The sequence below is a fragment of the Macaca mulatta genome, chromosome 1 (assembly GCF_049350105.2).
Source record: "Macaca mulatta isolate MMU2019108-1 chromosome 1, T2T-MMU8v2.0, whole genome shotgun sequence".
Classification (NCBI taxonomy): domain Eukaryota; kingdom Metazoa; phylum Chordata; class Mammalia; order Primates; family Cercopithecidae; genus Macaca; species Macaca mulatta.
Genome location: NC_133406.1, coordinates 140,568,904 through 140,640,992, shown reverse-complemented (window position 1 = coordinate 140,640,992; position 72,089 = coordinate 140,568,904). Strand labels below are relative to the sequence as shown.

The following is a 72,089-nucleotide window of genomic DNA, read 5'->3' as shown; positions in this document are numbered from 1 at the left end:
ACTAGAACATTTTCTGAACTTGTAGACCTCATGTACTAGCAGGCAGACAGATATCCAGATACATTTGAAACCTCAATTTATTAAGGGATATCATAAAAGTAGATACAATGTGCTATGGAGACACACACGAGAGAATGATTTGTTCTACGAGTAAAGGGAGGCTTCGGACAGGAGATGTCCTCTCATCAGGCCTTGGAAGAATGAAAAGACGTTCTAAAGCTAGGGAGAAAAAGAGAACCTGAGTAGGGTCACAGATGTATTTCATATCAGGGAGTGGTTAGTAAACTGGGGAGAGTACGGAGGGTAGCTAGATGAGCACAGGCTACAAAAGACTTTGACTGCCAGGCCAAAAGTTTGAGACCAGCTTGGCCCATCTCTATTAAAAATACAAAAAGAAAAAAAAAAATTTAGCCGGGCATAGTGGCGGGTGCCTATAATCCCAACTACTAGGGGAGCTAAGGCAGGAGAATTGCTTGAACCCATGAGGCAGAGGTTGCAGTGAGCCAAGATCATGCCATTGCACTCCAGCCTGGGCGACAGAACGAGACTCTTGTCTCAGAAAAAAAGGTTTGCACTTCATTTTGTAATTAAAGGGAAAAGCCAACAATCTTGTGACAAAGACTGCTGGTACTTCCCCCCAGTATCATTTTGCTGAGCACATGACCAGGGAGAATGAAGACTCTATTCCAGTCTCCCTTGGACAAATGAAAAGTTGACAGCAGAGGCAGTACAGACCCCTGGGGGAGGATGATATTCCATATGCCAGAACGCATGGTTATCTATCTCCCTTCTAGCAAAGGCCAATCTCTACACCTTCTCTGGGAGATGCACTCCTCTCATCTTCTTAGCTATCCCTTATTTCTCTTACAAAATGAACTGTTTGCCTTTCATGGGATCATTACTACATATTTACAAGTCTCTTCCAATATCTGCACTCATTGAAAACAAGAACATTACATACCCACTTCTAGCACTGCCCCAATCCCTGCTCCCATAAAGAGCCAGATTTCTTGAGTTTTAAATACATGTTTACCCCACTATCTCATTTTCCATTCTCCCTTTAGCCTATTACTATCTTCCGAACTCAATATGTCACTAAAACTAAAGAAAGAAAGAAATCACCGGAGACTTTCATGTTGCCAATACGCTTCTCTACGTTTCTGCTCTCTTCTCATTGGACACGGTTGTCTCATTTGATCCCTGCTGTCACACCTTCTCATTTTGCACACGTTTCTGGCTCTCCTCCTACCTTTCTAGCTGCTCCTACTGTCTCCTTCTCCTTTGCCTGACCTGTTAGTGTTAGAGTTCCTCAGAGCTGAGTCCTGGACACTTTCGTCTTTCTCTACATAGTTTCCCCAAAAATGATCATAACTACTTCCTTGGCTTTAAATACCTTCCATAAATGATGACAACTCCAAGACTGATATCTCCAGCCCAACTCCTTTCTCTGAGTTTCTCTCCAGTGTATCCACCTCCATGTGAATGTCTCAGGTACTTCAAACTTATCGTGTCCAAAACTACAACTTCAATTTATAAGCAAAACAAAACCAAACAATGCCTGTCCTTCAATCTATGATTCTCCTTCACTGAAGATAAAATTCTAGATGTTAAGCCTCCCTTCAAGAAAACCTGCTTTGAAGGTATGATTGACTGACAGCCTCCAGGAACCCACCTTCAGATCCATCCAGGTGTTCACTCATGAGACTAGGGGAGGCAATGCTTCCTCTGGCTACTCCCGGAATGACTAAATGCAGTAGGAGAACTAGAGCCAAGTGGTTCCATCATGGGACTTCTCTAATGGGCAACCTTGGTTCGGGAACTCCCCATAAGCCTATCCAAAACTTTCTCAAAACTGCAGAGGTCTGAAACTCTTCCTACACAATCCTTCCTTTCTCCCGCTTCTCTTTTCACAGGTAGCAGACCTGCATCACAGTCTAACATCTCCCCACCTATCCATGCTATGTCTCCATAAATACTGGTGAATAAATGAATCCAAAATGAACAAAAGCACCTAATTCAAACACTCCTCTAAATCAGCATCACTTTTAAAAGGGCCTTTACAATTTTTCTGTTGTGGAGCTGTATTTTCTATTTAATTCTGAGGGGAGGAGAAGGACCGGGTGGCCTCCAGGGCAAACCCCCAATGGATATCTCCTAAAGCATCGCAGGAGGGGGCAAGAGGACAGCAACTGACTACTATCTCAACATCTAGTGGAAATGGATTGGATTCAAGGGTACAAATAATTATCACTCTTGCAAGGTTCACTCCAGAATCTAACTACACATGGAAATGGTTAAAATGAATAAAGAAGGAATGTCCAGCAAATTGATTTGATGGTGAAGACATGGGGTAGGATATATTTTCTGAGGAGGCTGATGGCTCTTCCATAGGTGGGAATTACCTAAGTTAATTCTCTTTTCTCATAGCTAACCTCTACAAAGGGCTGAGATGACTTCTTTGGTGGGAAGCCATCAACAAGACATAAGTACGTATGGAATTACTGAAAGCAAAGCAGCTTTTCATTAGGAAGAAAATTCGATTATCTCTGAAATAGCTATGTACACAACTAAAGCCTGCCTATTAAAGTCATGAGTCTCGTTTTTGTAAAGTACCACCAATTACCTGGAGGCAATTTCCCCTAGTTGTGAGATATTTACTGTGATTCTTAAAAGGAAAGAAACTCTTCCCTACGCCCAATTTGCAAGCTTATTAAATGTTTACATGGCAAGGGAAAAAAAAGGTTTGCCTAATTTAGAAGGAGCAAATAATAACCAAATAAGTATTATATTTAGCTGAACCTCATAGGCCTATAACTAAGAAAAGGGGAATCTAATTCAGAAGGAACCCTGAGTTTTTAGCTTGAGACAATTCAAATGTTATCTCCTCAAAGGCCTTCCTTGACTTCTCAGTCTAAATTAACTGCATATCTCACTACCACCACCACCCCTAACCAGTAACTCTATTAACAAAGTCCCGCTTTGTTTTCTTCATAGCACTTACCATGATCTAAGACTCTGTTTGCTTCTCTCGCCTCTTCCATCACTGAAGGCTAAAACCCAAGAGGGCAGAGAGAGCTTCCATGTTGCTCAATTCCATCACCATCTCCTTGTACAGTACCTGGTTCATGGAAAATGCAAAATAAATATTTGTTGAATGAATGAAATCAACCATGCCACAACAATCATGACTTCAAGGTGTGCATCACTGAAAACTTTCACATTGCCAACAGAGTTTCAGATCTCAAGAGACTTCCAATTATCATTTGATTCCCAGAAACATGTTTGAACCCAAAATTACATTTGTCACTCCAAGCGACTCATCCTTTCCAACCAACCACATAGGCACCAACGCATGACCAGTGGACACACGTGTGGTATGTAGAAGGTAATTCCCACAGTAGGCCTACTTATTTCAAGCTAGTTCCTTAAGGAAAGGATCACTGCTTTTCTTTTTTTTTTTTTTTTTTTAAGTGAAAGCAAGTTTATTAGAGAAGCAAAGAAACAAAAGAAAGACTACTCCATAGGCAAAAGCAGCAGTGTGGGCTACTCAACTAATTGTACTTGTAGTTATTTCTTGAATATATGCTAAACAAGAAGTGGATTATTCACGTGTTTTCTGGGAAAGGGGTGGACGATTCCCATAACTGAGGGTTCCTCCCTCTTTTAGACCATATAGTGTAACTTCCTGACATTGCCATGATTTGTAAACTGTCATGGCGCTGGTGAGAGTGTCTTTTAGCATTCTAATGTATTGTAATTAGCATAGGATGAGCAGTGAAGACAAGCAGAGGTCACTTTCACCGCCATCTTGGTTTTGGTGAGTTTTGGCCTGCAACTTTACTGCAACTTGTTTTACCAGCAAGATCTTTGCTACTTGTATCTTGTGCTGACTTCCTATCTCATCCTGTGACTAAGAATGCCTAACCTACTGGGATCACTTCTTTTCATATATGAGTTGACCACTCAGTAAAGCATGAATGCATAAGCTCACATTCCATTTAGACTATGGAAAGTGTTTTTTCCACTAAATGTACTATACTATTCCGTTTGACCTAGGCACTTTGAGAGGTGGTAGATTAATAAATAGACTCAGTTAGTTGTGTTTTCCCTTAGAATGACAATTCTGTGGTTAAAGGGAGGGAAGGAATATAAGAAGGGGCAAGATGGGCTTCATTCAAGTAGTGAGGATACAGGATATAACCAAGACCTCTGTGTACTTTTGGATGAAAGGGAAGAAATTAAACTGGCCATGATATGGAACTAATTATGCAAGCCACTTGAGTCAAAATGTTAGCTACAAGTTCTAAATGTGTTAGAACTCCTTGATTTGGTGGAAAGAACTAAAAGCTATTGTTAGAAACGGGAATGAAGGCTGCAGCAATATTGCTGTTTGAAGCAAGGACTCTCAACTGTTATTCTAATACTTTAATAATGTGACTTTAGAAAAAATCTAGCTTGTCTTCAAATTGTAATTTTTTTCTGTAGAGTGTTTAATTTACACCTTGGTAGTAGAATGGACATTGTGCACTGAAAGATCTTCCCTAGGTCACAGCAGTCCTAGAGAGCCAGGGAGACCACAAAAGACATAGTAACAGTTGCAATTATCTTTGACTCTTGAGCTCCTAGCCTGTGAGTGCATGCTACTCCTAAAAGTCCAAGTCCTTTTCATTCATCCCAGGGGGTTCCCATGCTCTCCTAGTTCTTTGTTGGAGTTTTCTGCTCCATCCTCTGGTAAGCTGTACTCTAGCAACTGCTACTTCAATCATGTTGGTTCTCTCTTTCTGGACTTCTCTTTTCCCTCCACTTACTCATGCTCAGAGCTCACCAATTTGGAGCTAGGTCCTCTCCACCCTAATCTTTAAGGTTAATCTTATTAAGTCCCAGATGGCATAATTCTCCATTAGTTTTTACACCCTTTCCTACTGAGAGGACCTGAAGTCAGCTTCCTTCAGGTTGAAATCAGAGACACTTCGGTCATACACACAAAAGTATCCCTCCCCCAAAAATAATCAGCATCCTAAACTGAAGTACATGTCTTTTCAATAGTCTCCTATATCAAGGTGAGTATTCTTACTACTTGGGGTGCTTCTAGAAGTTCCTGGAGCCCCAGAATCAAAGGATCAGTTCTACAGTTGTCTCCCCATTTCTCCTAAAGACCCGCATGCAAATACCCCGATTTGACAGCATTCCCAAAGGGTGTGAAGATGAGTGTGAAGATTAGGCTTCCTCCTACCCTACACCCTTTTCTTGTTAAGGTGAAACCATCCTTTTCTTGTTAAGGTGAAACTCTAAGGTAGCCTGAACTTGGTGCCTTTGAAGCAAATGGAGGTGAAAAATTATAAAGCTCAGATTAGCAGCCCAAAGCTCCTTGTTTATTGCAGAATCTGACATGAAGTAGAGAAGCATCCTACTGGTGAAAAATAATAATAAACTAAAGTCAGTGGTTTGGTCTTCAGTAAATACAAAAGAAAAAAAAAACTGACCGTGAATCAGCTAACATTTAGGACTTCTCTGTAGGAGTTGAATATTTCTCCCAAATAGAGAGGTCAGTAGGCTGCCATGTAACATCTATTCTATCAGCTGGAACATTTTGCTCTTTAGTAGAATAAAGCTTGTAAATAAAGCTAAGCTCTGAGTTGTTTCCTCAGAGGAATATCACGCAGCCTGCTTTGGTGGAATGTCAAGACGTAAGGGGAAAAAAGAGATCATCAATAAACAAATGCACAGAACTGAATTGTTACATTCTTTTTTGTGGACAAACCCGTCTTTATTTTGAGCCGTATGTTAGGGAGTCACTGCTTCTCCTTTTTATAATTAACTTGGCACTTGGAGGCTACCATTTGTAATAGCAAGTAAGAACCTTTCGGTACATTTCCCCTGCTGTGCACCCATGGGGTACAATTTGTTTACATTCCATTTGTCACATGTACATTTGTGCTTAGTAGATCGTGGGATGAGGGAGAAGACGCAGCAGTCATACAAAGCTCAACACAAAACTGAGGGTGTTTACCTTGCTCACTTAGAAGTGAGCTTACTGCCTTCAATAGCTCTGGGAAACACAATAATGTACTTATACCATTAGGCCCCAAAAATACATTTCCTTGCTTCCTCACACAAACAGATTTGGTAAATTCAAAGAAAGGAAAATGGATCTGCCCTACACCCTAAAAGGTTGTGATTTTTATTTCATTCATATTCATTTCCAAAAGAGATATATAAATAAAGAATGGGGATAAGAATATAGCTTGATAAAAATCAAATGTCAAATGGGCAAACCATAGTATGTTAATAAAGCCTTGGACAAAATTAACACGAGATATTCATCTGGTTTGACCTTTGTTTCTTCCGAATTACTGCTATTATTCTGTTCAGGGACTCCCTTTAGAAGGCTGCTTACTATTGCAGTACCAAAATAGCTTAGGATTTCATATTTAATAATTCCAAGGCCTGGCCGGGCATGGTGGCTCACGCCTGTAATCCCAACACTTTGGGAGGCTGAGGCGGGTGGATCACGAGGTCAGGAGATCGAGACCATCCTGGCTAACATGGTGAAACCCTGTCTCTATTGAAAATACAAAAAATTAGCTGGGCGTGGTAGCGGGCGCCTGCAGTTCCAGCTGCTCGGGAGGCTGAGGCGGGAGAATGGCGTGAACGCGGGAGGCAGAGCTTGCAGTGAGCCGAGATGGCGTCACTGCACTCCAGCCTGGGCGACAGAGCGAAACTCCGTCTCAAAAATAAAATAAAATAAAACAAAACAAAATAAAATAAAATAATAATAATTTCAAGGCCTATAAGGAAGAGTAGACTGCTCTTTGGAATTTTACTTAGAAAGAAATTTACACTTAAATTGCTTTTAAATGTTTTCTCTGAAGTATTTTTTATGTTATGAGGTTGAAATTAAATACATACAAAGGAATATTTTGCTGCTGAGTTTTTTGTTTTTTTGTTTTTTGTGTGTGTGTGTGGCTGATGGCCAACTAATGTGGGTACAAAGTGGCAGCTCCCTATGTCACTATTTGGGCTATGCTCTAGGCCTTCAAATTTCACAGGAAGTAAGGACTCTAATTAACCTCCAGCTCTAAAGGAGTTCCTATAGACCTGTTTCTGGCAACTATATTTCTTGGAACTTAATGTTCTTTTAAATCTCACCCCACCCACACCACTGCTTCACTGCATAATGTAATTCTTTCAGTCTTTACCCTGGGCACCTATTAAGCAATCTAACTCCTACAGTTAGAATTGCACCAAAAGGAAGAGGAGAAGAGAGAGAAAAGAGGAGAGGGGAGGGAAGAAGAGAGGAAGGGAAGAAAGGAGAGGGGAAGAAATGAAAAGGGAGGGTAGGGGAAGGAAGGCCATAAACCCAAAAGAATTTCACTTTGCATGACAGAACTAATGATGAAATAACAAAGATATTTTATATTTTACACTATACTAGAGTAAAACTTCTAGATGGAAAATGTGCGGTCTTATTTTTTAGTTCTCTTTTTCAAGGCCTATCTAAGGCATGCAATAAACACTGGCCCTTACAAATTATCCATCTCTCCAAAGAGAGGCCATTAAATATTTTGGAAGTAAACTTTCAGTTGGCATTTTTCAAAACACTTATTTCCAAAAATCTTCAAGCTAGAATTACAATTGTCTGGAACCCAATCTGTTGGTAAATGAAACCTCAGAGCCTTCATTTTTAATAGTGAAATGGACTGAAAGGCAGACATACTGACAGCTGGCTCATTTCTTGCTTTGCCATGTAAATCCACTTTAACATAACTGGCTTGCACCCTAGCTTTCAGAGTGATGGCTCTGCCTAGAAACCAATCTAATTGGATAATCTTATAGGATATTTCCATAGTGACAAAGAATCAGACCGAGCCCTCCAAGATTTCCATAGGGAATCCAATGGAAAGACAAGGAGAGTTATTATTTAATGAATTGGCTCCTTGCCCAAATCAGTCAGTCCATCTATGCCTCAGTTTTCCCATCCTGGAAATGAAGATAGCTGATAGCTTCTTGGTTCATAGGAAAGAATGAGACTCTGGTCTTTCTCATGAACAAGTCAATTGCAGTATTAGGTTATATATGTTAAGAGAGGTATTCAGCAAATGTAAAAGCACTGAAAAAAAAAATAATATGACTGCAAGATTTAATATACCTTTCTAAGAACTGGACTTGTACAATAAGATAAATAGTAATAGTAAAGTTGCCATTTATTAAGCATCTATTGTAGCCTCTAACCATCTTTACCTAAATACTAATTTAATATTGATGAAAAAATTTTGACATATTTCTTATTCCCATCATTGTACTCCTGAAAAAATGCACTCTCTCAGATATTAAGTGATTTTCTTGAGTTCACTCATCTAGTAAATGGAAAGGTTGGAAAATAAGCCAGTATCTCTGATTCCAAAACCATCTACATTCATTAACTAATGGAAGAGAAACAAGATTTTGATGTACATGAATTAGCTAAGGATCATTAATAGAGACAAACATATTTATAATATGTATGTGTATATATGTATACACATAGAGTCTTTGAATATCACATACCTTACATAATAACCTGGGGATGTATAAGCCTGTTCATGGACAATTTGGTAAGAATGTCATTCCATTATCTACTTAAAAATCTGCACCTAGGGAAATTATTCAGTTTATCTATAATGATCTAGACATTCAGGGGCTGTGACTGTGCCATGTCCCCCTTACTTCCCTACACCTCCTATCCTGGAATCATTCTCTTGGTTAATTAACTCTTATTTGTCCAAATCTGAAAGACTCAAGCACTCAGCTCAACTGCTATCTCTGCTAGGATGACTTCGCTGAACTCTGGCCTTCCTTGTCCTGATTGTGACTGGTGACATTTTCACTTTTCATGCAGTATTAACTTGTCTTCTGTGTACCTCTTACCTTCTCCACTAAAAAGTTCATTGTCTTATTTATCTTTATCTCTGCACATAGCATGATGTCGTTACATAGTCAATAGATGTTTAACCACAATGTGATGTATGGATAGATGAATGACTATGTAATCAGAACTCAAAGTACTGGGCTTCCACTTAGCAGTGACATCTTTTTTAAATTCCATATTCAGTTCCCAAATTGTATTCCTATGATGGCCAAATTGTTCTTCAAGACTTTATGGGGGAATACAAGTATTTGAGATACAAATATGAGGTCCAGCAGTCCCGATGTCTACATTTGGGAGTCTAGTAGAGCTACAGACTCTATAACTTCTTTATAGGCAAGGCAGCTTCTCAATGATCAGCTTTAATTTCTCTATTTGCATTTATGAGATCAATACAAATTTGAGGGTATTTATTTTGCTTTACCAACAAAAATTGAGATTCAAACTTAAGGAGAAAAAGGGAATGTAACAAGTTCAGTTGATAGAAGAAACCCCACTTAGTATTTCTTTGTGTAAATCTAGGGCAAAAACTACCCAGATGCTAAAACTTTGAATCAGTTACTCTTTAAACTAAAATCACAAACTTTGAGAGAAAAAGGAGAAATAACCCTCAAAACAACAATCAAAAACAGCCCCACATTTTTTAAGCTCATAAAACAGCTGAGCACACACAGAAGCAATCTGGATAATTTAAACATCCAGTTTAGTATGCACTATCACATATTTGAATGTACTCAAAATGCTTTTGATTTCAGGAACATTTTTTGGTCCAAATATTTTAAACATTATGTTGAATCAACTGGCTAAAAACGAAAGTGTCAAGTAAAGGTATCACAGTGGAACAGCATTTTTAAATACACCCAAATCCGAAAACAATGCTGAGGGAAGGGCGGCTTCCTTACACTACTAACAAAGGAAGGAAAGTGAATAAGGCAAATGGTCCACACCGAATGCTCTTACTCATAACAAATACATCTAAAGTTCAATCTAGATGGTGTTTTTCATCCTCCTCTATGATACACACTGTACAAGGGTATAAAAGCACCAGAAGGTGTGGACGTGTAAGTGGGAAATTGATAGAGAAAAATGCACTGTGCTGAGGTACCCTATAGTACTTGATCTTTGTGGAATGATGATTACAGACTGTTTAGCCTCCTGCTTTTTCTCCAGTTTAAAGCTATGATAATACTTTATATGATGCTAATTATTTTCATGTCCATTTGTAAACTGAGTCAGAGGACACTAAGATATAAGATCTCAAATATGTTAAATATTGGTGTCTCATGTTACATGGACATGAGAAGGAAAATAAATTATGGAACATTTTCAATTTGTTTGATGGGTATTTGGGGAGACTTTGCTGTGTGCTTGGTTTGTTAATAGGTTATTTCTTATCTGTGGTTATTTTTGATAGGATATTAGATAACTTAGGCTGTGTTCAGAAAACAGCTGCACCTTTTATCTCTAAAAAGTCAACTGGTTTAGTTAAATATCCTTTTCCACTAAATGGAGCAGTTGTTTGACCTCTAGGAGACTTAGCTGGAAAGCACTGCATAGTTGTTTAAAGAGACAGCAGTATGCTTAACCACATACACTATTTGACTACATGTAAGTAGAATATTTTTTGTAGTGGTATATCTCTGGAATACTTTGCTTACAAAATAATTATAGTCTAATATTTAAGCAAATTTCAAAGAAAAAGTGATTGTAGACTCTGTTTGCTTACAAAATGTTACAGTATAATCTTTAAGCAAATATCAAAAAAATGGTTGTAAACTGTGTCCAGTCTTAAAAATCAATTCCACTAATCGTCAAAATGATTGAATTTGTGGGTCATGCACAATATAGTATTCTACGTCTGGTTAAAGCTTGTGCTGTGGTGTCTCATTGCAACTAAGGAAAAAATAGAGGTAGGATAGTATGATGAATAAAGAGGGAACGTTTTGTCCAGACAGTTCTAGATTTAAATCCTAGTTTTACTGCTTATTAGATATATCGCCCATTGGTAGATTAGTTAATCTTTTTGAATGTCAATTTCCCCAATCCATTAAGTAGGCCTATAAGGTATTTGACACATATTGTACAATCAAATGGATCATAATGATTACCATCCAACAATTATCTGTTGTGTCCACTATGTACCAGTGTGCTCTAAGTACTTAGACTACAGATAAAAAATAAACCTTCTCTGCATGGAGGTTGCATTCTAGTGAAAGAAGACAGGCAACAAACCCCCCCAAAAAGTGTGTCATATAGTATTACAGAACATGATAAAGGTTAAAAAAAAAAAAATAGAGCCAGATAAGGAGGATTCGTAGTTTCAGAAACAGGGATTTGTGGTTTTGCATAGTGTAGTCAAGGTGGCCTCATTGAGAAGGTAGCATCTCAGCAAAGACCCAAAAAGGTGAGGGAATGAGGCATACAGATTTCTGAGGTAAGGGAGTTCCAGCGCAGAAGAGAAGTCTAGGCTGGAGACATAAATAAATGCATGAATCTTGGCATCTGAATGACATTAAAATGAGACTAAATGAGATCTTGAGAGTGAGTAGAAAGGAATAGAAAAGAGAAGATCAACAACTGCAGCTTTAGTGCACTGCAATTTTAAGACATTGAGAAAAGGAGAAAGAACAAAGAAGGCTGAGAGGGAGAGACCAATGACATGAGAATAAAATCAAGAGAGTGAGGTGTCCTGGAAGCCAAGTGAAGAGAGAAGGAGAGATTAACTCTGCCCAGTGTCATGGAGAGCTCAAGTAAGACAAGCATCTGTACTGTAGATTGTCTTGAAGCCTATTATTTTTCCCCATTTACTCTTTAAACCATAAAGCTCAAATTACCTCACAATGAAATGGGTATGTCATAGTACCAACAAATCAAAATAATTTTTATTTGATTTATGTGGTCAAATTTTTTAATTTGATTTATGTGGTCACCCTACTTGCATACTATTTGTTACTTGCCTATGGCAATTAAATCCCTTCCAAAGGTCTACTAAAGAATAAAAGGGCGATGAAAAACTCGCCTTGTCCAGTGATGTGAGAGAATAAGGGTCAAGGATTTAAAAAAGAAAATAGAAACAGACTCATTTGCACATGGTAAATCTGAAAGTGAAGGTTTTTCTAGTAATTCCTTCAGAGATGTAGTATAAAAAATAAACACCATATTCTTAGCTTGACACTACTTCTGACCTCCAGAAGTCTGAGAATTATAAAGAGAGAAACATGGGAAGAAAAAGAGAGAGAAAGAAAGAGAGAAGAGTGAGAAGGAGAATGAGCATCCAGTTTTTTAACATGGGATCTGGTTTCAAAAAGGCTCTAGAGACATTTTTGACACATACATTCTAAAAATATTGACTTCCTGCCTTTGGCATCCTTCAATTTTCTCCTGCCACTATTTCATTAGATTTCATTTCTTTACGATTTTTGATCTGAAATTTCTAATTCAAGCTTTATTTTGTACTTAATCTGGAACCTATCAAATTCTCATCCGTCTCTCCAGTTGAACCCTCTTCTTGAAATTTCTTATAGATTTCTTCCTTATTGGTCATTCCCATTGCCATCCCCCTTGGGTTCTAACACATTTGAATTAGCACCTTAAATACTCCTCCTCTATTTACTTTGTCCTTCAGGTTCATCCAGTTTGTGGCCTCTGAGTTCAGACCTTCTGAAGGTGAGGAAGAACCCTGGGGGACCATTCCTTTTGTGGAACCTCGGTGATTTTTTAGCCTCTTTCTACAGGCTCTTTCTACGGACTCTTTCATAGTCACCCTTCCTGATGGATCTCTCTACCTGAATTTTCCCTGTTCCTGTATGTCTGAGAAGTTGGCAGTTTTATTACCTTAAAATATGAATCTGATCTTTTCTCTCCCACTTTCCCTGAACATCAAGTTCTATGTATAAATGTATATTTCTATCAATCTCTCTGTCTAATTTCTCCTTTCTGCTCCAGACAGGACAATCTCCCTTATGGACTTCTAACACATTGTTTCACCCCCTCTCATGCTTAGAAATGCCTTCTCTGCTTCTAAAGTCTACTTTCGCCCTGCAACAGCTTTCCTGCAACTCACATTAATCTCAATTTTTCAATTCATGTTGCATTCACTGCTAATCCCACACACTACTATCATTCACTATGATATACTACCCTGGGCTGAAATCATGCATTAGTTAGCACTTTGTTTCATCAGAATACAATAACGGTTGGTTTACTATTCTTTTTTCTTCTAATTGTTTTGAGCATGTGTCTTATCTCTCCAGCCAGACAGTAAATTCATTGTAAGAAGGAGCACTGTCTCATAATCTCTTATATCCCTACCTCCTGATATAATGTCAACTAATTGACTTTAACTTTTGACTCTTGCCATCCTCGTTTACACTGGTTGGAAAACAACAAAAATATTTAGTAAAAGTAGTTCAATAAGATAATTGACAGCAGATAGCACTCTATTATATATTTATTTTACAAAGGCTGAATTTGGTCATGAATATATAGTTAATATTTAATGAAAGCTAGTTCACTAACATATGCTGCTTTTTGAACTATAATTCTGGATGTTTTCTGATCCTTCCGTAGTTACAATAAATTTTATAAATCCACCTGAGACTTCTTTCCTAAACTCCAAATTCATATATCCAGTTGCCTACTCAATATCTCCATGTAGAGAACGAATTGACTTTTCCAAAATCTATCCTCTCCCTCAAAAAAAAAAAAAAAAAAAAAATCCTAGTTCATCAACTTCACTATCTCAATTAATGGCAACTTCTTTTTTTTTTTTTTTGAGACGGAGTCTTGCTCTGTCACCCAGGCTGGAGTGCAGTGGCACAATCTCAGCTCACAGCAAGCTCCGCCTCCCGGGTTCACGCCATTCGGCACCCGCCACCACGCCCGGCTAATTTTTTTTATATTTTTAGTAGATATAAAAAATATAACTTTTTATACCTTTAGTAGATATAAAAAATATAATTTTTTATATTTTTAGTAGGGTTTCACCGTGTTAGCCAGGATGGTCTCGATTTCCTGACTTCGTGATCCACCCACCTCGGCCTCCCAAAGTGCTGCAATTACAGGCGTGAGCCACTGTGCCCGGCCAATTGATGACAACTTCTATTCACTCAGGCAAAGAGTGATTATGAATCCTCTCTTTCTCTTAAACCCCCATATCCAGTCCACCAACAGAATCAAAGACATCCATGGTACAACCAATTCCACCACTCTCATTGTTACCACCTTGATACAAGCCACCATCATCTCTCATCTGGATTACTGCAATAACATCCTATCTAGTCTTCCTGTTTTCGCCCTTGCAAAACACTCCTCTGCTCAAAGCACCTCAATGTCTTCTCATCCTACACAGAGTAAAAGCTAAAGTCCTTACAATGGCCTACTAGACCCTGCATGAATTGGGACCTGTTACATTTCCAACCAAATTTCCTGTTAACTCTCTCTTAGTCCCAGCTCTCTAACCACACGAGCCTTGTTCCTAAAACATGGCAGGTATGGCCCACCACAGGACATTTGCACAGGCCCTTCCTGATATGCTCTTCCCATAAGTATCCTCATCACTAACTCCCACTTCTTCTTCAAGACCTTGCTCAAATGTTGCCTTCTCACTGAGGCTACCTTAATGACCCAATTCTAAATTGCAACATTCCCTACCTTAGCCATCTTTATTCTCCTCCCTGCTCTATTTTCTTTCCATAGATTTATCACTGTGGCTGATGAGAATGTGCCTCTCAGACACTGAACTACAGGAGCATAATTGACCCAAGAGTCCCACTTTGGGTCAATTAAAAAAAAAAAAAATCAAACCTTTACTCTGAAATGCATTCCTATGGTTGCTTCAAGGCTATGCTTCCCAGGGGCTACTCCCAGACAGTGACTGAGCACGGCAAGAATGCTAAAATTCCTGAGAGACACTGGATCACTCTGGTTGCTGACAACTGATGGGTCTCACCACGTGTTTATTCATTCGTTTAGTCGACAATACTAATAATTGTTAATTTTTTAAGCATTTGTTATTCATTCTGCATATATTTATTGAGAACCTCTGATGTGTCAGGCACTGTGTTAGGGGTTTGGGATACATGATTGAACAAACTTTCTCCTCTCCTGGAACTTACATTCTGGTAGACAATAAAAGATTAAGTAAATAAAATATAGTAGATGTGGAAGTTATGATGTTATTCTGGATCCTATGAGAAAAAAATGCCAAGATGGGTTAAATGTACAGAATTTTATGAGGAGAAATGACTGTACGAGAGAACATGGGAGGATCGGCAGAAAAGGCTGGAGCTGGACATGTCTAAGAGGCAGGTGAAAGAGAGAGGGAGGGAAAGTTGAGTGGAAACAGCCTAATCTGTAGTGCAGACCAAGGGAGATTGTCAAGGCCATCAGAGCTCTGGCTCCAGGATTCCACTCAGGTCCCCCAGATTTTCCCAGCTCCAGCCTTTTCTGCCTACCACCCACATGAAGATGCCAATCAGTTGTTGCAACTCTGCTCCCTCTTAAATTCCCTGATCCTCTTTTTTTAAATCTTGTCCTCCCCTACACTAGCAAAATCTTGGGTTTTCCTGTAGCAGAAATGAGATTTGAGAGGTAAATTGTTTTTAGGAAAAGATCCAGACTAATAATTGGATGACTGCCCATTTGTTCTGGGCACCAAATATGCAATTCTGACTGAGATATTTATCATTACTGCTTTCTTGTCTTTAATTTCAGCCAGGATCTACAAATAAACAAAATCAAAAGTTTTGAAGGTTTGATTTTTTTTTTTGTAACGCATAAATATGCATCCAACAGTAAACAAACTTGGCCTACATCCAAACAATCCTCCTATTCTCTGGTCTCCCTAAGTGTCCCTTCTGAGGATGTATGAGCAAAGACAAACTACTCTCAAGTATAATTTCAGACTCTTAAAACATGGGTTTCACCTTATAGTGACTGACTTGGGATGAGGGCTCTGTGGTTGGGGAACTCCAGCCGATAATATGGGGAAACCTCAGTAGGGCCAATAAATTTCTCCAGAGGACGTTCCCACACCATTCTGCCTTAGGCTGTTACACCCAGCTGTAGTGTTCTAGGAGCTAGATGGAGGAGGAGGCTGGGGGCCCGACCCCTTCTCATAAAGACTGACTTAACCTTCAGCCTGTGCCTCTCCTTGCCCTGTGTCCTTGGGCAGTCCTTGATGAATGCCACTTATAAAGTCAGGCAGCTGGAGTTCCAATCTTGGCTTTGCTACTTACTAGCTATATGGCAAATTACCTCTCTGAGCCTGTTCCCTCATTTTTAAAGCGGGGATTATAGCACTTATCCCTCAGCACTTTGCAAGAATGCATTTGCCTATAGAGAGAATGCAACAGATATTAGCTATTATTATTACTAATATCAAAACTACAAAGGAAATATGTTCAATGTTTGGGTTGTCCTTTTCACCTCTTCAACTGAATGTCGATATGAAAGTGCTTAATAGCATTCAAACACATAATAATAAGGTAGTTGGTAATTAGGATTTACTTCAACAAAATTTAATTAAAGAACCTGTAGGGAAAAGAAAACAGACAGAGCCAATTGTACAGCTTCCCAGCCTCTGCTTTGACCTAGGAGTCCCATTGGGCTTGCCTGCCTTTTTCTAAAGAGGGGAATATCCACACAGTCCAGGGCTCCAGGCAGTTCCAGAATGTCTCATCACATTTTCAAAGGCTCACTCCTTTCTCTTGCGTAACTGGTGAGGTCAAAATGGGCACCTTCCTGAAAGCCAAGAGTGTCATTTCTGAACAACGTCCAAGAAAGAACTGCATTCCACAGAAATCCAAGTCAAGCAATAACAAAAGGTGGCACTTGGTGTTTAAGCCACACTAAATACCCTGGTGGGCCAACTTCTCAATATAGTCACATTAACACCTTTGAGTTCTCCATGACCTAAAGATTCCAAAGTTTGCAACAAATTGCTGAGCAGGTGGGTCGGGGGTGGGGTGTAGAAGGGGGAGAACAAACCAACGTAAATTCACCGCTACATGAAGTTTAAAGTAGCTATAGATTGTTGTATTATTATCAAAGCCAATCAGTGGAAGAAAGGCAAACAAGTGACTTGGCACTTCTGCCTCAGCCAAGGTAAGGCTCTCTCTCTAGAGGTAGAGAGCAGGTAAACGAGCTTTGTACAAACACACACAGACCCACACATCCGGGGATGGCTGTGTGTTGCTAGAGCAGAGGCTGATTAAACACTCAGTGTGTTGGCTGTCTGTGCCACTCCTGGAAAATAATGAATTGGGTAAGGAACAGTTAATAAGAAAATGTGCCTTGCTAACTGTGCACATTACAACAAAGAGCTGGCAGCTCCTGAAGGAAAAGGGCTTGTGCCGCTGCCGTTCAAACTTGTCAGTCAACTCATGCCAGCAGCCTCAGCGTCTGCCTCCCCAGCACACCCTCATTACATGTGTCTGTCTGGCCTGATCTGTGCATCTGCTCGGAGACGCTCCTGACAAGTCGGGAATTTCTCCATTTCTCCACTGGTGCAAAGAGCGGATTTCTCCCTGCTTCTCTTCTGTCACCCCCGCTCCTCTCCCCCAGGAGGCTCCTTGATTTATGGTAGCTTTGGACTTGCTTCCCCGTCTGACTGTCCTTGACTTCTAGAATGGAAGAAGCTGAGCTGGTGAAGGGAAGACTCCAGGCCATCACAGTAAGTCTGCGTACAGTTATAACTCATGAAGGTGGTTGCTTAGAGGAAGGCAGACCGTGGCCGGCTGCCCCTGTCGCTGAGCCCTTGTAAGTGGAAAAACAGAACTGTCAGCCTTCATGGACGCGTCTCTGTTTCTCTCTTAACCCTTATGACCCTCTGTAACTCTGGGGCTTCAGAACCTGAGTACAGGGCAAATGTTCTTGATTTTCAAAAAGGCTGTGCCTACGTTTTAAACAACAATCAAAAGCTATTAAGGCAGTCTGATTAACTATCTTTCACACTCTGTGTACCTTAGAAATGTAGTTTTTCCTTAAACGTTCATTTGACTGGTCTTAGATCAAAACACAGATCCCCAACTTGGAAACTTTTTTAAGCTATGAATGCATCAAAAAGTTAGCATTTTTTTAAAAGAGAGAAAAAGAAATTTTAAAAATGACCTGAAACTTTGTATTTGTAGTGTGATAGCATGTTCCAGAAAACCTAAGATAATTAAAATGAATGTTAGTATACGTAATTTAAGCATTAAACAAGAGAAAAGTAGGTAAAAGCACGTATCAGATTAATTCTAAGATATCAGTTTCCAGCAGAGTCACAAACTGAATAAGATCCTGATAAAGGAATGCAGTGCATGCAGTGGATTTGGAAAATATTTTGTTAATACCGAGAAGGAAAATCGTACATTTTTTATGTTTGTTCCGGGAAAAAGTCAAAGCAAGAAATAAATTACTTTTCTTAAATGATCCAGCTTTCTTTTTAATTTTATAAAGCCCTGTGTTTGGCAGTAACTTGAAAATCTGTGTCACAATCATTTATCATTAGCTACAACTTTTGATGTAATTGTTTTAAGAAATAAAAGATCTTTATAAAGCAATATCCCAATTTCTCAGCGTTTTCTGCCACTGACATTGGGTATAGGAAAAAAATTAGTACTTTTTAAAAACTGATGCTAGATCAGGGATTTGTTGTTGTTGTTCTTAAAATTTTCATTGTATAGCTAATTACGCTAATCCTAATTTAGATTTTTTACTAAATTGATACAATGTCTCAGTTTCACCCAGAAACATTCAGTAAATTGAAATGTCTTCTTAGCCAGTAGTAAGACACCAGAAGTCTATTGATAAGGTTGCTACTTATCCTTAAAACAATGCTTTGCTAAATGTCTAGCTTCTAATTATTACATTTTCCTCTCTTCAGAAAACCTTGATCGGGATTGTTGTTTGTTTTGTTTTGTTCTTTTTTGTTGTTACACTGAGACACCATCTCAGCTGTCCTGCTTTAAGGGACAGGAACTCGGCTCTGCTCTGTTGTTTTTGGCACGGGCCTGTTACATTACAGCTGTTGTCTAAAGGTTACTTTATTAGACTGCGTGAGTTGTGTGGTCACAAGCTCCACTATTTCTAATGCTTATATCTCCTAATTAGCTAATTGAAATAGACAAGTAGACCCTTGTTCTGAATTTTCCTCTTTCAGTTGGGGCACACCCTTGCTCGAGCCCTTTTTCCCTCCAGTGCACCTTATAACTCTTACCAAAACCACACATTTCCAAAGATATGGCTGTATACAGTTATTTCTAAGGCTAGGAATCTTAGTCACTGAAGGTTCCAATTGCAAATAGAAACAGAAAATGGTCATAATGTCTTAAAAGCCATCAAGAGAGTAAGTAGGTTCCTGAATATACAGATGTATGCTTTTTTGATGATTAAAAAAATATTTGGATTATTCCATCAGCCTAAATATATCCCATTAGAAAGGATTAAACAAATCTCCAACGTAAGATCACAAAGTAATTCTAGCTTGGAAGTAATCTACTTGTATAAAGGTTGTAGGGAAAAAACTGGAAAAAGTTTATGGGAACAAATTTCTCATAAACCAGCCTACACCTCACCAGGCTAAATCCAGTCACATTTGTCACCACCTAGAGGAAAAGTGGAGCAGTGGTGTGTCCATGGAAACAGCACATCCAGTCTCCTCCCTCTTGGACGCCCTGGGACATGCCAGCTTTCCTCGCCCTCACCCTTGCCTTGCCCAGGAAGCCACCTCAGCTAGTCTCTTCCCCCCTAGGAAAACAAAATCACAGAGTATGCAGAGAGTTTGCAAGAATTATTTCATTTTTGGAAGTACTGAAGCCTCAGAATCTCCAATCTAGACTAAAACTCAGTGAGAATCTTTGCATTTTAGCTTTTTCCTCCTGTTTACCTACACTGGAAATAATTTTTTATATTCTTCAAGAATGAAATCAGAACAATGCACCCAGACATACCAACACATAGACCTCACTTTGGAAGAAAAAAAAAAAACTTTTACACTATAGGATTTATTTGATTTTTACATTAAAATTTGTTTCTCCAATGACTGGCTATAAAATAAAATAATCTTCACAGTTGTATTTATTCTATCTGGTTTCAAGTGCCTAAAAAGTCATTATGTTCACTGCAAAGAATTGAAAAAATAAATTGAAAAGAGAATTGAAAAAATAAATTGAAAAAATATACCCAGAATTTGACAGAACCAAGATCCAAGTGCCCGTCTTTTTCTTTTTCTCAAAAAAAAAAAAAAAAAAAAAATTAAACACATTAAGTAGTTGAAATGAGATACTTAGGTTCTCAAATTGAAAACTAAATAACTATCGTGAAGCCATTCATTTCTCATATCAGATCAGTAAATTGAATTTTTGATTAGTCAGACGTCTTCTCAAAGATTTAAAGAGAATAAGAGCAAAATTATGATAGTATGCAGAAACAATTGTTCAAGGGTAGGTACTTCAGTTTGGGTGTACCAAACATAGATTCTATTTTACACAATTGCTTTCATGTTCTTCCTTATTACTTTATCCATGCACCAACTCTTCCCTTACCAAATTAATGGTCAAAGTACCCCTTTGCCTAGAAGTTCAGTTTTCAACTATAATTTTAAAACAGGGCTGCTTAAAGTTAATTAAATATTATGTTGATCTTTAAAATGTCTCTTGAGGCCCTTTTCAAGTCAGTACACATTTTAAAAAATAGTTGATCTTTCTACAAAAGGAGAGTTAACTGGAACTCAATAGTATTTTGAAATAGACTAGTAATTTGAAATTCACCTTTAACAATACTGGAACTGAGGATACCAATGACTCCAGCATTCTCGAGAAGCATGAGATGAAGGACTGAATGTACCACTGACAGAGTTATCCCTGCAGAGTTCGTGTCTGAAAGTGAACGTGGGCCACACTGAAGAACAATGAAAAGGCCCAGGGAATCTCTCCTCAAAAACACAAAGATTCCCTTAGAATGAGTGACATTCCGTATACTTTTGACATCTCCTCCACAGCTAATACATTTTCTTACCCCCATGCCTACAGTGACATTGGAAAATACCATTACAAATATGAATATGCTCAAACTGGAAAACTAGATCTTAGACTGTCTTGTGATCAGAGACTCAGTTCTATTTGAAGGATGAACTCAGAGGAAGTTTAAGAACCAGAATCCACTTTCAGAGAACAGACTCCACTGAGGAAAAGAGAGTAAGAAGAAAGCTGACATTTTATTCTCATCCAGGCTTGCCTTTAATTGTAAGGAATGTGTGTTATCAACACAGTCTCTCATGCCTCTATTCAATTAATGGTTATTAGGCACCTACTATGCACCACACCTTGTGCATTTGAATGAAAAGAGGTGAAATAAGGGGAATCTGGAGTGTGAGGAGTGGGGATGGGAGTGCGTTGTAAGTTTAAATAGAGTGGTCAGGATGGGCTTCACAAAGAGGGTGACGTTTGAGCCTAGACGTGAAGGGGTGAGTTCTGTCAAAAGTTGGACAATAAAAATAATCACAAGTACAAGCACCTGCTTAGGACTGCCTCCATTTGGAAAGGAGCCATATAAAGTCCTGACACTGGAATTTAAGCAGCAGAGCCAGATTTTGCTGGCCAAAGCCGCTCATGATGGAAAAAAAAAAAAAAACTCTCACATTTCCCCAGATCCACTCCCTACTGCTTTCCACTCCCAAATACCCAAATAAGTTTTTCTTGATTTGTAAATATAGGAATTTAAGAGGCATGGAGTTCTTTACATAAAACAGAAATCTCCACAGTACAGAGACCAATATTAAAACAATAACATGAACACAGATGGGTTCTAGTTACTTCTTTAGCACATGTTCCCTGTTACAAGTGTCTCCGAGCACTCTACCTCATCTTGTTCCCTTTTTGTCAATATCTGGGATCATCTAACAGTCAATAAGACAGTGGCCCAAAGCAAGACCTGCCGTGTGATTTGTGGGGCCAAAAACACAATGGAATGTGGTGGCCCTTGTTCAAAAGGTATTCAAACTTTCAAGGCGGTGACAACAGAGCTTTGATCTAAGTGCTAGGCCCTTCTGAGCATGATGCCCTGGGTGACTTCACAGGTCACAAACCCAAGAAGTCAGCCCTGCTTCTGTATTCCAGACTGGCCATATATATTTTTCCTTATTCGCTCTATCTGAATCAGTGAGAGAGTAAAAACAAGTGTAAACTAGCCTGGGTCTTTAACAAAGGCATACCTTAACATGTGTTTGGATCATTGTATTATTTAGAGTTCTAAGGAATTCTTAAAGTACCAGTGGCCAAAGAATGTATAATGCCCCATTGTTAACCAACATATCTCATGATGAAGACATAGTTAGAGGAACAACTTCTAATTTGTCATGAGCTTCCAAAGAAATTCACATGAAGATGGTACATGAAGATGTAGCAATCTTCTAAATAAAAAAGTCCCATGCCACAATAGTCAACAATGTAACCTCAGCACAATTTTCCACAGTGCTGTACCAAGATTATATGTTTCTTCCAGAGGCGAAAGGTTTCTTCAAACAAATGTGGTATGCCACACTTCTTTGCCAAACATAATAGCCCACCCATAAAGGAGACCATGTGATGAGGTATAATAATTTTGATAGCTCATTAAGGAAACTGCTTTTTGATAACTAGGGAAGGTTTTTCCACTGTGCAACAGAATGATAATGCTACTTTGCTAAATCCTCTACTGACAAAGATCCCCATGAACTTTCTGAACATTACTGGATGGTTGAAAGGAAAAGCTGCTTCTTTAGAAAACTATGATTAAAACAAATTAGAGAATAAGCATCTAAGACTAACCAGAGTATAAACAAATGTAACATAGTTCAATGCTAAAACTGCAATAGGACTTCCACTTTTTAATCTACAGTCTCCAACTACCTACCCTCTCTTAAAATGAAATAAGAATATTTTAATTTATTTAAATGATAGTAATGTCATTTTGGGAAGAGACTCCATGAACATTTACTGCTTAAGAAGTTCCCTTACCCAGAACCCTGTGGCATGCACATTTTCCTAAAACATCATCAAAGCAGTTTGAGTGAGATCTGTAATTATAGTTTTTACATAAAATCCCAGGGACTGAGAGGATTCAGTCAAGCCACTTAAGACACACAGCTAGGTTATCCTCAGAAGTTCTGAATGGAACTTAAAACTAGATTCTTCTGTCCTAAGCATCAAGTTTTCAACCTATTAAATGTATCAGTGATTGACACAGGATGATGTAACACAGCAAAGTGGGCTACAACAGCTATTATTAATCAAATATGCTAACAACTGTGGAATAAAATGGACATCTAAGAAAAAGAATTGTGAGATTTCTAACAATAATAACAGTGCCTATTCTTACATAGCATTTAGGCTATGAAAAATAAAACTTTCACATCCATTTTATCTCATTTGTCTAATTAGTCCTATGAGTATTTTCAAAAGCATATGTTATCATTCCCGTTTTGTAGTAGAAAGCCAAGGCCAAGAAAAGCTAAGGAATTAGTCAAATGTTGGAACTTGAATCCATTCTTCTGCTTATCGGATTCTCTGACCATCATGATAAATTTTTATAAACATCAAAATCACACCCCTGACCCCTGTTCAGGACTTCCTTAGATTTCTGGCTGGGCACGGTGGCTCATGTCTATAATCCCAGCACTTTGGGAGGTTGAGGCGGACAGATCACTTAAGGCCAGGAGTATAAAACCAGCCTGGCCAACATGCTGAAACCCAGTCTCTACTAAAAATACAAAAATTAGCTGGGCATGGTGGTCCATGCCTGTAATCCCAGCTACTTGGGAGGCTGAGGCACGAGAATCACTTGAACCTGGGAGGCAGAGGTTGCGGTGAGCCATGATTGCGTCACTGCATGCCAGCCTCGGTAACAGAGTGAGACTCCATCAGGAAAGGAAAGGGAAGGGAAGGGGAAGGGGAAGGGAAGGGAAAAGACGGAAAAGAGAAAAGGAAAGGAAAGAAAAAAGAAAAGAAAAAAGGAAAAGAACTTCCTCAGATTTCTGTTGTTCACGCTTGTGAATACAGTTTGAAGTGGAGTCAAGAGAAGAAACTATGGAGGTTCTGCTTTGCTTAACCACATTTTCTAACCTGAAGCAGTTCTCCACCTCTGCAGTTTCCTCCCACTTTCCCCAGTTTGCAAGGAATAGAAGTGGGCAAGAAGAGATTGTGGTGTCATTTCAGAAGCATTTGTTATTGTTTTAAGAGGGTTGGAACAGAATCAAAGTGAGTTTTCAGAACACCTAATAGTTCAGGCCCTTTTTGCCTCTGCCTTCCTCCCCATCCCACTTCTTTACATAGCTTCTTCCCTCCAGCCAGGAATTCTCAAGACAAAGACATCCTTGCATCTTTCACAGTTCCCTCAACAAAGAGCTCAACACTAGCTGGAGCACCAAAACAAAACAAAACAAAAAAAACCGTCCTGAGTGGGTGAATGAATGAATGAACAAATACAATCAAGCTGAGAAAGGGTGAAAGCTAATGATTGTCTGGCCTACTGACAGATTTTTCTTCACTGAAGACCTGGCCAAGTTTACCATCACCCCTTGATTATTCAGGGGTTTGTTTTGTGTTTGTTGTTTATCCTGGTTTTGTTTTGTTTTGTCGCTATTTGTTAGAACAAACAAGATAGGGTAGACAAAGGAATAAATAAGTAAAACACACACTGGATTCTGTTTAGAGGTCTGTTAGAATGTGTTGTAAGGTTGGGAAAGAAGACTACAATTATTTGATAAATGGGGTTTAGAAAATGTGTGCTTTTTAATTCACCCCATAAATAGTAGTGATAACCATGCCCAATTCCCATGGCTAACTTAAGAACTAGGGTATTTCAAAGCTAGATGCAGGCATAATCATTGGAACAGAAGAAAATGTAGAAACTTCTTTATCCACGTCCTCACTCTGTTAACACCATGCTCAAGCTCACCTTGAGCTTCTCCTTGAGCACTTCAATATCAGGTGGATCAACACCCCTTAAAACACCCTTTTCCATTTGAGAATAACTCTCTGGGTTAAGAGTTCTGACATAATGTACCAGAATCTGGTTGCCTTTAACTTCCACCCAATTATCATGACTCCTGCCACTGAAGCTATACAGCTTTGTTTTCTGGATTTCAGTCATTCTTCACAGACTCATTCCAGACAGTCTCCAAATTGTCAGTGTAACTGTTAGAAGTTGGTGCTAAGAGTTGATCAGAACTCTGATGAGTATAAAGCCCCTTGCTGTTATAATGTCCCTTATTTAGGGAATTGTATTTCTATTGATATATTTGGAAAGCAATAAGGAAGAAAGCAAATAATAAAAATAAAAAGATAAAAAAGCATCACCCCTGGAATTGTAGAAAATCAGGTTTGACACAAGTTCCACCACTCGATCAATCGCATGACTTGAGAAAGTTAATGAACTCTCTAGTTTTCATCTTCAGTGTCTCTAAGGTGAAGAATAAGAATTGACTTGAAAGTTCAGTAAAGAAGCCAGATACACAATGAATATATATAAAGCAGTAGTTTTCTGAAAAACACAAATTAATCAGAAAATATAATGTGAAAATTTTCCATCCTTAATAGCTACAACATTTTACAATGTTAAAATTTAAAAATAATACTAGTAAGGAAGTATGCCAGATTTACATGAAGAAATGTTTGCATTTTTATACCTACTAAGGAAATGGGCACTATTTAACAAAACTTTACCAAGTGACATACTATATGTGACCAGAGACACATATTATTCCTGAAAGTGCAGTTTTAAAACAGAAAAGTTATCATATACTTCCAAATTTATTTTAAGTTTAATACAGTTTCAATCAACATCTCTAAGGAGGTATTCTCATCCATTGCTGGTGTGGCCAATTTATATTACTAAACATGTAAAAATAATCCCAATTTTATATGAACTGTAATAAACTATGCAGATATAAATCTTATATAACATTATCAATCTCTGATTATCTCTGGATAGTGACCATTAAGAGTAACTTTTTAAATTTCATCAAGGCGTGTAGATTTTTGCTTGTTCGGTTGGTTGGTTGGTTGGTTGGTTGGTTGGTTGGTTGATTTCTCTGATTTAGTGGGGAATGTGGATAAATAAGGAATTAGTTGGGTTTTCAATTTTGTTTCTATTGGAATTTAACAAAACGATTCCAAAGTCCAACTAGAAAAATAAACTATGGCTATTAATCAATACATTTTTGATAAGAGCAATAAAGGAAAACTTGAATATATCTAATTGGTAAATGATCTAAACTATGCGGTATTGGTACCAGAATCAATAGTTGGAAAACTATACAGATAACCTGCAACCAGACCCTAATGTACAGTTTAAAAAATTAGTAAGTAATAAAAGTTTCATCCTAAGTCAATAGGAAATAATTATTTGATAAAACTTCAGATACATAGTTAAAAATTTAGAAAACCAATTACTCAGCATCTATGATGAATCAAAATAAATTCAGCTGAATTACAGTCATTTTTTAAAAGAAAATATGGATGAATAATTATTGAGTCTTAGATGATAAATAATATTAAAAACATTAAAAAATTAATAAATGTTAGTTATCATTAAAACCAGCTTAAACCTTTGTTATCTGCAGATCTTGAAATAATTAAGCAATAAAAAATAGTGTGTTTTAAATGCTTTGTTTTTAGTTCTCAACTGCTACCACCTAGACTTATTCCTTGTCTAAATACCACATTCCTTGTCTAGATGCAGTTCACTCTACAACTTTGCTAGGGATTAATCCATAATTTCACCAGTCTTTAAATATTCATTATTCACCTCTTTGCCTCTTCAAAAAATTGGGTCATTTGCCACTTTCAGTCTTCTGGTATCTTTTCACTTCATCCAAGATTCCAAGGAGGTTACTTAACAATATTTTTCTGTCATGTCTATAAATTTTTCTACCCACTGAAATGAAACCCATCAGAGACTGAAGACTAGAGCAGCTCTGTCTTTAATGCTGTATTTCCTCTTCAGCTTTGATTTCCCTTTAGACATTTTTGTTCTACCCTTTTGAGGATCAAGATTATTCTCCTTAATCAAAAATATGAAAGTAAAGTAGAAACGGAATAGTATTTTACCTCTGTCATTTTAATATTATGCTATGTATCTCAGCAGTCATCTTGTTGCCTTTATCTTTTTGTTCTTAGCATAACACACATGCGCACACACACACGCACACACACACATGCACTTTTTGTGCCCTCGGTGTTTTCATGTTTCACATCTTCACATCACCCTGAATTTTTACCTTATTTACACTATTATAAATAAGTGTCACCGTCTTATCTTTATTCTTGGTTGTGTGAACTTATTGGGAAACTCTCAGTGATAGTAAATGATTTGGTTTTATTTTTTTAAATAGTAGCTCTCTTTTCCTCTTACCTGACATCATTTTTAATTGTGTGTCCATGTTTCCATTCGTAAATTGCCCACGCCTTATGATCTGTGTTCCCTCTTGAAATTGTTGCTCCATTTTCAATAATTTTTTTAAGAATGTTTCTCAAGAATCGTTAAAACATACTTTTACTGAAATCTGGTAAACTTCTAATTATGCCCTGGATTCTTTCCTAAGAATATTGTTAGCACATCTCTTTTTTTCCAAGTTACCATTACTTGTACACCACCAACTCTGCACTGTTGGTAGTAATTACATTCAAATAAGAGGTTTCTACTAGTGTTCTTTTTGGACCCTAGGCAATGAAAATATCAGCAAAGCTAATCATGAAGTTGTGAGATTATCAGCTTCTAGCAAAATGAACCTGAAAACATTCAACTATTTTAATTCTTCAGTCATTGCTCTAACTTGCCTCTTCCAATTGTTTCAGATGGTTTAGAAAAACTACCTATACCCTTTTTCTAGTCAAGTAGTATGATGGCTTCTATTTTTCTTTACTTTTATCCTTGCCTAAATGCCCACAACCATGCTTTTCTTTTGTAGAGATAGTGAGAAGTAAAAAGAGCCCAGGACTGAGAATTAAGATCTTCTTACAAGTCTTGGCCCTGCTACTAAATACCTTTCTAAGCAAGCCACTTAACCTCTTAAGGTTTCAAACTCTTACATGTAAAATGAAGCATTTGGACTGTAGGATTAGTAGATCTCTCACAACTTACAATATCATGACTCAGTGGTTGCCCTTTGTGCTCCCCACAATCTGTTTATTTGAAATAACATGTGTTCGTTCATTGCTCCTTTCAGTTATGCAGCCAAATTCACCAAGTCCTATTATAAATAATATCAGACTGACCCAAAATAAACTTCCACATGGGTTCCCCTTCTCCTATACCCATTAAAGGTAGGTGCTTCATGGAGGCTCTCCTTAGCCTCCTTTTCTTTTCATAAAAAATGTCTCCCATTGCTCTCATCTATCCCTTTCAAAACTCCCACATCTTTATCTCTAGCTCTGATTCTTCATCTCTCTCCATCCAACATTCCAACTGCCTAGCAGATAATTCCACCTATTTGGCCCAAGGTCACCTCAAACTTGGTGAATCCATCATCTTTTTTCCCAAAATCTTCCTTCTCCTGATACTCCTATTTCTATGTGTCATTCTGCTCTCCCATCAGTTTCCTAAGCATAAGAGCCTTACATTCCATTTGACACTTTCCTTTTCCTCAATGAGATATCATCAGTTGCCAAGTCCTGACAAATCTAACTCCTTATTAACTCTGACATCCATAACCTCTGCTCCTTCTCATTCACGCTCTCATGGCCTTATGTGAGTTGTGCAGTGGCCTAACTGATTCTCCTCTTTGTGTTCTCTCCCTTCCACAGCTACTATACAATGAGGCCATATTCAACTTCTTAAAACATGCTTTTAACTCTATGATTCTTCTTCCCCTGAAAACTTTTTATTGCTCCTTATCTCAATATGTAAATAAATTCTAAACCCTTTGTCATGCCATTCAGTATTCACTACTGAGAATCTATCCTCATCTGGTTGTCCTTAATTTCCTGCTACTCCTTATATGGTAACTTAGATTCCAGACTTGTTGTTTTAAATAATGTCCCAGTGTGCTGGTTCCAGGCCTTTGCTCACATCAAGCCATTGACTTGAATGCCCTTTCTCCCTACTCCCCAGCCCCACTGTAACCACCCAAAATATTCCACTCAGATGCTACTCTAAAGTTTCTCTTAATGACATCAGCTAGGAACAACCTCTCCCTGTCTCCCCTCAACCTGCATCCTTACTAGTGCCTTAGGGATAACATGTGTTACTACTAAAGTTATCATATGTTGGCTGGCGCAGTGGCTCGCGCCTGTAATCCCAACACTTTGGGAGGCCAAGGCAAGCGGATCACTTGAGGCCAGGATTTCAAGACCAGCCTGGCCAACGTGGCAAAACTCCATTATCTCTACTAAAAATACAAAAATGACCCGGGCGTGGTTGGGCATGCCTGTAATCTCATCTACTCGGGAGGCTCAGGCACGAGAATCACTTGAGACCAGGAGGCAGAGGTTGCAGTGAGTTAAGATTGTGCCACTACAATCTAGCACTCTAGACTAAATGATGGTGCAAGACTCTGTCTCAAAAAAAAAAAAAAGTAAAGACAGAAAGAAAAACTATTACATGTAATAACTTTATTTCTTAGACTATAGTTACTTGCACAAATTACTTTCTTTAGCCAAGGTGGGAGGATCACTTGAACTCAGGAGTTTGAAACCAACCTGGGCAACACAGAAAGACCTTGTGTCTCTTAAAAATAAAAATAAAAAATATAGCCAGGTGTGGTGATGTGCACCCATAGTCCCAGCTACTTGAGAGGCTGAGGCAGGAGGATGATTTGAGCCTGGGAAATGGAAACTTCAGTGAGCTACGATTATGCCACTGCACTCCAGCCTCTGTGACAGAGCAAGATGCTGTTTAAAAAAAAAAAAAAAAAAAAAAAAAAAAAAAGAATGTAAACTCACATCTACCAAATAATTTTTTTTTTTTTTTTTTTTTTTTTTGAGACAGAGTCTTGCTCTGTCACCCAGGCTGGAGTGCAGTGGCCGCATCTCAGCTCACTGCAAGCTCCTCCTCTCGGGTTCACGCCATTCTCCTGCCTCAGCCTCCCGAGTAGCTGGGACTACAGGCACCCACCACTTCACCTGGCTAGTTTTTTGTATTTTTTAGTAGAGACGGGGTTTCACCGTATTAGCCAGGATGGTCTCGATCTCCTGACCTCATGATCCGCCGGTCTCGGCCTCCCAAAGTGCTGGGATTACAGGCTTGAGCCACTGCGCCCGGCCTACCAAATAATTTTTAAACACTGCACAACTCCTAATGTCATCTTGAATATAGCATTTGCACATAAGTAGCTAAGTGTTGAATAAATCAATAATCAAACAAGAAGGCAATTCTGCCTTCTTGACAGGATTAGGCATATTAGAATTTAGCACATTGTTAATCAATAATATAACTAAAATACTTATACTCTTAAGCATTGTGCTTACTTTTTATCAAATATGTGATTGTGTTAATATCATTGGATCATATTAATAGATGGTCACAATAACTTTATAGTTGTACAAGGTGAACAAATTAATTTTCAAAATAATTAAGAGATAACCTTTTCCAGATTGAAATTTGTGGGCGTCAGTTGCTAAAATAGGCTGTCAGATGGCTAAAAATCTAGGTAAATGCCCATTGAACAAAAAGTCAAGGTAGTTGAACATTGAGAAATAAGCAACAATATGTTATTCATAATGGTTACGTTAATAACCAGTAACGTCTGATGTGCCAGGTTGCGACAGCTATCTATAGAAGTGCTCCAGGTGCTGGGGAAATTTGGGGAAGCAGATGGCATTTCACATTTATTTGCTCCATGAAAATTTGGGAAGAAATTAGCTGACGATGATAACTTTTGGTACACTAGCAACCGAGCTAGATAAACATCTTAAGGTTGACTTATAGTTTATTCTGCTATACTGAAACAAAGTTATTGTCATACTATTTTTCATTAATGCTAACAGAGTCCAGTGAAATTTGGCAAAGAAACAATAACTCTGTGCTGATGAATATCTTATGAGGAAAAAGTACACCTATCTTAAAATAGGATCGTGCCTATAAACATTATGAAATTTCCTTCCTACATACCTAGACTGATATAAGAGAGGCATTATATTACCTCTGAGTGACAAAACATTAGTATTCCTTAGCAACTCTTGTATAAGCCTGGTGTTGCCAAAATACTCCAGATGCCATGCCTCTACCCACAGATTCAATTACCTGATTACTAACCCCAAGATGAAACTAGCACAAATGGCAAACTAGCCCAAACTGGCAATGAGCAGGAGTGGGGAGGCATTGCTGAGTTCAGCAATCCTGTCCACGACACAAAACATGCTCTTCTCTATGGGCTTTTCATGGAGAGCTAGTTGCAGCACCAGCCTCTAGGGAGCTAAAAATGTGCTCCCTGCTAATGAGAGGTCACACTCAGTGCTTGTTGTCCCAGTGCTGCCTCCTGGCCACAGTACTTCATGAAGGAGAAGAAAAAGGCAGAATTTGTGACCAGCTTGATTAACTTTCCACTCCAGGGAATGGCACAGTGAATTGGCTAGGAGTGTGGAGGCTGACTTCAGACTGCCTGGGTTCAAATCCTGGCTCTGACAATTGTCAGATGAAACTTGGATGAGTTAATTTCCCCTAAATTTCCATTTCCTCTTTGTAAATGGAAATTATCATAGTATCTCTTTGTTATGATGAGTATGAAGTAAAATGGTGCCTGAAAAATAATTACCAAAATGTTTGGCACAATGAATTTAAAATATAATTAATATTTGCTCAATAACAACCTCTAGAGATAGTGAAGAACTGACTCACAGAGGCTTCCAGAGTTTTTGTTACTAATGGCCAGATTTCATCCAAAGAAAGAAGTGGTTCTCAAGATGCATGCCTGTTGCCTAGCTATTTTTTTTCCAAGAGAAATACTTATGAAATTTTGAAAGTAAGCTGATATAGCCCGTCACATAGTGAGACCCTGTCTCAATAAAACATCAAAAAATTAGCCAGGCATGGTAGTGCGCGCTGTAGTCCCAGCTACTCAGGAGGCTAAGACAGGAGGATTGTTTGAGCCCAGGACATCAAGGCTACAGTGAGCCATGATTATCACTGCACTCCAGCCTGGGCAACAGAATAAGACCTTATCTCGATAATAATAATAAGCTGATGAAATCATATATTCTCCTGACATGCAAAGAGAAATACAGCATACAGTTTGAGAGCAATATGTTGCTTTTCTTCAACAAATGTACCTGAAATTACACATCAAAAAAGAGTTTTTATCTTCAAAATAGTCACATCAGGGAAGCCATGCACTTATATATCAATAATGCACTTATATCAATAACACTGCCAAATATTTTTGGATCTCCTTCTTCTAAATTACCTTTATAGCTTACTTCTTTTGGATGTCTTCATTGGCAACAAAATTTCATCCTTTGGGAGTTTTTAATTTTGAAAGCAGATTTAAAACCAACACATATTAATAAGATGGAGAGAATGTCACCTCTGATCAAAAATGAGGAAATAAAGACCTTTTTGTATGACTAGTCATATGTCTCAAACAATTCCAGAGAATCTCTAAAACATTTCAAGCTAATGAAAGCACTGTCAGATTTAATGTGTTGCTTTCTGTGTGGTTAACAAGTTATATATTTATTTATTTAATGTTATTAAATACCTCTAGAGCACTGTGACGAGCACTGTTCTAGAAACTTTTACATATATCAGCTCATTTAATGCTCACATCTTATGAAGCAGGTACTCTCAGTATCCTCATTTTACAGATGAGGTCATTGAGGCACAAAGAAGCTAAGGATTTTGTCCCAAGACACAGAGATAGTAAGTGGAGGAGGCAAAAGTCAAACCCAGGCTATCTACTTAGTATATTTGCTATATTTTCTTAAAAGTACAAGCTTTTTGGCCGGGCGCGGTGGCTCAAGCCTGTAATCCCAGCACTTTGGGAGGCCGAGACGGGCGGATCACGAGGTCAGGAGATCGAGACCATCCTGGCTAACACAATGAAACCCCGTCTCTACTAAAAAATACAAAAAACTAGCCGGGCGAAGTGGCGGGCGCCTGTAGTCCCAGCTACTCGGGAGGCTGAGGCAGGAAAATGGCGTGAACCCGGGAGGCAGAGCTTGCAGTGAGCTGAGATCCGGCCACTGCACTCCAGCCTGGGCAAGAGAGCCAGACTCCGCCTCAAAAAAAAAAAAAAGTACAAGCTTTTTGTATTAGTAGTTATGCTTTCTGGGTTGTCTGAAGTAATGTAATTTAAACTTGGTGAAAGATACAATATATCTTCATGAGTTTTGTTTTACCTGAGCTAAAAAGCCTTCTTAGTGTTAAGAAGCACTATCTAAACTATTTTCCTCTATCTTCCCATAGCAGGCTATACAAGGAGGAAACAGTCCCACTTTCCAACTTCCTAGTGTTTCTAATGATCCTTAGGTTGACCAGTTTTGCCACATAAGTTCTTTCACCCAGAAGCTTCTCAAACCTTGGGCCAGGATCAGTCTCTCTTCTCACGATGTTTCCTCACATCTATTTCAAAACTGTCTCCTTACAATTCACTTTTTCGATTACATCACTCAGTAGGTCAATCTTGCTAGACTAATGGGGAAGAAAGAAAAGGGGAGTGAAGAAGGATGTTTAAGCCCTCTTTGAAAAGGTACCTTTTCATGTGCTTTCCCATCAGGAAAATGCTTCAAATGTCTCACTTTGCTCTCCTTTGCTTTGAAATAGGAGTTTCCAAAGCAGTTTCGCACCAATGCCAAAAAAAAATCACTAACGAGCCATTCAGACAGTGCCAACAACCCCAAGGAAACATAATTAAGCAAATTTTTAAAATAAAATATACTGGAACTTTTTTATTTCAGGATAAAAGAAAAATACAGGAAGAAATCTCACAGAAGCGTCTGAAAATAGAGGAAGACAAACTAAAGCACCAGCATTTGAAGGTAATTTATGGCTTTAATTTCATTTCAATGATTTTTGTATTCAAAAATTCTACTGGTACTCAAATTTCAATAGTAAAAAAGCTTCAGGAAAGAAAAAAAATTTCTAGATAGTTTGACTAACATTGTAATAACCACAGGGGAGGCCAACAAGCTAGTAATATTTGCATATGAGAGTACTACCTTCTAGCCAACATGTGTAAAGTTGAAAACATGGTTTTATTACTTTTATTCTTTATTACTGAGTTTCCCAATTTTCTTGAGCAACCTTGAGAATTCAGCCTTGAGAATTTGGCCCTGCTCACAGTCTTGCTTAACATCCCTAGGGAGTGGATCCAGCTAGGAAGTGCCTTTTGAAATCAATGAAAGGCCAGTCGTTCCCCTGGGGGTGCAGAACAGTGTCTGGCCTCGTCAAGGATGCTTGTATCTAAAAGCTCAGTGCAATGAGTCCAATGTTGCTTGAGTATGCTTCGGGTTTTTGTTTTATTTTGTTTTGGCAGACCATGAGATCATAACCAGAAATAACTCTCCATGTTTAAAATCAGATTTTACATCTTTCACTGGGTGTGGTCATTTTGTAATTAAAGCACATTGAGTTTCAACATTTTATTACTTAGCTTAGTGACAGGATGCAAGCAACTGACAAACAGCAGCTCCTTGTGAAAAGGCCCAGGCAGGAAACTACTTATCTGGCAGGGCTGCTATCAATAGATTTAATGAATCCCCTTAATGATACAAGGCTGCACACTCACGGGGTCTACAAAGTTCAGTTAAACTTGCCGAATGCAACTGACTTCATTTTTCTAATGGAACAAGTACCTGCCTCTGAAAAGAAACATAATTTAAGATTCCAATTAGCCTCATTCTCTGGATTCTGTTTGCTTCTTTGCTTCTAAACAACTTGACATTTCCGATGTTTGATGGATAATTTCAAAGCATAGCTAGTCTGCTGCCCTTCCAATATGTCACACTGAATTTACATGAGTAGTATACATTGTCAAGAAATGTAGTGTGTACTCCTAGAAAATCAATGAAATTAAAAAAAAAAAAAAGAATGTGCCACGTTGTTCCAGTGCAATTCAAATGAAATCAACAATCAAATCTAGAAAGTTTTTTAGATAGGGCATTTCTAACTCCAAAACCAGAGGTCATTTGTTCTCCTTTCCTCTCTCTGTCTCACACACACATGCACAATTTACACACAACACACACACACAATTACACACACAATACACACAATCCCGATCCCCCAATGAACTACTTCCTGCTTCTGAGTAAAATGATAGCTCTCTAGCTATCCTTGAGAATGGGCAATTGCTGTCCTTGCAGAATGGGTAACCACAAAACAGTGGAGCTCACAGTAGACGAGAAGATTTAAATATCCCCTTAGTTCATTCTAGAAAGTAAGTTTCACATGAAAAGCCTGACTCACTGAAAGGTCCATTTCTGAAGTAGCACCTCATTTCAGCATGTGCCAAAAACAGTCTGGAAAGTAGTACATGATCTTCCTTATTGGTTTGCTCTCCAGAACTCAGGGGACCTCTCCTGATCCAATCCAATCAAAACATTTATCATGTTTTGGACCACCATATACAGTTGTGCAGACTGTGTACTGCACCAAGGTACCTGAAATGATGGTGCTAAAATCCTGTCCATATTCCTTTGCCAATCATGCACTCTGGTTCAGAGATGCTTATACCTAGAGCAAAAGATTTCAATTTTCTCTGCACAAAAGTGCTATCCACTTTCCCAAGCTGTTCACTGGCCAAAACGGGTGTGTGTGGCATGGAGCAGGGCTGGGAGTTGGGGGAAATGACACATTGTCCTAATTTGGGAAATTCAAGATTAAATAAACAAGATAAATGACAGTTGTTTTAATTTAAACTACAGGATAAGTATTCTTTAATCTGGAGTAGTCAAGAAGGCACTATTGAAGGTATGGGATTCAAGTTGAGTCTTAACTGATAAGTAGAATTTGTATGGATGTATATAGGACCTTTAGTCAATAAATATTTATTAAGTACATATTATGTACAGGGTATGAAGCTAGACACTAAGAATATAAAATAAGTGAAATTTGGCCTGTATCCTTAAAATGGTAACTGATACATAAACTCACAATAACAGTTATTCTGTGATAAACACTTTATGGGAGGCATAAACTGCACAGGGCACAGAGAAGACAGAGTGGCTACTTCAGTAGAGCACATTCTTCCAAGTTTTACAGAAAATAGTTGGCTATATCAAACAGCAACGAGGCATCATTCCAAAATGGGGTTCAAAATGTGCGAAAGCTTTTTTTTTTTTTTTTTTTTTTTTTTTTTTTTTTTTTTTTGAGACGGAGTCTCACGCTGTTGCCCAGGCTGGAGTGCAGTGGCGCGATCTCGGCTCACTGCAAGCTCCGCCTCCCGGGTTCACGCCATTCTCCTGCCTCAGCCTCCTGAGTAACTGGGACTACAGGCGCCCGCCACCGCGCCCGGCTAATTTTTTGTATTTTTAGTAGAGACGGGGTTTCACTGTGGTCTCGATCTCCTGACCTTGTGATCCGCCCGCCTCGGCCTCCCAAAGTGCTGGGATTACAGGCTTGAGCCACCGCGCCCGGCCTTGAAAGTTTTTTTAAAAACATTTCTACCATGTGTTCACCAAGTTAAGAAAGCTCTGTTCGCCTCTATAGCCTGTCTCTTACTTTCTTCATCCATTTGTCCTGGTTTTCATGACTATCCTCTCCACTTTCCTGATTGCAAACTAGTTCATTATACTTCAGCGACACACATTACACAACGTAAGCATAAACATTTACAAAGTGTTCCTCCCCTATCAGAATACACACTTTTCAAAACAGTTGTAGTAACTCACTCTGATAACTCTGATATTCTTTAGCTCCTGAACCTGATGATCACTCTCATAGTGTGCTAGCAAGGGAATTTCTGGGACACTTTTAACATCTTAATATTCAAACCATTCCGAGATTTTCTTCCTGTATGGATCTTCTTGCCTAGTAATATGATCACAGTCTCATGTTACCAGGAAACACAAAATATAGTCAATCTGAAAAATTTTTGATTTCTGTGAGTCCATTCAATTCAATCTATGAGAAACCAGATTGATTCCTACTCTACTGTAACTTCTGGGTAGATATGGAAGTGCTTCAGGAAAACCTTTTCCTATAAAAACTGCAGAAAGATCTATCACCTGCATGTCACATATTTTCATTTAGTTCATATGGCTTTCAATTCTGAATTTCATTGTAGATTTTATTATACTCATTAGCCTCATATACTAAAGCACAAGTCTAAACTGTGACATAAAAGCAAAATAACTGTTTTGATTACTACAGTATGTATGTGATTGCATCATATATCATTTTGATTGCACATCCAAATTGAATATTTTATATTTAAGTTCAAAGAGTTCTTCACCAGGCATAAATGAAAACTTATGAAGTATGAACAAATTTTCATAAGACCAAAATTAAAATTATTTCTAACCAGACTAAGAACCAAGAATATAGCCCCAAGTTAACCTAATCACATCACAAGAATGATTCGCTACCCTCTATTATTCAGCCTCAGAAGGCCACCCCATCTGAGTGTTTGTTGTAGAGCTATGTATGCCATTGACTGGAACTTTTCTTATAGGTGGTTTGTAAGGAGTAAAACTTACCTCTATAGGTGTTACTGTCTTCTTTCCTAAGCAGAAAATTCCATTAAATAAAAATAAATTAGAATCAAGGTAAATTATTAAAATGCTATATTCAGAGTTTCTTAGCATCTTTGACCCCAGGAGCTGAATCTTGACCAATGTTAATCCTATTTCCTGGGTCTGTGGGAAAACATTTTTGCAAACAGCTAAACAGCTATAATCAATGGTTAAGATAACACTGGGGTAAAGAATCTCTGGTCACAGAGTGGAGTAATACAAATTACTCTTATGGTATATATCGTCCACATGCAATTGCTTAAGACTCTGAAAAGGCCAACATAAATGTGACAATCAGGGGTGAAGCTGTTATTTACTTAATCTAGTGGTTTTCAAACCATGTTCTGTGTATCCATAAGCTTTCAGGCCCCCTCACCGCTTCAATTAGAGAGGTCCAGAATTCATCTGTTTTCCAAACTATAGTTCCATATAACATTTATTTGTAATGTTATAAGTTATAATGTTATATTGGCTTTTTTTAAAAGAGAAAAAGATTTAAAAGTCATTGCCTTAGTAAAAAATAACCATCCTTTGGTAATTACCTATCACAACTAAACTTAATTTTAAATGTTTTTTTTAATTCAGAGATACTTGTATCTCAATGGTATTTATTCTAGCATCCTTAAACACACACACACACACACACACACACACACAAAGTTATTCTTATTTACTCTCATTTAAATTTCAATATAAGAGAAAGAAGTCCCAGAAAATAAAGTTTCCATTCTCTCCTCACGGATTTTAAATATAGTGAATCCCCAATGAATAATTAACAATGAATAACTGAACAAACAATTTATAGGGCAGATTAGATACATAATAAGAGCCCTTTCATTCCAGGAGAAAAAGAGAAACTTGAGCTCCTTGAAAATAACATGACCATATATATCTAACACTTCCTAATTGAGATGTAGGCTACATGCTAATTAAAGCCCATCCAACATTTAGAGGTCTTTTTCATTTGTTTTAGGTTTTCTTAGGTCTTTAAACTCCAGGTCCAGGAGTTTAATTTCCTCATGCAAATTCAAGAGCAGTTTTTGTTTGTTCCATCTGGTGAAACATAATTTTTTGCATGTTGTTAAAGTTGACAAAAACTCACCAACGTTTAGATAGATCAGTAAATTCTGCACTTAAGAATGTCTATAACCAGGGAGATTCTGAGAAGAAAGAAGGGGAGCTAAGTAGGCTAAACAATAAACAGCTGCCACACAGCCTAAGAATAACATTGAATATGTTTAAGGTACAACAGTGACCTTCAGTTTTGCCCACCATTCTGATTAATACCACTAAAGATTTTTTTAAAGTAGTCATGCATGCTCTTACCGGGGGGAGGTATCAAAATGGCTTCAAGAAGCTTTTGACTTTGTTAAGGACACAAGATATATACCAATCAATAACAGGTGACACTGAAGACATCATATTATGAGGTCTCATTATGACTGTGATAAACATACAGTATGGCATGGTTCTGAAGACAGAAAGTGAGGGTCAGGATGGGGCTGCCAGGAGTATGGGGGCCAGGGATCTTCATGCCGAAAGAGAGACCCAAACTAAACCTTGAAGTATAAATGGGATTTAGATGCATAAACACTGGCTTTGAATAGAGTCAAGAAGGTTACAATGATAGAAAATACCAGATTTATTCAGGCAAGTCACTGAGAGAAAATAATTCCTCTTTAACGCGTCACCTATTGAAATTCATAAGATTTGAAAGCAGTAAGAGATTTTGGAAATTATTGACCAATATAAGAATATATCTTTATGTTTCCTGACATCAGAAAAAGGCCTTGAGGGAGAAATGGCTTCTAGATGGAATCAGCAGCGGAAAAGAACAGGAAGAGATGAAGAAGCAAAATCAACAAGACCAGCACCAGATCCAGGTTCTAGAACAAAGTATCCTCAGGTATGGCCCTCACTGAGATGCTCCACAACTACCTTTATTTTGACTTTGTCCCATGTTGTACATAGACATGCCATTCTCACTTTCAGGGGCATAATAAAATCTTCCATTTGAATTTCTTTTTTTTTTTTAAAGGCAGGCTTTCACACTGTCACCCAGGCTGGAGTGCAGTGGCACTATCTTGGTTCACTGCAACCTCTACTCCTGGGACTCAAGCGATTCTCCAACCTCAGCCTCCTGAGTAGCTAGGACTACAGGCATCTGCCACCAATTCTCGGCTAATTTTTGTATTTTTGTGGAAACGGGGTTTCACTATGTTGCCCAGATTGGTCTAGAACTCCTGAGCTCAAAGTGATGCATCTGCCTCGGCCTCCCAATGTACTTGGATTACAGGTGTGAGCCACCACGGTCAGCCTTTAGAAATTCCATATGAATTTCTAAAAAAGACTAAGGAAACGCACCAGAAGGCCACAATAGAAATTTGACTATAAATATCACCTGAGTATAGCAACACTAGATTTCTTTTTAAATGCATATTGATGACTTACTTATACCTCTCTGAGCCTATTTCCTGCAGAATGGTAGTAACAATGCCTACCTTTTAAAAAATATGTGTGCTAAACTACCAGCACCTACCTGGCGCATGGTAGGTACGCAAACAACAGTCCTTCTTCACAGCCCCAGCCCCTACTCTCACCTTAGGACAGGTGACAAGCCTACAGGTGTGTTTACCCTGTCCTTCCATCATATTTCTCTCAGGCCCTCCCCAGTCACAACCATTATATTTTGGAAAGAAGGTTCTATAGGAATACTCTGTTCACAGTTTCCCTCTTCTAATTCTTTGATGATTTGCTCACAGGTGTTCACCTCATTTCTCAACATCCTTTCCTGCTTAATTTGTGAGATCAGTACAGTCAGGCAACTGCTGGTGTAAGAAGTAATGTTCTAAAATTATCTTGGCTTGAAATAAGGTGATGGACATGAAAAAACCGGAAAGCTTAAATGTAAGATGGGATTATTAGTATTATCACATGCAAAAAAAACACAAAAGAAACAGATACGGGAAAAGTCAGAATCATTTTCTAACCCACACAGGGAAAACATTTAAAAGATGGAATTTCTTGTGTTATAACCATGACAACAAATTAAAGTCTACCCATCTTTGAATATAGACAACTTTCAAAACCTCATTTGCTTTAATGTATTGCCTTTAGTGAGGACTATAGAAAAGATCTGAAACACAAAAGTATTTGGTGGCTGTGCTACGACCACATTTTGTCCATACTCACTGCGTTATACAAACAGATCTCATTAGGCTTAAAACTGACAATGTGAAAAAAGGCTTCCTCTCTTCAAATGATTTCCATTTTACTTGATTAATTGTAAGCACTTGTATATTTAATAGCTAAAAGCATTGACTGCTCATCCTTATCTAGATGTTTTTGAAATTAACAATTCTTAAAAGGTTATATAATTGAAATGTTTGCATTTATAAACCCCTCAGTTGTTTACTCAAAGATTTCTAAATAGTGGATAATAAATACTTTTAAAATAACCCAATAAATCAGCTCTATGGTTTGGAAAACTCAATTCTTATCAAGGCATCCCTTAACAAGACTTTCTTACCAAGATCCCAGCATAAGTGGGTGATTACTTTCTTCATTCCTCAACACAGAACCCTTATCTCTGAAGAAGTCCTGAATTTAATCCCTGCAAACCTTTCCTACTGCACAGACACCTACTTGCTTCCCCTCAAAACCTCCTTTTAGAGTCTTTCCACATACTGAACACTTACAACTTTCTCTGCATCTGATGATAATGGAAGTGGCTACATATACTCAAACTCCATTAACAGGCTTGGGCAGCATTCTGAGTAATCCTAGTATTAACCAGGACTCTACTGATTGCTTTTAGGCCTTGCCTGAATGCTCTGAGAAGCACATAAGCTCCTAGTAGTATTGATAGTGGCTTGTCTAGTTAGAGCTCCTTCCTAACCAAAAATTAAAAAGGAGAAGGAGGAGGGAGATGAAGAGAGATATATATTTAATAAGCCATAGCATATACCAGGCGCTTTACAAGTATTGTCCCATTTAATCTTCATAATCCGGCGAGGGTAAGTGTTGTTACCTTCACTTCTTTCAGAGAAGTTAAGGAATTCACACAACTAGGAAGTGGGCAGTCAGGGACTGACCCATTTGACTACTCCACAGTGCCTGTAAAATGATGGCACACAGCATCCTCTGCGGACTGGAAAGGTATCTCTCTTATAGAAAATCTTTGAAGTATGTTCTGTCCCTTTGCTCTCCTTTCTCCAAAAAGCTCCAACCACACAGGATCTCCTTCTCTGTCCCCCTATTCTCTTTAGTAAATTACTGATTACACGTTTGTTCATTACCCATTTCTCGCATCTCACTACAACTTTTAGATCTTCATGATGCTATGAATCCATCAATACTCCTTGTGAACACCAAATTAGTTTAGTCCTTAAATGTAAGTAATAGTAACAGTAGTGGTTCATTTTTAAAGGAACTTGTATAATTTACGAAGCGCTTGCACTTACATTAAGTCATTAAAAACAACAATCCTAGAAAGAAAGCACCAACACCTCCATTTCACAGATGAGGAGATAGGCGCAGCGAGAGAAAGTGACTTAATTAAGGTCACAGAGTCAGTAAAGGGTAGACTTAGATTTCAAAGCAGGCCAGGTTCAGTGCTCTTCAGCTGAAAAATGAAAGGAGAGCTGTAAATGTAAATACTCTAGAAATAGTAAAACACCTAACACAGACAAGTATCTCTAATAATCAGCAAACTGCTTTGTTTAAGGAATGATCCTGAAAAGATGTATTTGCAAAAAAAAAAATAAAGAATTTGTTTTCTTGTGACCTATAGAGGCATGTTTATCTGCTTAAAAATATAAAAATAACAGAATGTTCCAAAGCAACACACGAAGAGAAAAAATAACTATGCCTTGTCTGTATTCAGCAACTTCCCCTACTGCCCAGCATTATAAAAACCACATTGTCAAAGCAGCTTTATCTGATAACGGAACATTTTCTCCTCAGGTGTTTGTAAAGCTGCTAAAAAAAAAAAAAAAAAAAATTCAGGTGCATGTTTTTAAATTCAATCTTTCTCCTAAACAAGTACCCACAGTGCTTGAGAAGCTCTTATTACCAGCTAAATCAGTACAATTTCCTGTTAGCACTGAGTAGCAATGGAGCCAACTGATGAAGTTGAACTAGGGAGAGCCACTCACAATCCCTAAGCAGGGAAAGTAACTCAAACTTTGAATGTGATTTATCACTTGACTTACGTGCCTGCTCGAGGGTGACATTTGCCACTCTGCCAGGCCCCTCAGCTACAGGATAAGACTTTAATGGGAAGATCAAAATAGAAATATTGCTACTACCGTGGAGTCCATAGCAGGGCCAGACTTTGCCCATGAACCTTTCTTTCTTTCTACTTGCAAGGCGTTGTGAGATGAACTGAAACAGCATTGCCTCTGGCATTCAAATCCCTGTTTTGCTGACTTAGTACATAGGCTTGGCCATGTTCTTTCATTTCTTTGAGCCTCAGTTTCCCTGCCTCTAATGTAGGACAGTTACAGCCACTTCATAGGACTGCTGTGAATATAGAGTGCCTGACACATGGTAGGTGTACAAAAAATGTTAAATACTAGTCCTTACCAAAAGGTGAAATTAGAAGAACAACACCGCACGGATCTTTATCCAGGTATTTTTATTTTTTGGTCAAGTGCTCTCCTTTCTTTATGCTAGTACAAAGAGTGTTTCTCTTGGAGTAAACTGAGAAGACTAACCAATGAGTATATTTCCACTTGGAAATAATCTATGATTTTTTTTTATGGTTTAAAGGCTAGAATGCTACCATAGCGGTTAATTTTTGTGGAACATTTGCTGTGGACCAGGCATTGTGCTAAACATTTCATGTATATGATTTCACTGAATTATCACCACTACCCTATTAGGTAGGTAACATTAAACAGATGAGAAAAATTGACACTTACAGAGGCTAACTCACCCTAGGTCATACAGCTAAACGTAAAGAGCCAGGATTTTAAACCTAATTAAAAGTCCTAATCATAAAAATAAAATTGCGCCTCAGATCCTGCAGAAATTTTTTACAAATGTTAAATTCTGTAAACTCTATACTTTTATAGCAATTTTTAAATTTCCAATCTATGCTATAATTTCACTTTTATGTGTACCACTTTATGTAGACATTTACCTGAATATTTAACATATTAAAGATATTCAGAGGGTACCCTGACTCACGCATAACCTTTAAGTAAAGCATATCTGCTTATTCATCCTGTCGTCTTCTCTTCCAAAGAGAGGCAACATTTCAGAAAATAAGTGGGTTTCCATGGTTTCTGTCTCTGAGTTACATTCTTAGCTTTGGAACAATATTGTGGAGTATTTTGCCTGGTGCCCTGATTAATACCTTAGGAGGAAATGTTCCCAGGGGAAGGCTATACTGAACATCTCCTTCTGAATCACTTTGCTTAAACAGAGTTTCAATTTGCCTCCCAAATGAGCCCTGCTCTTACTGAGACCACTGAACCATTTACTGCCTGATTGTAGGCACAGGTGCACTGATTTTCAGTCCAAATATCCATGTGCACGAATTTATATCCTGGTTTGGAAATCTTGTCCTAACACTTTCCTTGCTCTCCTCTATTCAATAGCCCACACCCAAAATGACACCTCCAATAAGTCTCCATAGGAGGTATGCCCCCAGCAACTTATTCACATCCTGGGTTCTTCTTTCCTATCCAGCTACCCTGCAGTTGTCCATGACCTCCCTTAGCCAAACTGCCCTGCGCCATGCTCCCATCCAGACACTGTACTTCTTGAACTGTGTCCAAAGACCTCTGACTTTAATTGGAGCACACAGAGTGCCTGACAGAAATGTCATAAGCATGAAATGTAAAAGGTTAACTGCCGAGGAGAATGATGCAAATACACTGCATTCCCTTTGGGAAGGATAAGCTACTTATGATTAAATGTTCTGTAGCACGGATTTTTTTTTAAATACTCCAAAGTGCCCTTCTGACCTTCTGCCTTCTTTTAATGAACTTTCATTTGTCCCCCAAATAGTTAGAAACTGCCTTCCGCAGATGATACAAACGGGCAAAGGTGTATGTGAAGCCTTGGATGTCTGTGTGACTACGTGTCATGAGAAAAGCCAAGTAGACTGGCACAGCAGCTATAGTCACATCCCACATAACTTGAGGAAAATTCCTCCACAAAAGTAGCTGAAACCCAAGAAAATGCATTCTGCTCAATATCACATAAAGCAATAACCTACTCAATTAACTCAAAAGAGAGCAGGCAAGACTCAATTCAAAAGGGAACCAAAACATTGATGTAGAAATATAAAAGTTAAATTTTGTTGTTACTGGTTGTCATTTATCAAAGTTTAGCTTGTTATTATTTCCATCCAAGTTTAACCCCTACCTAACGCTTTTAACTATCTGTGCAGGTCAATTGTACCTTAATGAAACTAATGTTTCATCAAACACGGGTGAGGTACGCTAAGTGAAAAATATTACATTCTAGATGTTTCTGCCTTCCTACCCTAACCCGTATCTAATGCCACATAGCAGAGAGATAGATAAGCTGCTCTTTTATGACAACATAAGAAAAAGAAAAAAAAGGCGAAAAAAAACTCTACCATTTGTTTCTTATTAAATTTGCTGTTGCCTAGAGACACTGAAGAAATTATTCTAAGGTAATTACATGAGTCAAAATCATTCCAAGCATGTTTTTCACTCTCCATATTTGACTAATTGGTTTACCAGATTTGTAATATTTCATCTGTTGTTGTTTCCCAGATAGTCTGATTATTTTTAATTCAGGAGCTTCACTTTTAATTTAACAAAAAAAAAAAAGCCAAGTAAACCAAACTTAAAAGCAAAAAAGGGAAGAAGTCTACCCACTCCAACCCACCAAAACACACACACACAGGCCCCTAGTACAACACCTAGCACATAGTAGGAATACCTGTGAATACATAGCCTAATAAATGAATTAATGAGTAAAATAGATGACATATAGATGAATGTTAGTACTTAAAATACTACCTTTCTAAGAGGACCAGCTGAAGAAGCCTAGATAATGACCTGAACATTAATGAACTGAAAAGGAAAGCTTTGAAACTCTTTTAAAAATAAAAAAAGAATAAACATCCAGCTATTTTAAGTCAAGGGCAAAGTTAAATGGTAGTGGTGTCCTGGTTTTTGAAACAATTATCAATGGCATGTTTTAACTTCTCACCATTGCTTTGTTTACTTTCTCTCCATTTTCCTTTCCTCCATATGCCCTTTATTTTCCTTATCCCGACCTTTCAGCATTCATTCCTGTTCACACCTGCCAATGTCATCTATATGTTAGTAGAAACAAGGATTAAATGGTTACTGGCCCCCGCCACGATAGGCTGAAAAGTAGATTGCAATAACCTCTGAGGGTCCTCCCTCCACTCCACTTCAATTTATGTAACAACAGCTACCCTTTATGGAGCACTATTCTGAGAATGACAGTTCTCTGAGGGAAGTCTAATTAGCCTCATTTTGTACATAAGGACACTAAAGCATAGAAAGCCATCAATCTGGTAACAGTCATGCCAGGAGTCACACGTAGGTCTTTCTGACTCCAGACCCTTCCCACCAGACCTCACACTGCTTATTCTTGATTCATTCCATGAACATTATTGAGAACTTGCCATATGTAAGTCTTTGAGTCTTACAGAAAAGATTCCATACAAGCTCCCCCACAAAAAATATATTTGTGTTTTTCTCTTTTTAAATCCTTTAACTTTTCAAAATGCATTTACATTTATTATCTCATTTAAAATGGTATTCAGTGCCTTGAAATACAAATTTGATACCATTAGCCGAGTTGTCATAGATCTTTGGCTGTGCTGACATGAGTAAAGAAGAACAAAGGAGCAACTGCACAATGCAGTAAGTGGGAGGTGAATTAGTTTCAGTGATCCGTTCTCCAAGCCTTGGTCATAAAGGAAGAATGTTCAAGAGCAGCGACTCACTGTAATAGAGAAAGGATCTGTGCTGCCTACCACCGGGCCTAGGCTTCTCCATTCTGCAGGAGAGTTTCCCGTGACTAATTTTACCAGCTCAAAAAACTTCCACACCCACCCCCTTGTGATGCACCTTTTGTCTGCCATAAGGCAAATGTCACTTTGTCCACTTAGACCACCCAAGGTTATCTGATTCTTGTTGGTTATTCGATGTTTTATTAGGATTGGAATTTATATTTGTTGATCTTCAAACAATAGAGTCCTGTTTCTTGGTATCAAATATGAACAATTAACATCAAGAAGCAAAGAAAAATGAAGTGGATAAAAAATAGAAAATATAGTGGCTGCTCTGTAATATAGTCAGGGATAAATGTTAAGGGTTACCAAGGCACAAAGCCAGGAATTATTTCTGAAAGGAAAGAGTCACTAGCTGTCTCCATCATTGAATACTTTTTGCCATTTCATTATATAATTACAAGTAGTTTATTCATAGAAATGTTTTTCTCTACAATTTTTTTTTTTAGGAAAATAAAAGAGGCTTACCAGAATCATGGATAAGTATATCTTCAGTTAACTTGCCATGTCCTGGCCACAACAGTAGTTGATGGCCACTTGGGAAACTCATGACACCTGGGTACAAGTCAAATTATTACAATTATTTCACTCCTATTAAATGTTTGGCATGTACTACAAGGTCCTCCACAAGCCCTAATTAAAAAACACACACACCTAGTTTCTATCCCGCCAGAGCGTTGAGAAGCCCATAACTAACCAATCCTTCATATCACATCAACCTTGAGACTATGTTTATTTGCATTCATTTGAAAATGACATTTGTATAATAACTTGTGCATGATAGTGGCTGATTCTCTGAAAACCAGTTTTGTTTCTTATTTTTCATGGCAAATGAAACCCTCAGTTTGCAAAATATTGTTCTGATTAAGAGGGTTTGCTTTTCTACTAAATCACTCTCTTTAACGTTACATGCCTACATGGCGGTTTCAAATCAAGATACTATCATCTGCCCATAAGATAATTAATAATATTTGCGGAGTTATATTAGGAGATGAGATTCACCCGTGCAAAAGCTATTCACATATAATTAATTATTCAGCTTTCTAAACATCTGCTCTGTTCCCAACCATCAGAGCAAACTGATGCTTGTTTCAATGTCATTATTCCCTTGCCGGTCTGCTTCTTGTTGTCTTAAAGCTGCTGCATTGTATTGTTTGTTCTATTCTTAAATGTTCAGAATTAGAGGCAATAGATCTGACTTGTGGCAAACTTAGTGTTTGCTGTATGCCAAATGCCCTTTAATTCTCTGGCATGCTTACCAGTAGCATATGACTGTTTGCACTAGTAGGTTAGATCTTCCTTATTCTGTCCTGTTCCTTGGTATCAAACATGAACAATTAACATCAAGAAGCAAAGCAAAAATGCCCTTTGACAATGGCTGGTTCTAAGGCAGTTCTTGTTCTTCTTCTTCCTTTTTTTTTAAGAACACCAGCCATACTGGATAGTTTTTGTTCTTACCTACTGTCTGTGCATTGAATTATTCACCTTTTTTGATATGCACTTTTTAAAAATTTTTGTAGATATAGGGGGTACAAGTGCAGTTTTGTTACATGGATACATTGAATAGTGGTGAAGTCTGGGCTTTTAGTGCAATCATCAGCCAATAACGTTCATTGTATCTATTAGGTAATTTCTCATCCGTAATACCCCTCCCACCCTCTCACCCTTCTGAGTCTCCAGTGACTATTATTTCACTCTATATGTCCATATATACACATTACTTCGCACCCACTTACACGTTAGAACACGTGGTATTTGTCTGTTTCTAAGTTATTTCACTTAAGATAATGATTTTATTTCAGCTTAGTGAAGAAAATACGCCTGATATGTAATAAGTCCTTAATAAAGGTTTGCTATACATTTGATGAAATTTATTAAACCTCAACTTTAAAAAGTTAAAAAAAAAAGCTCCACTTCTAATAGATTACACTACTCTCAACTTTATTAAGAAAATGTAGCTTGGCATTACCACTGGCCAAATTATCTGTAAAGATGAAATATCTTTAACTTCTGACCCATTAGTAGTAATGTATCTGCCTATTACGTATGACTAACACACTGCAGTCAAGATAACTTGACTAAAGTCAACTGTACGTACTCAATAATAGTCATTGAATTTCCAGAGAGATTATTTTAGATGAGCTATGGTTTTAAAAAATAAAAAGAACTTTCATTTTTCACTGCAAACCTTAACCATTCAGTATTAGCCAGCTGTCAACACAAATCATGCCAGATTTGCTACATTTTTTAGAAACCTATAAATCCTTTAACCACTGGGAGCAAAGACTGATTAATTTTTCTGTTTTTGCTAGTTAACTACCTGAACTGCAAGATAATGAGTAATTCTGCAAATCAATTTAAAAAATTATGAAAAATCACATAAAATGTGTCACACTACAATTCATTCCTCATAAGGTTACACAATAGTCAGCATATGGGTTTTGTCACTTTAAAAGAGTCCTCAAGAGCAGTGGCTTAAATGAGATAGAAAGGTTCATTTCTCTCACATACATCAAATCCTAACTGGTAAACATACACGCAGAGGAGAGCATCAGTGTTACATGAGGTTATCTAGAGGCCCTATTTCTTTCTGTCTTCTTGTTTTGCTACCTCCTAAGGGATGCCCTTGGCTATATGGTCAAAGCCAGCTCACTACTTCATCTGCTTCAGGAAGGGAAGATAAATGGAGGACAAGCAGCTCTATTTTAACGGCATGACCTGACAGTTGCAGATGTCAATTCTGCTAATACCCTGTTGGCCAGAATTTACTCACATGGTACCATCTGAATGCCAAGGACACTGGGAAATGTAGTCCATAGCAACGTAGCCAGGAAGTCATATAAAACTCAGGGAGTTCTATCACTAAAAAGAACAAAAGGAGGATGGATCGGGGGTGGGGTGTGGAGAGAGGAAATAACAGGTTGTCAAAAAAGACTAGAATGTTCTTTCTGCCCACATTTACTAAATAGACATCATCCTCGTACATATTACTACAACTCTTCCAATCATGCTAGATCACTGTTGAGATTTTCTGTTTAGATCAGCATTTGCAAGGACAAGTATGTCCCTGAAGCTATACTAGTACCATGCTTGCTAAAGTTGCAGATCAAACACCCAAATGGACCTGCTAGATTTTTGTCTTCCAATGGAGTTGTCACAGATGGTCCTCCTCTCCCAAGCAAACTAAGAAAGAGAAAAGGGTCTTTTTTTTTTTCTTTTGAGACAGTCTCACTCTGTCATCCAGACTGGAGTGCCATGGCATGAACTCACTGCAACCTCCACCTCCCAGGTTCAAGCGATTCTCCTGACTCAGCCTCTTGAATAGCTGGGATTATAGGTGCATGTCACTATGCCCAGCTAATTTTTTTATTTTTCGTAGAGACAAGGTTTCACCATGTTGGCCGGGTTGGTCTCAAACTCCTCATCTCAAGTAATCCACTCGCCTCAGCCTCCCAAAGTGCTGGGATTACAGGCATGACCACCATGCCCAGGCCAGTGACTCATCTTTATTAAGGAACTCCTCTGCATCAAGCCCTGTTGTAGGGGTTTATGAACAATTACCTCAACTATCTCCTTAAGACAACCTTGGCCGGGCGCGGTGGCTCAAGCCTGTAATCCCAGCACTTTGGGAGGCCGAGGCGGGTGGATCACGAGGTCAGGAGATCGAGACCATCCTGGCTAACATGGTGAAACCCCGTCTCTACTAAAAATACAAAAAACTAGCCGGGCGTGGTGGCGGGCGCCTGTAGTCCCAGCTACTCGGAGGCTGAGGCAGGAGAATGGCGTGAACCTGGGAGGCGGAGCTTGCAATGAGCCGAGATCGCGCCACTGCACTCCAGCCTGGGTGACACAGTGCGAGACTCCGTCTCAAAAAAAAAAAAAAAAAAAAAAAAGACAACCTTTAGTGAATACTATTATTATTCCCTAAATGAGAGAACAAGCTTGGAGGGGTTAAAGGATTAAGCCAACTGTATTAGCTTTGAGATGGGTTCATTTTCTGTTTCCATGGGTAGAGCTGTAAACAGTCTTTTCTTCCCCTGAGAAAGTGGGCCTTCACACAAAAACTCACAAAAATATAGGTAAACCACCAACTGTTTCCTGTTCTCCCAAGATTTAGTGGGGAAGAAAGGGAAGAGAATCTCTAGTCCAAGGGGAGAATCAAGCTAGAATTGCTCACCACTCTAGGCAGAATTCAATACTTATCAGAGGCAAAGACATTCTGAGAACCTGTGAGTCCCAAAAGAAACTGGATCCAGCTGGGCATGGTGGCTCACACCTGTAATACCAGCTTTTGGGGAGGCCAAGGCAAGGTGGGAGGATCTCTTGAGCCCAGGAGTTAAAGACAAGCCCGGGCAACACAGGCATACCTCGTCTCTTTAAAAAAAAAAAAAAAAAAAAAAAAAATCCCTCTTTATCTAGCTTGGGGAGTGTTGGAGGTGGGGGGTTTGGTCCTAGAACTTCCATCAACTGGCCTCAGAAGCACATCAGTAGTGGCATAACACCTGCTGACTCAGGCTATCCCAGAGAAATAGCCATTAGACCCTCTCTTTAGGTGTAGTCCTGGCTTTTAATAAGAGAGTTTGGGCTACTGAAATGCAAGTAACTCATCAGTCCCTTCAAAGTATAGATAAGAGCCAGCCATAAACTTAATTTCATACCTAGCATTGGTGGTTACCTTGAAACTGCAGTAACATAATCAAATTGCATTAGCCAGCTTTATATTTAAGACCTACTGCTTCAATTACTTTGAACAACACAGTCTAGTGTGGAAGCAAAGAAAGTCGTGCTGTAAAGTGGCATTAACTTAGGAAACCCCAGATTCTTTGAAGGAGACTGTTCTGAGAACTCATACCAGAACCAAAGTCAAGCAGCCAAAAAAAAAAAAGATAAAGCCCAGATTTAATCCTTGTTAGACGGACTAACCCACTGAGCAGAAAAATCGCCAGTACAGCAAAATAACCCTAAGGAAGATTAGGACAGAAATATTCCCTTTATATGTAATGGGTCAACAGTTTTACACGCTGGTGTGCCCCAGCTATCATTTCAATCTTCACTTCCTTTATTATCATAGAAAGTAAAAAAAATCCCTTTATACTGCAGAGCAAAATGAATGCTGTGTCTAAGTTCCTAAGAATCCATTTTTTTAGGTTTTCTTTCTACAGTGGCTAATTGGAGAGGAGTTAAGGGTTCAGACTCTGTAAGTAAAGATCTGATTTCAAATTCCATCCTGCCTCAGGCTGCCCGTGAGCCTCTGGGTTGGTTGCCTTTCTAGGTGCCCAGCTTGCTCATTTGTCAATTGGAACTAACAGCAGTGCTCATGGGGGTTGCTATAAGAACGAAATAGGCCAGTGCCTGGTGCAATGTAAATATGCAATATGTGTTAAATGTTATAAATGCTAACACATGAAGTGCTGAAAGGTAGGATGATGACTTTTGAATTTTGGTTTGTGTGGTTTTTCCCCTCATGAGTTCCAGTCTGTTTGGCCCCTAATGGCAAACTCTATCAGGTTGTGAGTCCTTGTTAACTCCACCAAAAGCTGAGAGAGATAAATGGACCCTTAGCAGCAGAAAAATTGCCTTCTGAAATAACCTCTTCCTGATGCATCCAGCATTTATGTGCTGTCCTTTTTTCCAAGACAAAAAAATTGCATGTTGGAATTGGATTGGAGACATTATCTTGTGATGATTAAGGGAGGTTATTACTGCAACAGTTCATGAAATGAAAGCTACCTGCTTTTACCTAGGGAGCTCTTGAAAATAACCCTCTTTTTCCCCAGCAAATAGGCAAGGAGAAGAAAGATTCCAATAATGGATAGCATTACAAATCCTTTTTCATGTACTCTGCTTATCTAAATTGGCACATGATGCCTGCCCACCAACTCTCAGAAATGGTGAGAGGCACTGACTCATCCATCAAGCCCCACCTAACAGCCTGGGAGGCACCAAGGAGGATATTTCATTCTCTGCTGCCTGTTCCTCACCAAACTGAATCAGCATTTCAAGGAGCTCAATTCCCATTCTGAAAGGTAATACCTTCTAAAGATGGGGATGGCAGCACTTATGGAAATTCTAACCCATCAACTGAAAGATAGGCATGTGAAGGTTAAAGAGTTACCCCACGGTAACCTCCCCAAATGCTCTCCATTCGAAACAATTTTAATTTTACATATATATGTATATACACTCACAGATAAACACACATACATACACATATGTATATATCTATGTACATGCATACATGTACGTGTGTGTGTGTATATATATGCATATATATATATATAGCCTTCTGAAATAACCTCTTCCTGATGCATCCAGCATTTATGTGCTGTCCTTTTTTCCAAGACAAAAAATTGCATGTTGGAATTGGATTGGAGACATTATCTCGTGATGATTAAGGGAGGTTATTACTGCAACAGTTCATGAAATGAAAGCTACTTGCTTTTACCTAGGGAGCTCTTGAAAATAATCCTCTTTTTACCCAGCAAATAGGCTATATATATATAATGTATATATAAATATATATGTATATATAAATATATATGTGTGCATATATATATATATATATATATATATATAAAGATAAAGCCCAGACTTTAATCCTTATTAGACGGACTAACCCACTGAGCAGAAAAATCCCCAGTACAGCAAAATAACCCTAAGGAATATATATTTTTTCTACAGTGGCTAATTGGAGAGGAGTTAAGAGTTCAGACTCTGTAAGTAAAGATCTGATTTCAAATTCCATCCTACATATTTTCCCAATACTTCATTTATGCTTGCCAAATTTTTTCTCTCCCCCAACACTACCTTTGGAAAGGGATTAGGTAAGAGTCCCTAATGTAAGTCTTGCATTATTTAAGCTTTAAATTAGGGCTGAATATTCTCTTAACTTGAGTGGTCATTGAAAATGGGAAAAAAAAAAAAAAAGATACACAAACATTTGTGTATATTGGAATGGGAAGGAATAATAGGGAAAAAATTAAAATATAAAAGAAATGGATATAAACAAATTCCTTATAAAGTACCTATCAAGAACTTACACTACATCAGGCATTTTTTAGGTATCCAGGATTCCTCAACCCCAGCACTATTGACACTTTGGACTAAATAATTCTTTGTTGTGAGGCAACTGTTCTGTGCATGACAGGACATTTAGCACCATCCCTGGCCTCTACCCACTAGATGTCAGCAACACCCCTCGCCCCCGCCAAGTTATGAGAAACAAAAATGTCTCGAATTTGCCAGATATCCCCAGGGAGCAAAATCGCCTCTGGTTACGTACCACTGTGCTAGATAACACAAAAACTGCCCTGCCTTCTAGTCGCAATTTTTGATTTATGCCCCTTAAGGACAGTAAGTCCTCAAAACCTCAGTGCATTATCTGGTGTAGAGGTTGTCAAACGTCCTCTTCTCCATTGCTAGGCTACTGCTGACTTCTGACCAAGTGGAGGGGGTTGGGGAGGTTCTGGGAGCGTCCAGTTCCTTACTCTCAGTTATGCTTTCTAAGCCTCTCATCATTTCCATTAGCATTCTGATCTTTTAGAAAGCTTTTCTAGAGCAGCGAATCACTAACATTCATCTGATATTTACATTGTCCATAAATATTAGAAGTATCAAATCAACACACAAAAATAAGAAGTCAAGTTTTGCATTGAAGTGGAAATTTTAGGAAATGTTCTACATCAGTAGGCATCTTCTGTTAGAGGTTTGTGATTCTAAGTAATTAGTACCAAGATGTTTCCTAGTTATCCTTTTTAACTCAGAGTCGGCTGTGAGTAAGTGATAAAGAATGGAAGGGAGGTGTTTGTTTATGTTTAGTTTTCACAAACATGTCATGATGTACCCAGTGACTTGAAAACCTTCAAAAATATTCATTAACAGATATGCTGATGAGGTGTGCAGGTTTTCATCCTCATATTCTTACTGTATTAGTCTAAAGAGATTCTTGGGAGAATCGTATGGCATTACATTACCCACAGTTTTTTCTTCAGAGAGAAACAACAACGAACACCAGTGCATTTCAAAATTCCCTAAGGTGTCATTGGCCGAGCAGACCAAGAGATTTGTCTCTATGCCCCAGGAAAAGAAAGGGGCAGAAACAGGAAGAAACTAGCTGAAGTCACCGGGCTCATGCCTGTAATCCCAGCACTTTGGAGGCCAAGGCAGGCGGATCACTGGAGGTCAGGAGTTTGAGACCAGCCTGGCCAACATGGTGAAAGCCCATCTCTACTAAAAATACAAAAATTAGCCGGGCGTAGTGGCGCACTATTGTAGTCCCAGCTACTCAGGAGGCTAAGTCAGGAGACTCACTTGAACCCAGGAGGCAGAGGTTTCAGTAAGCCGAGATTGCACCATGGCACTCCAGCCTAGGTGACAGAGCAAGACTCCATCTCCAAAAAGAAAGAAAGAAAAGAAAACCCTATGAAGTTGTTAACATTGACCAGATCTCTAAATGGTGAGTTGCCCCAGATTCAGGCCTTGGAATTCTTATCTCCCTCACTTTCTAGGAAATCTTATCCACTCCTGTGGTAATACATACCAACTCCCAAATGTATATCTTCAAACCCAGACTTCTTTGAGCTCCAGTCTTGTATATCCAACTGTCTTCTCCATATCACACTTGATTGTCTCAAATTTAACACATCCCCCACAAATCCCCTTTCTTCTCTCTCCCAGATTTCTGTTCAGCCAATTGTATTTGCATGTTTCCAATTATTCAGGTAACAAACAGTGGAATCACCTTGATATCTCCCTTTCTCTTATCCCCTGCATGTAATCACCAACAAATTCTGGCAGTTCTTTCTCTCAAATATTTCCAGAATCCAACCACTTCTCACCCTTCTACTGGCAACCAACCTGGATTCCGCCATCTTCATCTAGATTTTTAGGACAACTGACGTCCATGTTTGCCCCATCCAGTCTATTCTCCACACAGTGTAACTGTTTACATTTCAAGTCATAGCATGTTTCCTCTCTGTTCAGAATTCCAATGGCTTCCCTAAAGCCTTTCCATGCACAAGGCCCTGTCTATCTGACCATCTGCCTCCTCTCTGACTTCATTTCACCTTTCTACTCTCTCAGCTCTTGCTTCAAGCTCTGTAGTTACTCTTCCATCTCTCTGGAGCACACTCCCTTTGAAACCCTCACGTCTCTTCATGTCTCTGCTCAAATGACACTTTATCAGAGAGAACTTCCCTCACCACACTGTGTGAAATAGTGCCCCCGCCCCAGGCTTTCTCAGTATTATATATCCTGCTGTTTACAGTCCCTATCCTGCTTTTCTCATCAAAAATATTTTTTCTTCATAAATAAATGTGTGTGTGTGTATACACACACATATACATCTGAAATATATACATATTTGTATTACACATTTATTAATGTAGGGGTTGACAAACTATGGCCCAGGACCAAATCTAACCCTGGCCTGATTTTGTACAGACACAAGCTAAAAATGGTTTTTACATTATTAAAAGGCTGTAAAATAAAAAGGGGGGAAAAGATGAATAAGCAACAGAAAGCATATGTGGACTGCAAAACCTAAAATATTTAGCATCTGGCCCCTTAGAGAAAAAGGTTGCCAGCTCCCGTATTGTCTCCCACTAGAATGTAAACTCCTTGAGCTCAGGGACTCTGTTTTGGTCACCATAAGATCCCCAGCACATAGAAGAGTGCCTGGTTCAAAGTAGATGTTAAGTAAATATTTTTAAAAGAATGAATGAATAAAGACAATGAGTTTTTGTGGGTTTTTGTTTGTTTGTTTGTTTGCTTGTTTTTTGAGACTGGGTCTCACTCTGTTGCCCAGGCTGGAGTGCAGGGGTGTGATCATAGCTCACTACAAGCTCGACCACTTGGGCTCAAACAATCCTCTCACCTCAGCCTCCCATGTAGCTGGGACCACAGGTGCATGACCAGCTGATTTTTTTTAATATTTGTAGAGACTGAGGTCTCACTATGTTGCCCAGGCTCATCTCTAACTCCTGGGCTCAAGCAATCTTCCTGCCTCAGCTTCCCAAAGTGCTGGATTATAGGCGTGAGCCACTTCTCTCGGCCCAACACTGAGTCTTAGTGAGGTAAGGCCACTTGTCTACGGTCACATAGGAAGCTGGCAGATGAACCAGGATTCAAACCCAGGTCCACCTGATTCCACAGCTAGGTCCTGATGTCCAAGCGCTGCTTGCAGCAATGATTTGAACCTTCTTGTTTTCTATCTTTGTAGACTGTCTTTAACAGGCAAATTAGGTAACTACCTAGTGGGACAGGGGATAAAAGAAGAAAGATATACAGTATGTTGCAGAAAACTTTTAAAAATTATATCATAACAAATTTACATCTGATATCAACCATAGTCAGTGTGCTTTCATATACGTCATCTCTTAGTGTCACCAAATATCTGTATAGGGTAATGAGCGTAATCTGTAATTATGCTCATTACACACATTACAAAACTGAGTTTCAGAGAGGTTAAGGGAACTGGCTTTCACAAGAAGTGAGTAGCAGAGACAGAATCGAATCCAGATTTATCACTTTTAGCGCAGAGCTTTCCCGTTTACCAAACTGGACCAACATATATCCCCACAGCTCTGCTGAAGGGTAAAAGTGCTGCCATGGATGTGGAGGAATTTTAATAAAATGGCAGTCACAGTTCAGACACTTCTAAGAAACCAGGGGCTACTCCATTTCACTTAGAGGTCTGTGGTGTGCAAGAAAACCTGCTCAGTTATAAACGCCAATCTACCAATGGCCAGAGGCAGCAGCAAAGTAAGAACTTTGAGACTGAAGCAATGAGCAAGAGAGCTGTCAAGCTGACCACATCTTGGCCTTTTATTGGTGTGTCAATAGCACAGCATTTTTGAGCTGCCAGGCCCATGACCATCTTCAAGAAGGAAGCCAAGAAAACTGACAGTTCTCTTAGCTGACACGAATATCCACAGCTGTCACCTCCTGGACCAGCTGCTGAATCTAATCAGCCATCCTCCGAGGCAGCTGACTTTAGAGCCTTAGTGTATTTGGCTGTGAAACTATGTGTGTTACGTGGCTGCCAAGGGCCAGCCTTCTGCGTGATTGCCAGTGTATGTTTTTATAGAGTAGAGGTCATGATGCTGCCCCCTGGAGTTTATTTGAATCTGACACGCAGCTGTATGCTGGCCAAGATAACAGCTCAGAATGCTTGCAACAGTCCAGTTTCAAATGTCGGTCTCTTTGTCGCTGTAAGTTCCTTGTGATGTGTGCTCTTCCCCCCGCCGCCCCCCAAGAAAAAGTAATCTCTATAAACAGCTGCAGTTGAAGCTACTATACTAGATTTTGTCCATTTTTGCATCTCTTCACCCTACTCACTATAATATGGCCCAACTCTTAGGAAATTGAAATTAAATCAAAGTGTCATTTTCAATGTTAGAATATGCAAGAATTTTAAGTATCAAATGGCTATGATTATTAAATCCGTTTAATAATTACAACGTTTTCTTCAAATAATGTATATGATGACTTGGATATGAAAAACTGGTGAACTACATAATAACTACAAATGTACCATTCCTTTCAGTACAACTTTAAACTTATGTCTCTGTATTTTAAAAATCACTTTTATTTGGAAGTAACATTAGTAATTGCAATGAAGAAAATGGAGCAAAAGTCAAATGCTTTACCCAATATGTTTCTTTGTCCAAAAAAGAAACCTTGAAAATTGTTCAAAATCAGGCATTAGGTACCTTCTATAAAGTATCATGCTTGGTGTGATGCTAAGTGTGACATGATGTTCTTAGAAGGTGTCTGGCTACTTACACACGTATTCCAAGGAAAGTTTATATATGGGGAAGATACATTTGAGAACTCTGCATTTGTACTGTGTTAAGCAATAAAAAGTACACCTTTTTGTTGTCAGGCTTGAGAAAGAGATCCAAGATCTTGAAAAAGCTGAACTGCAAATCTCAACAAAGGAAGAGGCCATTTTAAAGAAACTAAAGTCAATTGAGCGGACAACAGAAGACATTATAAGAGTGAGCATTAACCAATTTTAAAACTGTAATTCTCTCTCAAAATGAATCCACAAATACCATATAATTTTTCAAAGCATATCCACATTTAGATTCTATGTTTTAAACTGTATTAATCATGGAGAATTCTTTTTTCTTACAGTCTGTGAAAGTGGAAAGGGAAGAAAGAGCAGAAGGTATGTTTTTGAATAACTTACTTTATGTTAAACTAAGGTTTTTTGGTAATTTGAAATGGTTCCCATTGTAAATATATTCTAAATGTATTTTGAATTCATTAATTTTACAGAGTCAATTGAGGACATCTACGCTAATATCCCTGACCTTCCAAAGTCCTACATACCTTCTAGGTTAAGGAAGGAAATAAATGAAGAAAAAGAAGATGATGAACAAAATAGGAAAGGTATATGAAAAACCTTGTTGAAGGGCATGTTCTTAATTTCAGATTTTACAGTGTCAAATAGTCACAACTTGCTAGAACAGATTATTCTTCCAGGTTAAGCAATGGTTCATTTTACAAAGTTCTATGAGGTAGGTTAGTCACTGCATAGGTGAGGATAATGGGGGTATATTAATAGCATTTATTCCATACATTTTATTCCCTAACAAACCAGACAGGGATAAGGAAGATAGAGACCCGAAGGAGACAAGAAGCTCTTAAAAGCAAAGCTTCCCTGGTCAAAAAAGTATTTGTCCTGATATATTCCATCCAATAGACATGCTTTGGGGGTTACGAAGATCTTTTTTGAAAATGAAAATATTCCTGCGGGAAGTTTAGGCATTATTTCCTCCATGGGAGATTGACTTATATAAAATCGATGCTTCAAAGCTTCTGGAAAAATGAAGGTTTGCATTAGAGCAGAGAGGAAACCTTTGAATTTTAGAGTGGAAGGAAAAACTACTCTTTATTTGCAGATAACAGTCATTTATTCATTCAACAAATATTTAGAGAATAGCTACTATGTGCCAGGTTCAGTTAGGCATATAGTAGGTATTCACTAAATATATCATGGTAGGGAGTGCAATACAGAGAGTAAAGCAGAGAAGCTGGACAGGGAGAATGCAGATGAGAGGTGTTGCAGTTTTTCTTGGATAGTCAAGGAAGGCCAAGAACCATGAGGCTATAGAGGAGGTAAGAAATACAAAAAGGGTTCAGAAAGAAAGGTGGGAGGACACAACAAAAGCAAGCTGTAATTTTGCACAGAATTCTGTTCGCTTTACCTTTCCTATTGAAATTCCAGCCATAGGGATTTTACCTGGGTCATGAAGCAAATCTCATCTTCCCCAGTTCTCTCCAGTCCATTTGTCTCAGTGTAGATGATATTGCTCTATTTTTCAGTCCTTCCTCTACTTGAAAATGGGAGTGAAAATGAAAAGAAACATAAGGCAGAAAGAGAAGTGTGTGATTCTAGCCTTCTCCCTCCCGTTTCCATGCCAGTTCTACATTTAAACAGCCTCTTCATTGTGAAAACTGTAGAACACACCTCTATAATTTCACCGGGCTACTGGCCTGTACAACAAGGATGTAACTTAATAAAATATACTGTACTGGGCACTTTGCCCACTGTGATGCACAGTGCAACATATTCTTCTTGACTAAAGAAGAGATTGATTCTGCCCATTGAGAAATGCAAAAGAAGGTACATCCATCTTGCTGAATGTATTAATAGGAAAGAGGATATCTTTCAGTTCCCCAATGAAATTCTTTCCTATTTGGAACCATCAGCTTATCTCCTCTAATCAACTTCTCTTCTTCAACCCTTTCTGTTTTTCAGTAATAATTCCATACACCATTACATAAAAACCCATGTTATTCCAGTTGGTCATTATATCATTAATGAGTAAAATTGGAAACTTAACAAACAGACAATATCTCACATAAAAGAACATGAAGGGTATACTTCATATGAAAATAAACATTGTGAAAGCAGGTTAGTTTATAAAAGGAAAGTTAACTAAATCAAAGATCAAATTCGTTTCTTAACAGCTTTATATGCCATGGAAATTAAAGTTGAAAAAGACTTGAAGACTGGAGAAAGTACAGTTCTGTCTTCAATACCTCTGCCATCAGAAGACTTTAAAGGTACAGGAATAAAAGTTTATGACGATGGGCAAAAGTCAGTATATGCGGTAAGTTCTAATCACAGTGCAGCATACAATGGCACTGATGGCCTGGCACCAGTTGAAGTCGAGGAACTTCTAAGACAAGCTTCAGAGAGAAACTCTAAATCCCCAACAGAGTATCATGAGCCTGTATATGCCAATCCCTTTTACAGGCCTACAACCCCACAGAGAGAAACGGTGACCCCTGGACCAAACGTTCAAGAAAGGATAAAGATTAAAACTAATGGACTGGATATGGATGTAAATGAATCCATACACAATATGGACAATGGTCTTTCAGAGGAAAGGGAAAACAACTTCAATCACATCAGTCCCATTCGGCCAGTGCCTCATCCCCGATCAGTGATTCAACAAGCAGAAGAGACGCTTCACACCCCACAAAAGAGGCTGATGACTCCTTGGGAAGAATCAAATGTCATGCGAGACAAAGATGCACCCTCTCCAAAGCCAAGGCTGAACCCCAGAGAGACAATATTTGGGAAATCTGAACATCAGAATTCTTCACCCACTTGTCAGGAGGACGAGGAAGATGTGAGATATAATATCGTTCATTCCCTGCCTCCTGACATAAATGATACAGAACCGGTGACAATGATTTTCATGGGATATCAGCAGGCAGAAGACAGTGAAGAAGACAAGAAGCTTCTGACAGGATATGATGGGATCATCCATGCTGAGCTGGTTGTGATTGATGATGAGGAGGAGGAGGATGAAGGAGAAGCTGAGAAGCCATCTTACCACCCCATAGCTCCCCATAGTCAGGTGTACCAGCCAGCCAAACCAACACCACTTCCTAGAAAAAGATCAGAAGCTAGTCCTCATGAAAACACAAATCATAAATCTCCCCACAAAAATTCCATATCTCTGAAGGAGCAAGAAGAAAGCTTAGGCAGCCCTGTCCACCATTCCCCATTTGATGTTCAGACAACTGGAGATGGGACCGAGGATCCATCCTTAACAGGTAATAAAAATGACAAGGCATGCCACTGCTGTTCAGTCATGTGACCAGCTTCTCTTGTGGTAACACAGTCTTGCTTTCGGCTTCTCTGACCACCTCATAAACTAATACACACTGAGATTTTTTTATTAATGCTGATAGGGATTATTATCACTATAGTAAAGTGATTAAATCACTTCAAAAGATAAAGAAAGTAAAAGTAAATCATTGCCTTATTTGATATTGTATTGATGAACTTTAATAACTTGAATTTCATCTTCTATCATGGTATGGTGCTGCTTGTCAGTGTATTTGGTTCACTAATATGTTGGATCATCAATAACATATCTTTTCCCACTAGAATCTTTTCACTACTTTATTTGTGCCTCACTGTGATTTAAACTTCTTATATAAGTTAACAAATTGCCTTAATTTTGCAAGAAAGAACAGGAAACAAATGTTATTTTCAGAGTATTTTATTACCTTGCTGTATCTTGTTTCTCCATATGTCTATAGTTTCATTAATTTTATTTTCCTAATTTTTCTACATTTTAAAATAGAATGTTAGTTTATTTTATGTTTTCTATAACCTTTAACTTTGCATAGTCTTCCCCAACTTGGCATATTTATCTTTTCCATTTTCTATATATTAGCATTTCTCATTCTTCATAAAATTTTTATAGCTTTATAGCAAACCAGCTATTTTAGCATTGAGTGGAAAATAACTTTAACACTTTTTTTCTACAAAAGTGATAGCTTCTCAATTTTAGATTCCTTGTTATCACTTAAATATTATATTCTAGTTATCATTTATAAAGAATAAATAAGAACCTGACAAAATCAGTTATAATAGCTGTACTTACCTTGGCTAAAGATGTAAATCAAATTACCCTGACATAACCTTTCTGTATGTTTGCTAGGGACAGTAATTTTAAATGTCTCTAATGGAAGGATTCTCATTAAAAAGCAATAAATATTAAGTACGGCTAATTTCACAAGTCGAACTTGATAATTCTATGGAAGTGCGGTAGTGCCTGCACAATTCAATAATATTTCTTCCTCTACAACTCATCAGCCCAATATTAGGTAGCTAATAATAGAGTAAAATGAACCTTCTCCCATTCTTTTAAGTAGTTACAGTAGGTATCCCAATGATGAATGTCATTACCTGAAGAATTTCTAAGCTTTTGGAAAGTATACACGCATATAACTTCCTCAATCAGAGTTGACTGATATGTCCCACAATGGAAAGCTGAAGATACTAAGTTTCTTTCCATCTTAAGAAAGAGCTTTGTTCACTGATCAAACTTTGCCATCTTAAACTCATTTTAAAAACAAAAAACACGGAAGACTTCGAAAAGAGGAACACGCTGTTTATGGTCAATAGCAGTGACATTATCCACTATAAAACCTCCCTTTCCTGAACTTGGATATTAGCCAGCTCCTCCTGAACACCCTTATTTCTTCTCCTCTAACCTTGTCAACACATTTACCCCATGGAAAATGACAGGAAGTGACTAACATTTCCAGACAACACTAATCATGCCCCTGAACTAAAATAATGAAAACAGGAAAACCTATTCCAGACAAAGTAACAATACAGAGTTCTGTATTATCAATCAAAGTATCTTATAAACGGAATGCTCCAAATTCCTCGCCTTCCACCATGATATTGTTTTACATTGCTGTTTTCCAATTCGGTGTACAGACTACAGAGCTGATGTGTATTTTTTAGGTAGGTTTTAAAAAATAAGTCAGTCACAGTGTCATATGCCCTCAGGTACCATCCATATACAAAGAAAAATAACCACCTATGTACTCCAATTTCACAAACACCAGTGGGTTGAGCTTCTCCCCATTACTCCCCAAAAAATGCTCATGATACTTGAAAACTCACCATTTAGGTCAATTCCTTTGTTTATTATATACATCCCCTATTTAATATAAATAGCTCCAGTAGGCATAATAGTTAAGAATTGTTCGTCTTTTTTCCCTTGGTATAAATATGGTTATCAATGCCTTATCTAAGAGCAATTTTAGTTTGGAAAACTGCATGAAGAAGAAAGAAATGGGAAAAGGTGGAAGCTGGAGATTCTAAAGACAAGATTTTGTTAGTCAAAATTTTGAACAGAGTAAGACATGACAGAAAAATTCAGGCAACATTATGTCCATCTGCTTAATGTAAATATAACATGTTCATAGGATAAAGCTCAATGCCAGACACTTCCACCATTGCATGGCCCCAGCCAGCTCTGCGTGGGAGCTCACTGCTACCCCTACCAGTCAGCGGGTAGTAGCTGGCTTTCTTTGGTAGTCCTCACCAACCTATTCTTTTTTTTTTTTTTTTTTTTTTTGAGACGGAGTCTTGCTGTGTCACCCAGGCTGGAGTGCAATGGCCAGATCTCGGCTCACTGCAAGCTCCGCCTCCCGGGTTCACGCCATTCTCCTGCCTCAGCCTCCCGAGTAGCTGGGACTACAGGCACCCGCCACCTCGCCTGGCTAGTTTTTTTTTGTTTTTTTTTTTTGTATTTTTTATTAGAGACGGGGTTTCACCGTGTTAGCCAGGATGGTCTCGATCTCCTGACCTCGTGATCCGCCCGTCTCGGCCTCCCAGAGTGCTGGGATTACAGGCTTGAGCCACCGCGCCCGGCCTCACCAACCTATTCTTGTACTTCCAGCTCTATTCTGTCCTCTTAGAGATGTCAGTGGCATTCCAGGATGAAGTGGTGGGGACCTCAGCTCTGGGAGTTCACATGCTACTGCTGCTGATTGCCAACCTGCAACAGCCATTAGAGTCCAAGGGACACTGAGAGTAAGGAGACTTCTACCAAGTTCAGCCAGCTGAACCCATGCATCTAAAATGCTATGGGAAGAAGAAGCGGGGATCAGAGAGGAGCAGAAAAGAGAAGTAAAACAGAGAGCTGATGGCCCAGGGTTTTTAGCTGCTAAACCAGGTCTTCTATTGCCAACATGCTCTGGCCCCATGCATTTACCGGAACTCACACTATCTACTTGACATAGGCTTGAAAAAAGGAGAGAAAGGAAAGCAGACTCTAGCAAGCTTCTCTGAATGTCCACAGCACACAGGATGTGCCCAATTTATGGAATTGGAGTGACTGTAAGAAAAAGCAATTTGCCCGTGACTTAACAGAGACTCTTAAAAAGCCCCTCACTCCTACTCTCTTTTGTTGGTAGGGGCAAGGCAGAGGTCCATAAAATCCAACAGCAGAAACTTCATAAAGCCTTGCTTTCTGCCTTTGTTCACCTTCTGCTATGTAACTACAGCCTCTCCCAGCAATCGAGACCTGCTTGCTACAGAGCACATTCTCTCAGCTCATCCTAAATTCTAGGGAATACTCTTGGCCCTGCCACTAGACATGATCATCCCTCTTAAAGTTTCAAGGGAAATAATGCTCTTTAGCTTCATTGAAATGAAAATATTTCATACAAGTGGAGTGACAAAATAATCATGGTCTTGTTAAGAATTAGATCCCATCCCTTCTCATATTTGTGCAAAAAGTTTTCTTAGGCATGGGGTCATTTCCGTAGTCAAAAAGTAACCAATATATGGCATAGAAATGAGAAAACATGTCTTCCATTTTATTTTTCATTAGACAAAATTGTCCAATCAGTTACATAGCCTGTTCTGGGGCCATGTTACCCGTGAATGTAACATTAGATCATTAACATAATCTTTAGATCTGTGCCTTGAAAGCATCTCTCAACTTTTGGAACATGACTAAGGCAGCTATACACTGAAATCCTAAATAATAAGAATAGAGTATCAGAATACTTACTCATACAGAATAGCAGAAAAGTGTTATACATTCTATATCTACATTTTTTTAAATGCTTTCTACATTCAATATATTATTAGCAGAAGAATATTATCCAAAAAGATATATCTGCCATTTTAAAGCATGCTTATATCTTGACAAAGACATTTTATAATCACTCCAACTTTTAATAACTGGTTCACATTGTTTCATTCATAAAGAAATTCGTTCTTGTTATTATATATCCAAAGGCCGGAGCTCCTTTGGGAAAGGAAGTTGAATGAGCTGAAAGCAAACACAATCATGAAATAGAGTTTAAGTGTAAACACCATTTTATTTTGGCAGTACATAGCTCAGAAATGTACATAAAATACAGTCATCAACCTATAGGAATCTGTATGTATGGCTAATAGGGAAACTGTGCACTAATCCTGTATTTGTTCCACTTGTACTGTGTTTACTCTACTAATTTTTCTAATCTTTATAGAAATAGGTTCCTTCTAGTTCTGAACCTGCTTCTGCCCTAAGTTAACCATAGCTTATTATTTCTACTATCTTTTTGTGCTACTAAATCAATGCTCACATTGTTGGATAAAACCATCTGAGGTATGTTCTAAACTTTCCTGCATTCTATGAATGGCCATTTAGGGTAAAAAATTGAGGAATTTTTATAACTCTCTTTTTTTTTTTTTTCTTTAATTTGCAGCTTTAAGGATGAGAATGGCAAAGCTAGGAAAAAAGGTGATCTAAGAGTTGTACCACCTATATAAACATCATTTGGAGAAGAAACTAAGAAGCATTTGCAAATTTCTCTTCTGGATATTTTATTTTTTCTGAAGTCCAAAATATTATCATTACAATGTACCATATTAAGCCATGTGAATAAATAGTAGTCATTATTTGTGAAAAAATCCCAAAAAGCTGGGGAAAACAAACGTGTAACTTTTCCAGTTACTTGACATGATTCACTGGGGGAAAACCAGCATTTTTTATTCTATTGATACCAAAGCATTTCTAATAAGAGCTTGTTAAATTTAAGAATAAAGTTATTTAAAATATTCTGAGTGTAGCATATTAACTGGCATTGTGATTTTGATGATACAAAGATTGAAAGACAATAGGAAAGCATTGCACTTCATCACAGAAATATTCAACTCTGACAAATAAACGCGTCATCGTGAATTAATAATGCCTTAATAAAAGTACATCCTCCTGCTAAGTATCACTTCAGTTAGTTTGGTAGAGACTTCAAACCCTTGCCCATATCCAAAAGGTGCATCCCGTAATGATCCTCGGATGTGGGGACTGGGTTTGGATTGTCTGGCCAGTACACAGATGATAACTAGCACATTTATTCTTCTTAAATTATCATCCTTTCCTTCACTCAGTTCAATGTGAACCCTGTGGTGCAATGACCAATTATGACCTCAGGGTGTTGGATAGAGGATGTCCCATACCTTCAGAGAGCACAAATCTGGTCTAATATTTCACTGATTCTTGTGAACAAGTTAGACAGGGGTGGCCAATCTTTTGGCTTCCCTGAGCCACATTGGAAGAAGAATTGTCTGGGCCACACATAAAATACACTAATACTAACAATAGCTGATGATCTTAAAAAAAAAAATGCACAATAACTCTTACACTGTTTTAATAAAGTTTATGAATTTGTGCTGGGATGCATTCAAAGCCATCCTGGGCCACGTGCGGCCCACGGGCAGCAGGTTGGACAAGCTTGAGTTAGAATCTTACTATTAAAATTAGTAAGAATGTTTACGGCATATTACTCCTAAGTATTCTTGCCAAGATATTCAATCCTAATTTGAAGCGGAGTACTCTCATAACAATAAATTCTTTCCTACCCTGCCTTATTATATGTCCCTCCTTCCAACCCCCTCAAGATCCACTCCTACACACCTTCCCCTGAATCATACCAGTATATATTACCCAGTTCTTCTTCCCATGAAAGTCTCTTTCCTCCCAGGACAGAAACTGAATTTCCCTGCCGGGACTATGTATGATCAGACTTCATCTTAATCATTGGTCTGAAGGTAATGAGACGTCAGAGAAGCAGATGATGCTGAGGAGGACAAGCATTAACCTGCAGAGCCTCCCCTCCAGCTGAGTGGTTTTGCAAGGGGCAGCTCTTCTCTAGTGGGAGGGAGCTACTTCTGGTGGCCTGAAATGTTCTGGGAAACCTGGAGGTTCAAATTTTTGAAGTAAAGTACTTTCAACAAATACCCCTATTCCAGATCCACGGACTCCTTCCCTTTCACAGCTCTGAGTTTAGCATATGTGACCTCTCAAACCTGCACGTTCCTTTGTTGCCTTGCCAGCCTTAGGATTGAAGGAATAACCCTTAGGATTATTTTCACACAGTTTGCCTTCTGTCTACAACAGACATAGGTCTCTTTAAATATTGCCATGATGCCTGCCTGGCTTTCTGGAATGCCCCGAAATAGTTGGCTGGTCTGAGCCTAATTCTTTTTCTTCAGTTTCTAAGGCAATTATCAAAAAGCAGCCAACTTCACAGCACCTGTCAGTACATGACAATACTTTTGCCCCGTACTAGTCAAGTGCAGAGCTACTTTATAACCTACCTCTCCCCTTTTCACCTGTACCTCATCTCAATCCAGTATGAGGGAGAGTCTAGTAACTATAATAGTACAGAGACAAGATACTGCCTTCTGTTCACCTTCTGCTATGTAACTACAGCCTTTCCCAGCAATCGAGACCTACTTAACAGGTATTTTGTACCTGAGAACAAACCGTGGGTTATAACCCAACACAATTGCTGTTCAAATTGGTCCGGGTTTGGCTATTGACAGCTCATTCAGTTGGCACCTGTGCCCCTTTGACGTATCCCTATAAGTGATTTTGCTTTGTTTTTTCCTTACTTTCTGGCACTACAAGATGACCCAGTCTCACCTTTTTAGTAACTATACTAATACAGAGAGCCAAAGGTTGTTACCATTAACTTATCACACAGTCTTCATTGCCATCTGACCAGTGAGAGGACAGTCCAGTTCCAGAGTCCCATTCAGAGCATCTGCTGTGTAGAGCCACTCTTGGTTCCAACAAGAAGTACAGCCTGAAATTAGGACTTGGGTACAGTAGTTTGAGAAGTGATCCCAGGAGCAGGAAGAAAATCACAGAAAAGAATGGTAAAATATAATAGTATGTAATAAAAGTCAATGCTTTAGGCACCGGAGACTGAATTTTACCATAATCTCAAAGAGAGTGTACAGAAAGCAGTTAACATTGTCTGTCTGAAGGAAAAAACTAGGGCATTTATCCACCAGCTCAGGTCCCTCATTGAATGAGGGAGCATAAATTCCCCCCCACTTCTGGACTGCACTTTCATGAGAGTCACACAGGTTCCCGTAGTGCCCAGAGTGGAAAGAAGCACAGAACATGCCTCTCGAAGGATGGTAAGTCTGAACTTACTCGGAACTGTCCACTGCAGCTATGGTGCTGCAAAAATGGGCCACGGGGAAATGACACAGGTACCAACAGTGTCTGCCACACTAGCTGTATAACCCTGGGCAACAAACAACTTACCTGAGCCTGTATCCTTATCTATAAAATGAGGTACATGTCACATGTCTAACACAGTCATCTGAAGACTCAATTTGTCCGTGAATTAAAAGACCCACGTGTCCTGCCCATCATCAAGTCTGGCTGAGGGGTCACACATGAAGGTAGACACCATACACCTTCATCATTTCATATCTTGATGTTTTGTATATTTGGCGTTCATTTTAGGTCAGTGGGACATTTCAAGTTAAGTGGAATAGAAGTAACTGAAGGAAAAGTTTGGGGAAGGGTAAGTGAAATAAAAGTTCAGGGTATTTTTTTCCCAGAGACATTCAGTTGGTTCAGCTCTATTTGTTGAAACACTATTATTTTTCACATTGAATTACCTAGACACCTTTGCTAATGAGTTAGTCTTAGAAGTGAGAGTCTACATATGGATTCTCTGCTCTGTTCCATTCATCTGCATATCTCTCATGAAAATTGCACACTTTTTTTTTTTTTTTTTTTTTTTTTTGAGTCAGAGTCTTGCTCTGTCGCCCTGGCTGGAGTACAGTGGAGCGATCTCGGCTCACTGCGAGCTCCACCTCCCGGGTTCACTACAGGCGCCCACCACCACGCCTGGCTAATTTTTCTGTATTTTTAGTAGAGACGGGGTTTCACCGTGTTAGCCAGGATGGTCTCGATCTCTTGACCTCGTGATCCGCCTGCCTCGGCCTCCCAAAGTGCTGGGATTACAGGCGTGAGCCACCGCGCCTGGCCACACTTTATTTATAGTGGCTAATATTGTAGTTTTGTAATAAATATTGGAATCAAGTCGTGTTAGGTCCTCCAATCTTACCTTGTTTTTTTAATACACTTTAAAAACAGTTTTAGATTAACAGAAAAATTGAGAAGACAGCACAAAATTACCACCTACGCTGTACTCAGATTTTCCTATTTTAACCTCTCACATTAGCATTGTACACCTGTTACAATTAATAAACCAGTAGTGATATACTATTATTAACTAAAGTCTCAAACTTTATTCAGATTCCCTTAGTCTTTAGCTAATGTCCTTTTTCTGTTCCAAAATCCCAAATAGAAAACCGTGGTATTTTAGTTGTCACGTCTCCTTTCGCTCTGCTTAGCTGTGGCTCTTTTTCAGATTTTCTTTGTATTTGAATGACCTTGACAGTTCTGAAAATTACTGAGTAGGTATTTTGCACTGGGGTACAAACCATGGGTTACAATCCAACACAATTTGCTGCTCAAATTGGTCCAGCTTTGGCTGTTGAAAGTTCATTCAGTTGGCTCCTGTGCCCCTTTGACATATCCCTGTAAGTGATTTTGCTTTGTTTTTTCCTTACTTTCTGGCACTACAAGATGACCCAGTCTCATCCTATGTATTTCTTACCCCAGTTCTAGAATCAGCAACTTATCCAAGAGTTTCTGTTGCTTTTATTGGAGAATAGTGTAGAAAACAACATCTGGGCACTAGGCATGCTCATTGCTACTTTGTCTTTTTAAATATTGTCTTGACCATTTGCAGTTCTTTGTCTTTCCATGTGAATTTTAGAATCAGTCTGTAAACCCCTTCAAACGAGGCTGCTAGGATTTTGATTGGAATTAAATTTATAGATGAATTTGGAGAGAATTTTCATTCTAATAGTGTTTGCCAATCCATGACCCCAAGAAACCAAACGGCAAGATATCTACTTATGCCTTCTTTGTGCAGATGTGCAGAGAAGAACCTAAGAAGAAAAACCCAGTGGTCCCTGTCAATTTTGCAGAATTTTCCAAGAAGTGCTCTGAGCGGTGGAAGACAATGTCTGGGAAAGAGAAGTCTAAATTTGATGAAATGGCAAAGGTGGATAAATTACACTATGATCGAGAAATGAAGGATTACGTACCAGCTAAAGGAGGCAAAAAGAAGGATCCTAATGCCCACAAAAGGCCACCATCTGGATTCCTCCTGTTTGGTTCAGAATTCTGCCCCAAGGTCAAATTCACAAAGCCTAGCATCTCTATTGGAGATGTGTCAAAAAAGTTGGATGAGATGTGGAATAACTTAAATGACAGTGTAAAACAGCTTTACCTCACTGTATTAGTTCAGTCTCACGCTGCTATGAAGAAAAACCTGAGACTGGGTAATTTATAAAGGAAGGAGGTTTAATTGACTCACAGTTCCGCATTGCTGGGGAGGCCTCAGGAAAGCAGAAGGCAAGGAAAAACAAGCAACTTCTTCACAGGGTGGCAGGATGGAGTGAGTGCCAATAGGGGAAATGTCGGACACCTGTAAAACCATCAGATCTCGTGAGAACTCACTATCACAAGAACAGCGTGGGGAAAACCGCCCCCATGATCCAATTACCTCCACCTGGTCCCGCCCTTGACACGTGGGGATTATAGGGATTACAATTCCAGGTGAGATTTGGTTGGGGTCACAGAGCCAAACCATATCAATCAGGAAGGCAGCAAAGCTGAAGGGGAAGTGTGAGAAGGATGTTGCTGACTAGCAAAGTCTAGAAAGTTTGATGGTGCAAAGGGTCCTGCTAAAGTTGCCCGAAAAAAGGTGGAAGAGGAAGATGAAGAAGACGAGGAGGAAGTAGAGGAGAAGGATGAATTTAAAAAAAAAACTATCTATTTTAAAAATGTGTTTCTATAATGACTTTGTATCCTACAACTCTGATAAGTTCAATTGATTTTAGCATTTTTTAAATATATTCCTTAGGATTTTCTACTTAATGATGAGGTTGTCGGCAAATAAAAACAACTTTACTTCTTCCCTAATCTTATGACTTTTATTTCATTTCATTGCTTTATTGCACTAAGGCTTTCAGTTCAATGTTACATATAAATGCAGAGAGCAGGCATTCTTTGCCTTGTTCTGATTTTTCAGAGGGGAAGTATTATCTTTCACCACTGAATATCATTTTGGCTGTAGGCTTTTCCTGGATGCTATTTATTACATTGAGGAAGTTTCCACTTCTAGTTTGCGAAGTTTTTACCATGAACGTGTTTTGAATTTTGTCATATGCTGTCTCTGCGTTTGTTGAGATCATCAAATGGGTTTTCTCCTTTCATCTCTAATCTGGTGAATTTCATTGACAAATTTTTCAGATGTTATGCCAACAGTGCATTCTTTGCATAAATCTCATTTGGCCTTGATGTTTTACTCT

General features: G+C 38.6%; 1 protein-coding gene and 1 pseudogene across 1 annotated transcript; both read left to right on the top strand.

Moving 5' to 3' along the window:
- Positions 1–17,329: 17,329 nt before the first annotated feature.
- Positions 17,330–66,453, top strand: PALMD (palmdelphin). Its single transcript, XM_001105954.5, has 8 exons — positions 17,330–17,579; positions 33,760–33,840; positions 39,318–39,442; positions 58,452–58,566; positions 58,706–58,739; positions 58,850–58,963; positions 60,548–61,645; positions 66,104–66,453. Exons 1-8 carry the CDS (start codon positions 17,535–17,537, stop codon positions 66,145–66,147), a joined length of 1,656 nt encoding a protein of 551 aa, XP_001105954.2. The 5' UTR covers positions 17,330–17,534; the 3' UTR covers positions 66,148–66,453.
- Positions 66,454–68,756: 2,303 nt separating this feature from the next.
- On the top strand, positions 68,757–71,697 carry LOC144337516 (high mobility group protein B3 pseudogene; annotated as a pseudogene).
- Positions 71,698–72,089: the final 392 nt, after the last annotated feature.

What these genes read in the sequence shown, in the direction of transcription:
- PALMD (XM_001105954.5), top strand. Translation starts at nt 17,535, where the DNA reads ATGGAAGAAGCTGAGCTGGTGAAGGGAAGACTCCAGGCCATCACA. An exon ending in TAAAGCACCAGCATTTGAAG is followed by an intron (nt 33,841 to 39,317) that starts GTAATTTATGGC and finishes TCCTGACATCAG; the next exon opens with AAAAAGGCCTTGAGGGAGAA. An exon ending in CTAGAACAAAGTATCCTCAG is followed by an intron (nt 39,443 to 58,451) that starts GTATGGCCCTCA and finishes TTTTGTTGTCAG; the next exon opens with GCTTGAGAAAGAGATCCAAG.